Source organism: Asterias amurensis, chromosome 2, assembly GCF_032118995.1.
Source record: "Asterias amurensis chromosome 2, ASM3211899v1".
NCBI classification, from domain to species: Eukaryota; Metazoa; Echinodermata; class Asteroidea; order Forcipulatida; family Asteriidae; genus Asterias; species Asterias amurensis.
In genome coordinates, this window is record NC_092649.1 from 5,122,119 (window position 1) to 5,177,255 (window position 55,137).

The following is a 55,137-nucleotide window of genomic DNA, read 5'->3' on the forward strand; positions in this document are numbered from 1 at the left end:
AAACAAAGGTTCAGCTACAAATCATGGTTCGAGGTTGACCTCGGTGGGACTACAGTGGTGGTGTCGGGGGTCATCGCGCATGGGTATGGGAAGCACTCTCGTAGGTGTGACTCGATACAAGGTGACGTATAGGGATCAATCATCCACGGACTATGATGACGTCATTTATCGCAATGGAACCATTCAGGTACATCAGCTTAGTAGCTCGCTTTCACAAAGAGATAAATCTTTAGATTCACGTGATTTTAGTTGCAAAGTGTAATAGCTTTCTTGCTTTTATTTATTAATCCAAATTTTTGTTGTTGTTACAGGAGCGATCGTTTTGCATTGTTAAGTTACATCAAAAAAATGCACAACATTACTGTTTACAACATGGCTTTTACAATGTTGACCGCTTATCTGAAGTCATCTGAACTTTTTTCTTTTACTTACGACGTATTACTTGCAGGTGTTCGGTGTTAATATTGAATCTACGACACATGTTTGATCAGAGCATCGTGGCTACCGTATTGCGTATTGAGACTGTGATGCATGTTGGAAGAGCTTGTCTACGACTGGAATTGCTTGGATGTCGCATCAACTGAAATAAACTCAGTTATTTGAAGCAGAATTATTACAAAACTTTTATTTAATATTGACGTTATCTTGATGTTTATGTTTATATATTGTAAATCCTTGACCACAACAAAACCAATTATTGGTCTGCAATGCCGACAGTGTAAATGGGAACATATTTGCAATTATGAAATTATATTGAAATCACTCAAACTGATGGCGGTAACATAACAAATCAGATAATAGAATATGAGCCACTCGAAAATAGAACGACAAACAATTAGAATATGAACAAAATAAACCAGTACAAAATTTAAACAACGTAAACAATTCCTGAGACAAATGTTCCTCAGAGGGTGCGGGCAAAGGGCATTAATCCCCCCACCTCATGCACCTCATTCCCATCTCAGCGTTTACCTATAGCCAACATTAAATGTGTATCCCTAAATCATTGCAATCACAATGTTGCATTTATTTACGCATTAAAAAAAACCTAAATGTTATCCTTACTATTAAATAAAATAAGCTTCATAAAAACCTAAATACAGTCTGAAGTTTTAGTGTTTTTAAGTTAACTTCAATGTGGACTATGAAGAAAAGGTCCAATATATAACCATCGCTTACTGATTTGTCCAAAGACTGACACCAATGTCTCCCATAAAAACAACACCCAAACAGTCACATAGGAAGGTTTATTATCAAAGACCACACCAAAGTCACAAGAAACACCGGAAATAAGTTCAAATTTCCCGCACTCCCCAAAACACATTTCGGCAATTTTAAAGATTAATTGTGCAGAACAGTGCCAATTAATTGGCACAAAGTCGCCTTTTTCTCATACTCTTTTTGTAGTATCTCCTCCCAATCCCCCAACATGTTTTTTGTATTTTTTGTATTGACCATTGGTTTTGTTTTCCATCATGCAGCAAGGCTCGTCGTTTGTCAGTGCATCGACTTATCCCCTCCCCTTTCTAGCCACAAGCATTTTTCTTCAAAACATAAGGAACCTTCGACATTTCCCGTCCCTATTCCATTAGTTTCTGTCCTACTTTTTCCAAACCCACCCCTAGTAGAAAGAACTGTACATGACGCATCAGAAAATGCTCAAAGCTTGTCTTTATTGTTTCGCACTCGCCACAGTATAGCTTTGAAACTGACACTATAGTAAGCTTTTTGACCTCTTCAGCATTTCCGTTTCCACAATGTTTTCTTTGCTTGTCCTTCAATAATACATTTCTTTGGTGCATTAAACAAACCATCAAACTTTGTTCGTACAATGGTCTCATCTATGACTTGCTCGACACGGCCACATGATAAAACTTTATTCTTTCATTTACAAACAAAATGTGTTAAAAACTAAAGTTTCCCCCGGAAATGTCCCTCTTGCTCCTCCTATTTGTTAAAAGGTCTGGTGCCATCACTGGTGCCATCACTGGTGCCGTTGCTTTACCACTGGGGTTGATTTTATGTTACATCGACTTTGGCTATACATGCAATCATTTTGTTTGAAATAGAATCATAACAAATACTCGTTTTTTCGATATCTAGTTATTTAGTTGCTTTACTTTTTTGTTGAAAAAGCGGCACTTAAAATCTTTTGGTCCAAAAAATATCAGTTGGACATCTGGAAAATCGCCCTTTTATAGACCTTTATATGGATTATTGTAAAAACAAAAGAGGGGCCCAAACATATAGGCCTATATATATAATGAGTAGGGTAGATGGCCTTAGCTTTCGATCCAAACCGGACCTTCTTCAGACGCATAAAACAAGTACAAACAAATACATATATCCATTTATAGAAAAAGAGATGGGAAAGGGATTAAGGGAATGATCCAGAAAGAAGCGGGAAAATTATCGTCAATCAAAGTTATATAGTTATATCGTTAAGCTCTACCAAATAGTTGACTTATTCTAATAGAGATTTGAGTTATTGGTTGGAGTTGACAAGTGAAGCAAATATACTGTTTGGATTCTCGAGGAGGTTTTCTGGCGTATCATACTCAACTACCTTCCCGTCACTCAGCGTCAAGATGGTGTCAGAATCCAAAATGGTCGCCACTCGATGCTAGTACAAAAACAGAAATACAAATTTGTAAATAATTATATATTTACGAAGCATATCTAACAAGGGTGTTTTTGTATTTTATCATTTTCTTGCAGTTTTGGTGACCGAAGTTTTTCACAGTTTTTCGTTCTTATGTTCATGTTGGAATACACCTAAGTGAGGATACTGAAATTTGACAATCACAAAAACTATACCATGCCCAAGTGAATCGGAAAACTGTGTAATTTATTCACTTACCGCTATGGTCAGAACTGTGCAATCGGCGAAAACAGTTGCCACAACTTCTTGAAGAATCTTATCCTGTAAACAAACAAGATGCAAATGTAAGTATAATTTTCGTAGGGTGTAAGGATGCCATAACATTCTCCTCAACTTTGGCAACTTTGACAGCATTTCATAGACACTTTTCTCTGGAAAATTCAACATTAGCATGCACTTTATTATAATAAGTGAGCACTTTCAAACGAAACCACCCAAACTCCTTCGATGATTATTAAACCCGTATGTTTGTATTTAATTAAATAAAAATCGTTGCGGTACCCGCTGCTGAGGATTCGACCTGTTTCTAGCGCTCGGTGGTCTATAATGGTAAGACATTTGTATCTTGCAATGCAAAGGTCGTGGGTTCAAATCTCACCCAGTGCCTGCCACATTAACCGGGAATGTATTTAGTAATGAAGTACTTAATACACATCGGTGTAGGGTTTAAATCAAATTCTAAACTTCATCCCCGGGTTGGACCCCAAATCACTTCATTTATTCCATGGGCCATATAAATTATTGCAAACTTATTTTTAAGAGTAGACTAAAACCAAAACCAAATTTTGTACTTGATAAGCCTTTATAATCGGTTCGCCAAAGGCCTTAGTATTACACAAAATTAACATCGTTTACACCCCCTTCTCACCGTCTCAATATCTATGGATGCTGTAGCCTCATCCATGATGAGGATCCGAGAACGTCTCAAGAAAGCACGAGCCAAACAGAAGAGCTGCCGCTGACCGACGCTGAAATTCTCCCCACCCTCAGATACCTCCGAATCTGAAATGCGTCAACAAGAAGGTTGGTTCTGGTTTGCTTGTTCGACGGTGGTTCGACAGACTATGATTGAAATTCTAACATATCAAGTCTTAAAAAAAAATTCATTTAAAAAGCAACATTGTGTAACTGGTATGAATATGATATACCCACTCTAAAGTTGCCTTGGGGCCTACATGATTTCATTGTTTTAAAAAATCAAGTTTCAAAAATTAGTAGAGCTTTTTTTTTTTTTTTTTTGCAAACTTTTTTTGAAGGGAAGTTTTTCCAACATGACCAGTTTTTGTAACATGTAAGAATATGCGCATATCTGAGAACATTAATGTTTTTTTCCATCACACCAATGTTATGCACACACTTTGACACTGTGCCAGGGTCCGGGCAGACCCACAAGGTAAAGTATCGCATTTACTCCAAATGCAATTCTTGCTTTTGCTGGGCCTGAACAATAATTTTGCAATGGCTTTTTGTAAAAAAATAAAAATAAAAAGAAAACTGTAAAAAAAAAGTTGGATCGTCTTCCTCTACTGGCTCTTTGCTGATCTTGGTCTCAGCTGTACCTAGCTATAGCCACAACCATCAGTGGCAGGAACCAAAACAGATTCATAGACTTTCTCACCTAGTCCCTCTGGCATCCTCTTCACGGTTTCCTTGAGCTGGGAGATCTCCAAACTGTTCCAGAGATCACTTTCTGATCTCCTGTTTTCAGGATCAAGATTGTATCTTGAGTTAAGAAGAGGGAACAAATAATGTTAAATTATATTTATACTTTTCTTCATTCTGGACGTTCACAAGAATAAACGATTTGAACGATTTGTTAGAAGCAAAGAAAGTGTTTTAAAAATTCCAAGTTTACTAAACATGGTGAAAATAATATGTTGAACAAATACAGATCTATATAAATAATTAAACAACTTTCAGAAAAAGTGGTTAATATTTTTAAAATGCTGATTCTTTCTAGAACTATATTACCTGATTGTGCCGTTGAATAAGATGGGATCTTGCGGGATGATTGCTATGCGTTGTCTTAGAGTGCTTAAAGGAACTTGGTTGATGTCCACGTCATCAATGAGAATACGACCTGGGATGAGATGAGAAAGGCTCACCTAGTCAGCTTATTCTTTTTTTAGTCACTCAGTCTCACAGTCTCACAGTCGACCCTATATCATCCCAGAACAAACCCAAATAAACAAAACAACGCAACCTAAACCAACCCATCCCAGTCCTGCCCAAATCACACCCACCCATCCTAACTCCACACACACACATCAACCCAAACTGGGTTTTCCCACCGAACGTAATCAAAATGATGAACCTATCCCTACACACCTCAATCCAACTTTGACGAACCCATTCAACCCAAAACAACCCAACACAACCGGACCGATACCAAGTCAACCTCGAGCCCATTTTTGTAGACAGGGTCAAACAGAATGGGTGATGTTTCGTACACATCACATTTACCTTTGTAAGTGTCAATAATTCTGAAAAGTGCTAATGTAAGTGACGACTTTCCACTTCCCGTGCGACCACAGATCCCAACCTAAACACAAATTTAAAAAGAAAAAAAAAAACACAATCAACCAAATCAAATCAAATCAAGAATGGCAAAGTAGTTCAAACATAACTGCAAACATTGGGCAAGGAATAGAAGAAGTTTTGAAGATGCACCTTTTCTCCAGAGCGGAATTTGAGTGATATATTTTTGAGGACTGGTTCAAGCTCTGCTGCGTATCGAACTGAGATTCCTTGCATTGTGATTGCACCGTGCTTCGGCCAGTCGACAGAGGGCTCCGTACCTGTCAAAAAGATATTAAACAGAAGGTTAAACTTATATTCAACCCCATCTTGCAATTCCTATTATTATGTCTTCAATGTTTATTACTATACTTGTATTTCTGGTGATAAAACCAAGGACGCCTTTAAAATGTGAACTTAATCACTGTAGCTCGTACGCCTGAGGAAACCTGTACACAAACAGCAAGTTCGAGTGGTTGACTACTGACCAGCAACGTACATGCGCAGTGACGCACTCACTCGAACGACTCATTTGGAAGTCTAGTAAATCTTCCGCCTTTTCGCTACAGTGTCACTGGTTTCCCTCTGCGCTTTACACATGTTAGAATGGAACATGCCGTTGGGACCAGTGAAGAAACCATGGGCTCGAGGCTGATTCCAATGGTCGACCACAGTATGATCGACCAGCCTGGGTTCGAGTGCAAATGGTCAACATTTAGTGAACCATTGCGCACATTCGAACTTGCTCAAGGCTGCTTGCTATTTGAACCAGAAACACTGGGGTAAACCCCCTACTCTTCAACAATATGTATGGGTTCTGCTACAAGTCCCAATACATGAGACCTACGGCTTTATTTCCCATCCGTAGATCAAACCAATTATGGTAAAGGATACTGGGAACCAAACCCACACTCTGCTGACCAGAAACACCAGAGTATGAGTCTGGTGTTCTTACCCGCTCGGCCATGATACTCAATATATTAACTGATTATTTTCCTAGATTTCTGACTCGTTCATTACCACTGTACTCCAAATGTCGTCGCAGTTTGTGTGGTACTGCATTTCCGACAGCTGGGCTATGGGTTTCCATTATGCAAAGTGGTTAAAAACAGTGACGTCATCAGTACTAATGTCTTTAAATAAGGGAATAAAAGGGTCGCGACTAGTTCTTTCACGGCCGTTTAAAACAGGCATGGTCGAGTTGTCGTGTGATGAAAGCCGAAGGCGAGGGCCTTTATCACACGGCAATTCGACCATGTAGGGTTTAAAACGGCCGTGAAAGAAGCAGTAGCTACCCTTTTATTCCCATTCATAAATACCTTGTTGGTTAAAAGGCGTAATAAAGTAAGAAACTCTGTCAAACTTATCCGTTTTCAACGTGCTTGAGTTATGTATGTTTGTACCTCCATGGTATGTACAACGTTCGTGTGTTGCATGCCTATTTTCGACAGTTAATTCCGGTTCCGTTCGTGCGCATACGCGTATAGTCTTGGTGCAACACGTTCTGGTTTTCATTTCACACACAACGCGGCCAACTCACCGACAGCGCCTGCATCACCCGTAACAAGAAACGTCTTTCATCAAGACTAGCGCGGAGTATCCGCTCACGACCGGTTATACAGATTTGGGTCATTATCAAAGGTTTAAACTACCCCACGTGACGCGCTCTCCACCAATAGTGTCATGGCCGAGCGGTTAAGAGAACCGGATTCAAGCACTGGTGTTTGATCAGCAGGGTATGGGTTCGGATCCCGGTCGTGAGACTTGCTACATAAAATTGGGGAGGAAGTGCTTTCTGCTCTACCGGCCAGGCTTCGAATTGATGATACCCAAGCCTACATTCGTATGGACTGTGAAAGGGGTGACCCTGTTTCAGCCTAGGAGTAGGGGGCAACGGCCTCTGAAAAAAATTGTAGCCCTTCAGGCCTTGTGTGTCAGGCGACTTGCATAACATGAATGTTTTATTTTGACTAGAGTAATTATGTCATTTTTTACCTGCGTATGTTTCATTCGGTACTCCAATGTACTCCTTGATGCGCTCAATTGCATTCATAAGCATTTCAGTTTCGGCGGCATAACGGATGGCGAAATTCATAAAAGTGCCGATCTGTAATGAAATGATGATTACATAACAAGGCAAGGGAGGTACTGGTAGCACTTATACAGACTAAATAATAACATAAAAACTGCTTGAGCTTTCGTAGCAAAAACCACTTCATCATTCATTGCATCTAACGAAGAAGTTGTTGCTACGTAAGCTCATGCGGTTTTCTAAATGTAATTAGCTAGTCTGTAAGTTCAACCGACCTCAACATCTATTTATGAAGTCTCGAAATCAAAATCGTGAAAAATTGCTTCTGTCGCAAAAACTACGTCACTTTAGAGGGAGCCGTTTCTCACACTGTTTTATACTATCAACCTCTCCAAATTACTGGTTACCAAGTAAGGTTTTATGCTAGTAATTATTTTGAGTAATTACCAGTAGTGTCCACTGCCTTATAACAGTTACACAATGGTTTGAAACTTGTTATTTTGGAACCTATTAGCGCGTATTTTTTTATTTTTTTTTTTCAAGTTGGGTACCCCAAAAAACTAATCCAACTATAAGCCCATTCAACTGTTAAACCGTAAAATTTTCTAAAAAGATTTACCGATATTATGTACGTAATGGCTAGACCGACTTTGCTTGGTTCAATGGAACCGTTTATGGAACTAACGATTGTTCCTATTCCTGCGACCAGCATACCAATCGTTCCAATCATCTCCTAGAAAGACAACACAAATATGAAAATAATAGTCTCAGAAAAACAAACCATATAATAATTATTGTTCGTAAAATTTAAATAGACTTAGTATTGCCCAATAAGCGACCGGGGTGGTGTTTCATAAAGCTTTACAATTAATCTTATCTCAGAATAATCAATCTTAACTCTAAACAATCAATCTTAAATTCCACAAATTTACAATTAATCTTATCTCTGTTTCATAAAGAAAGTTACAATCAATATCAAACTTAATTTTACTCTGAATCAATCTTAGTTCTACACTTGATCCAAATCAATTGTTTGAGCAAAACAATCAATCTTAAGTCTGATTTTGGCGGGAAAACAAAAAGAGACAAATTCCAAGTTTATGTCACAGCTGAGTTAGTTAGGGTATAGTTACTCACTGGTTCAAACATGGCTCTCCAGTTACTTTTATTTGAGAATCGTCGTGCATTGCGTAGGGAGAGAATATTTAGAGACAGGAAGAACCCTCTGGATCACTATGATGATATAGAAATGTACAAAAAGTACAGATTTACACGCGCTGGATGCATCCATATTATCAATATGATTGGGGCAAACAATTATAAACATCTTCTAAATCATTTGTGTTTTTGTTTTGGAAGGGCACATGCCCACACTAGATACAATTAATATCAATCTCGTTTGAACTTACGCTTGATCGGTTTTACGCTAAGATTGATTTTATGAAACAGAATTTTGCAATTAATTGTAGACTAAGATTGATTCAGACTTAAGATTGATAGTTAAGATTAATTGTATTATGTTCTTTATGAAACACCACCCAGATAGACATAAAAACTGATGTAAATGTGAACCAACAAGAACTAAATTATTCATAAGCCTTTCTCTAAAAGACACTCGCCAAATTAAAGCGAAGGAGAGCATAACCTAATGAATATATATGACACCTGCTCACAACACGCATAAATAAAACCCGACGTATGAAGAAAATTATCTCACTTTAAAGGAACACGTTGCCTTGGATCGGACGAGTTGGTTACAAACGCTTTCATAGACCCTTTTTTTTCATAAAAATGCGTATGATCCACACAAGTTTGCCTCGAAATTGCGTGGTTGTCCTTTTACTGTGCAACCTAATACGGTCGGCCATTTATGGGAGTCAAATTTTTGACCGTGTTAGTCGACGAGGTAAAAGGAAAACCGTGCAATTTCGAGGCATGTTTGTGTGGATCATTGTATTCTACTTTTACAACATCTTTCTAATCATATGCATTTTATACAAAACGGTTACAAACGCTTTTCAAAGACCAACTCGACCGATCCAAGGCAACGTTTTCCTTTAAAAGCAGTACAATGAACACAGTGCCTCAATATACCATTCAAAATTACTTACTAGCCCATATAGCAATATACTTCTGCTTTAAGCAGCTCTTTAAAATTGGCACCCAAGCATTAGGGATAAATACACACTCAATATTCATAAGCTTCGGATCCGACCAATCATAAAACAGAGTCATTGCATCAAACTACTGGATATGCATCGATTGTCTCTTAAAGCCATTGGACACAACTTATATATAAAATAACAAACCTGTGAAAGTTTAGGCTCAATCGGTCAATCGGAGTCAAGAGAAAATAACGGGAAAACACACTCATTGTTTCCGCACGTTTCGCCGTGTCATGACATGTGTTTAAAATAAATCCGTAATTCTCGATGTCGAGAATTGATATTGTTTTACTGTTTTCTCAAAAAGTAGAACATTTCATGGAATAATATTTCAAGAGAGGTCTTTCATCACTACCTTGTGTAAACCCAATAATGCTTTAATATTCAAAGATTATCAGCAATTTATGAAGTTTTGCCTTACTAGTCGAAGACCATTCCATCGATGTGTTGATTGAAGGTACAGGAACGTCATGTTGTTTACGTTTAATTTCTTCATAAGGGCGTGGTAGAACCGACCCTGGTCTCTACAATTATGAATAAATATTATCATGCAATTATAAAGATATAGAAATACATAGAATGGGATTTGCAATATACAAAGACCATAGTTCATTTTACATACAGAACAAGTCCGCCCCAAAAAAATAAATACAAGAAAATTATATGATAGTTTATTGACACCTTTTTTAAAACAGTACAGTAAACATGATTTCAATTTTACTACCTTTATGGATTGCGAGTACAAAACAAACAAATTATGGTAATCGCAGTGTCCATGCACCTTTTTTTTTTATTAAGGCTTCGATTTCTTTTTTGCTCATTTTTACTCTGTACTTTTGCTTAAAATTTTTCTTTGCAAGTTTTTTTTTTCTTTTTCTTTTTTTAATACTGATGCGCCCATGAACAGGCTGGCTGGTACAGGAGATAGTAAATTATAAATTAAACAAGTTAAATTAATTATGAGTTATTACAGGGGAATTCTAAAGACCGGTGTGCTCAACATGGGATTTTGTGTACACATTGTTTGGTTGGTTTGTAGAGACACAGAAAATGTAAGTAATCTATGTCTCTACTTGGATGCAGAACATAAAATGTGTGGACTTATGGTGTGCGATTTTGTTATCTCGCATATTGTTTGGTTGTGCATTGATTAGTATTTCCTCCAAAATCCGTTGATGTTGAGATTCCCTTTCAGCAGAAATCGTAGCCTATGACATGAAACCTTAAATATGTGTTATAAGCCTTCAGATTTCTTCTGATCAGTTGATCGGGACCGACTGTCATATAGGCCTAACTTTGGAAGCCCTTAAAACTGCAGTAAAATTTGTATTTTTGAAAGAAAAGTAGTTACATGTAAGGAAACATTCACATTGAAAATTGGTGGGGAACAAAAAAGGAAAGTAAATATGTAGATATGCTGGAACATTTACCTGTAAGCCCGTATTGTTGGTAGACCACTCAGAGTTTCCGAGAAGTGGGCGAATATTGGAGACTTGGTTACGCTGTCTAGACGCTGCAGAGACCTGATGGGAAAATAAGAAAAAATACACAGATCTTAATAGCGCCTACTTGGGCGTATCAAAGCACACGTTACTTTAAGTTTTTTTTTTTTTTTTTTTTTTTGGGGGGGGGGGGGGTGGGGGATCTTCAACCTACCTAGACGATGTGACGTAGAACTTGGCCAGGACAACCCCACACACCAGCATTGGAACAGCGAAGAGAATGAAGATTGGCAAGACAATACAGTTCACCACAACGCCACTGAAATACCCAACGGTGAAGAAAATCGTGGTATCCATGCTTTGAAAAAGTTTCTAGAAATAAAGAGACGAAAAATACAAAATCTCTCTTGAATATTTCATGCACTCCTCAACAGTTCTCCGCGTGCATGATAATTTCCGAAGTGGTGGTAATCTACCTTCCACGCTGTACATCTGTCCCAAAATTGTCATGATAAATCATTCCTATTTTGTGAAAACTTTCTTCCTTTTCCTTTTCCACGTTAAGCATTAATTTTTCCTGAAACGTACTTTTTCTAATTACAGTTTTCTTTCTTCAACAGTGTACTGAGGTTGTTGTATGTTGTGCTCTTAATGAACATTAGTTGATAAAGTTGGTTTATAGTGGGACTTGCAATGGCCCTTTGGTCGGACCCTACACAATAATCAGAACATTCAATAATCTTTTAACTCTTGAAGAGATTTCAGCCCATTTTGTATAAAACTACTGACTTTGTGGCACATCAATCAAATACAAAATATTCTAAAACACAATTTTAGAACCTGTGTTCTTACCATGTCCATGATGTTTGTATCACTTGATAAGCGGCTGAGAATGCGTCCTAACGGTGTAGTGTCAAAAAATCTGCCAAAGAATTTTCAAAAGAACTAATAGGTGAGTAAAGGGTACAAAAGCATATCTTTATTGAATGCATTAAAAAGAATATTATTTTCTAAATCTTAAGAAAGGGTTTTTATTAGTTTATAGAAATTAAAGTTAAATCAGAAAAACGTTTAAATATTACACAGGTAAGTACAATGCGTTATAGAAAGAGCAGCGGAAGTTGAAAAGTTAACGAACAAGTTTAGATATTGAAAGCCAATAAATAAAAAAACAAGAAAGCTTGGTGATTGGGAACGGACAAAAGATTAAAATAAATATCGAAATGAGTTACCATAGGTCAGTGTCTACATTCGAAAGAAATACAGGTTCTTACTAATAGTGTAGCTTTACCGGTGTGTGTAAGAGAATGGTGTTTATATCCAAAATAAATACCGGTTAATAAGTATCGACGTGAACGGGAAACCTTTGATGACACTAGGTAGCAGCAGACTTAACACATGTGCTCGTGCTCAGAACTTCGTAAGCGAGAGTAAGAAATCTGGTAGCGCTGCCACCAAGCGGTTCAAAGTCTCCAATTGTGTAGCAACAAAATGGAGTTTGATAATTGTCCTCTAATATTACTTTTTTTTTACCTCATAGAGCAACGTGTTACGTTTTGAAGCATGGTTATGTGCAGTTTCTTGGACGCAATGTACGCACCGACTGCAATGGACACGCAACCCACTAATATAGACATCACACCCGCAAGAGAGAGACCAGCGTAGCCTGCTATGTAGTAGGATAGTGGTTCCTTCGTAGACTGGTATCCGGCAAAATAGACAACATAAATAGTTACGGGTTGAGTTTGAATCTTTGCTTTATGATGGGTTTACAATTCACCAAGTGTCATCAATAAGCATTATAAGCATCTCTACGGTAAACACCTCCGATACTCCACTTTGTGTCCGTAGTTAAAGACACCGGACGCTATTGGTATTTTTATTTTACTCAAAATAATTGTTAGCATAAAAACTTACTTGGTAACGAGCAATGAAAAGCTGTTGATAGTACACAAAGTTGTGTGCTTTCAGATGCTTGATTTCGAGATCTCAAAATCTGATTCTGAGGTCTCGAAATCAAATTCGTGGAAAATTGTTTCTGTTGTATACTATCAACAGCTCTCCATTACTCTTTACCAAGTAAGGTTTTATACTAATAACTATTCTGAGTAGTTACCAATAGTGTCCACTGCCTTTAAAGTGGTAAGAAGGCTCTTCGAAAGATCGCATTAAAAGATCCAAGAAGCCCATTGAGGCCTATGAACAATTTAAAAGAACTAAGATTAAAAACGTGTTCTTGTAAGATGTTCCAGTGACATCGTTGGCTTGTTCTATGACACACTGTACACTCTGTTACAACATCACCTCTCCGTTGCAAACTATTGGTGGCGCACTTTATCGGTCATTCTATACTGACTACTCTGCAAAATTACATTGTCTGCAGAGATGCCTGCCTCGGACCAAGACGACAGCCAGAAATTGGTGCCAGCCGTGAAGGCGCCATGTGCAATGTAGCCGAATATTGACGAAATTGACATGAACCAAGTCATGGCATGAAAGTAGAAGAGATACACGTTGACAGACACGGAACCTTTTTCCACCTCCTCTTGCTCAATCAGTGTTGCTCCTTTCGGAATAGACACTAAAATAAAGAAGCAAAAAGAAATCTTGGAATTCAATGAATTGATAGAAAAGTATGGTTCCACTGGGTCCAAATTTATTGTGGTGACACTTGACGCGGAAGTCTGGACTTACACAGAAAACCACAGTAATTTCCGCCTTGAATTTGAGCCAAAGTATAGCATATTTTTACTTAGAAACCTAAATAAAATAGAAGGGGCCTACCACATAATGTTTCACCGTGATTTGACTTTAAAAAAGAAGATTTACTGAAACATTAACCTTGATATCAATGTTATGTGATGTCATGCTAGAAGTTGACAGATAATGATTTAAGTGTGTGCGGGTTCTTATTCATATAATGAGCAAATATCACCCTTTTGATTTGTTGTCATGAAGTGCCTGGTTTGGGCATAAGCGTATCAAATACCGTTCTCACCTGATTCTCTCGACAGTTCTCTCGAGATCTGTTTCCGAAACACCGTTTCCCGCTCGTCTTCAGACAGTCCCCGGAGGGTTTCTTCCAACTCCGTTTCGGATTCAGTCGCCGTCTTGACAGCTTGTTGATACTCGTTATAAAGATCTGGAGTCTCATCCACAATGTCTTGAAGGGTTCCTTGGTGAGTTATACGTCCCTCCTTCATCACGATGATCTGGAATCAACGATACAGTCTTTACTGGATAAATACATTTTGTGTTTTCACATGCACAATCTCCGAGCTTGGCCACAACAAAACTTGGAAAGTAACATCCTTTTCAGTGGTGGAGTGTGTTTACATTGAATAACTTGGGTTATTAAACTTAATGGATGAGCATTTGTATGGGGCATTCAGCAGCACTGCTGGCTTGTGCATGATCCAATTAAGTCCACCGTTTGGAAAAGCAATTACATTAAAATAACAGGTGTTAGTTGTCAGACGAAAAGGATGTGTCTTTTTTTTAAGCCACTTTCTTTAACGGAGCGTTCCCTCATTATACAAATTTAGGTGGAGGTACCTACGATAGAATCTTACCTTCTGAGCATGGTGAAGGTATTGTAATTGATGCGTTACCAAGACGACAGTTTGCTTATTACGTAACAAACTGCCCACGATAGCTTTCTGGAAGACATGTGATCCAACATGGACGTCTAAGGCAGACAGTGGATCATCCTATTACATCAGACGAAAGATGGTATAACTAACAGCAGGCAATAATAATCGTCATTTTTATGAAGTTAGATTTTTTTTCAAATTAGTTGGTTTTGGTGACATTAACTTTGAATGACAGTTTTTAAACCTTTGAACTTTCCTGAACGACTCTTAGTCAAGATTTGTTGTTTGTTTTGTTGTGTCTCAAGATATTCATCAAGCTAACTCTGACCCACCAAGATGACGATATCTCTGCCGGAGTAGACGGTCCTAGCCACGCTAATCCTCTGCTTCTGTCCACCGCTCAGGTTAATCCCCTTCTCTCCAATCTCAGTCTGGTCTCCTCCTGGTAGGATATCAATGTCTGGTTTCATGGCACACACATCAATGGTCTTCTTGTATCTGAAATAGAGAGGGCATCGGGATACCATTCTTTACATTTCTTTTACACATTATTGCTTGGTTGTGACTTATTTTTTTTATCGATCATCAAAAGCCACTTGAGCATTGAGCAGGTCAGATTTAAAGGCACTGCATGGGGTCGATTTCACAAAGAGAGTTAGGACTAGTCCTTACTTAGGACTAGTCTTAGGAGATATGAAAAACGTATGGCTAGTCCCAAGTTAGGACGAGTAACTTGTCCTAACTCAAGATAAGACTATATCCTTAACTCTTTGTGAAATCCACCCTGGTCACCTTTGGTAATCGTCACTGACCAGTCTCCTAAACTTGGCGTATCTCAACATTACTCACAAAATAACAAACCTGTAAACAATTGTATTCGTCGGAGTTTTGAGATAACAATGGGGAAAAACACACCCATAACAGGAAGTTTTGTGTTTTCAGATGCTTGATTTCGGGACCTCAAATCAAATTCAAATATTTTAGTGGAAAATTACTTCTTTCTCGAAAACGACGTTACCTCCGATCGGAGGGTGCCGTTTCTCACAATGTTTTATCCTATCAGTCTGCAGCTCTCCATTGCTTGTAACCAAGTAAGAGTTTATGCTAACATTTATTTTGAGTAATTACCAATAGTGTTCAGTGCCTTTAAACAATATATCGAGACAATTTTATATTCAGTATACTGGCATACAACCAACACAAGTCTTGCTTGTGTACATCGTTGCAAGTATAAGAGTGCTTTCTGACCCTGAGGGGACAAAAACCTACACATGCTCTCCTAGGTGGGATTCGCACCCATGATCCTTACATTATATAGTGCAACAGCCTATACCGCGGGTGCCAGGTGACGAACACAATACAGGCTGTACTGGAGAGAGTGCGGAGTAGCCTCGGAGGACCAACTGACCAGAATTGGCGAGGTGGTGTTTTCGTAATTGTCACGCCCTCATCTCACATAAGAATAAGACAGTTTCTTACTGTTTTGTGTCCAAACTTTCACCGAACAGGACATTGTCTTGTAATGTTGCGTTGATCAGCCATGCTTTCTGCGCTGCGTATGCGATGGATCCCTTGGTCCTGCAAAAACAATACATTATTTACAACAAGTGAGCGTCTACCTCCATGGTACTAGTGAGCAATTCTAACTAGACATATAAAATAATACAACAATTTGTTGCCATTTAATAAACGAAAAATGCTTATTAAAGACAGTGGACACTATTGGTAATTGTCAAAGACCAGTCTTCTCACTTGGTGTATCACAAACCTGTGAAAATTTGAGCTCAATCGGTCGTCGATGTTGCGAGATAATAATGAAATAAAAAACACCCTAGTCACACGAAGTTGTGTGCTTTTAGATGGTTGATTTCGAGACCTCAAATTCTAAGCTTGAGGTCTCGAAATCAAATTCGTGGAAAAATACTTCTTTCTCGAAAACTATGTCACTTCAGAGGAGCCGTTTCTCACAATGTTTTATACCATCAACCTCTCCCTATTACTCATTACCAAGTAAAGTTTTATGCTAATAATTATTTTGAGTAAATACCAATAGTGTCCACTGCCTTTAAGTTGACATCTTTGTGAGCATAATTAGTCTACAAAAACCCAGACACGAAGCCTAAATCGTGCCAAGTCGAGAGATTCGGCAACTCGCCTGGTCGGTCGAAGCTATATTAAAATACCGTCAATTCGGACTCGGCCTTGTTGAAAGTTGCCACTTACCTACTAAACTGCACACTGCCGGACAATGTGGTCATCTCGCCCTGCATAGCGGACACCAGGGACGACTTGCCGCTTCCAACGGCTCCAACAATTATGGTCAGCTCACCTGGGGAAAAATCTTACTAAACTAGAGACACATGTTTTTTTGTTAGAATTGTTATAAACAAATATTTTTCCCGTGCGCCATTTTGGAATTTCAAAATGTACACAAATGAATTAACTCTCAAAATGGTGAACATGTTAGACGCGCAATGTGTGTGGAGGGCCAACAAGTCAATACACCCCTTGTAATCAACACCTCCATTGGACCAGTATACCGTATCCCGTAAACTGTACTCCATTGGACCATGATTGGACCAGTCAACCGTATCCCGTGTTCTATGAAAACCTGTCCCGGGAGATTCTGTCCTACGTGGGAATTTAACCTAGGCTGGAGGAGAATGATTCAAAAGAGGGCGCTATCAGAAGAAGCTTGTTACAGAGAGAGAGGGGGGGGAACACAGGATCTCCGGGGGACAAAATCTCCTGCCATACCGGCAGCCTCGTTTTCGTTAGTGTTAGTCTTCCTCCCCCGGAAGAAGAACAGCTGTAGTATTTACTACTTTTACCTGCCGGTATGTCAACGTTGATGTTTGAAAGGATTGGCCTCTTGCTATTCTTGTCCCAGGTGAAGTTGCCATCAGTAATCTGGAGGTACAAACCAGCAGGAGATGTTATTTAACTAAATCATTAATACATAGAGCAGTCGTTGGAGGATGTCCAAATGTTGGTATAGTTAAACGACAGTTGTTTATGATTTGTTAAAATTACAGCAATAAAGCAGCTTAAAGCCAACAATGTATAGTTTACAAACATTAAATTGAGAAAGAAACTATATAACAACGCTATTTTGTGACAGCACAATTCTCGAAAATTGTTTTTAAACAGAAACAACAAGCCAGTTTTGTCTTGAGACTGTATTTCAGTTTAAGAAATGCATCATTTTGCAATCATCAAATATGGCTAACATTCCAGCTATAAATAAAATATTGTTGAACTTTAAAAGTTTTTTAAAGTTCAAGATCGTTGTACCTTGGTTAGAAATCTGGAGCTTTTGAATCTAGAAAGGACAGTATGTAAATACTGCGATCGTGGTTGCTGAAAAAAAAACAGGAAAGGCAAACTGATAGAATTTACAATGATTACCTTAATGGCAACTGATCGAGGCACATGACTGAGTTTGGTTGTGTGAGTAACCCCATACTTAATGGAACGCTTTGATACCACCACCTTTGGTAATATACTCGACGTTTCATTCACTTCATCTATGTGGTTGTCATCGTAGCCGTTCTTGTTGTGACGACCAACCTTTGAAATGACAATAGAGAAGCTTTAGCTGTGATCAAACAATCAACCTTGCGAGTTAGACAGTTCATTCCTGGTTAGTTGACAATCGATTGTGTGTTTATTTTCACCTAATGCACATTGAGTCGATTTTATAGTATTGTATGGTTGTCTTACGTTTCAAACACCTAAATTCCTTCACAACAGAAACAAAACTGGCTGATTTAATAGATGTTAAATTTGCATCGGGGATACAGAATACTATTTTTGGTATTTACCCATATACATCGATGTGTGTTAGCACTGTATAGTCAGTATACTTACCCGAGTTCTGTGACAAAAAATCACTCGGGTGGGATTCGAACCCACGACCCTTGCTACTCCAGAGCAGTGTCATACCAACTTAGACCATCAAGATTGCCCGGTGGCAAAACTGGGTGAATACGAAACACGGGCGTACTTTGACATGGGGTGGGTTAGCAAGAAGATATGCATGGAATGAATCCAACTAAAAAGGACAAAGACTCATCATTCTGGTCGTCAGACCAAACAAAGGAGGGAGAGGTTTAGAAATAGAGGGGGGAGTTTATACATTTTTTTCTCGATATGGGGCAGCAGGTGTTCCGCCAATTGTGCCTTTATTGTGTGCTTGGAATCTCAAGAATTCTTTGGAGGATTTGTTGTAAGGTTGGGGAAACTTCTGTACAGGAATAAAGTACTGCACCAAAATGTTGTAAGGGACTGAGTGTTTGACCATAGCAGAGTCTTTTTTTGAACGCTAAAGGCCGAGTCTAGGCCCGGTCATACATGCCCCGATAACGGGATCGAAAACGAGTACAATAAAAATGCACGCCCTCGATTGGTTGAATAGCTCTATGCAGAATATACGCCAACTAAGCGAGGGCGTGCATTTTTATCGTTCTCGTTTTCGTTCTCGTTATCGGGGCCTGTGTGACCGGGATTTAAATGTCCAGACAAATAGTGTTGAAGTATGAGATACCCTCAGCCTAGCCTTGCTCAAGGCAGTCGCATTATTCGCTCCGAAAAGACGCAGCTGTAAACCCACCCGCCGTATACCCTGTGCATGGTGTGTGCGATCACACCGAATGACCCACCCGTATACACACTTTCACATCGTACGAATACTGTTCACACAAGTCATCGCACTCGTACACCACTAACCGCATGCGGAGGCCGTCAGGCCGACAGCCTTGTCGGGTCTGTATCTTCCCGTTTTAATGTGTTGTATTGAAAAAATTCCAATAGTGGACGAAATTGGGGGGGGGGGGCTCTAGGATATGCTAGTATGCAGCTCATGAATATGTATATCGTTCGTCAGACCTACCAGACAACACAGGATGTGAGGCAAATGAATTATTCATTTTGACGTCCAATCACACACGCCTATCATGCTCGCTGAGCGTCCGTGGTGGTGGTGTGTGATGATGTAGACATGTCTCATCTTTCGCGGGCATTATGGTAATGAGCTGACCGTGGGAACTCTTCGCTTATTATAGTAATGAGGTCAGTGGCTTCAACACAGATCCTACAAGGCTGTCGGCCTGACGGCCTCCGCATGCGGATAGTGTACGGGGGCATCGTGTCGTGCGATGTTACGCACAGTGAATACGGGTGGGTTTTACGCACAGTGAATACGGGTGGGTTTTTATACAGCGGCTTATTTTTTTCGGAGTGAATAATTCGACTGCCTTGAGCAAGGCTACCCTCAGCCCCGTCGGGCCTGGATGAATTTTGCCTGACACACGATTGTTTTGCCGATGCAACCATGGAGGAAGGAAGAGAAGGAGCTCGAACGACCCGCAAAACTGCAGAGTAACAAAAGAATACTCTGACAATGCCCCTGTCTGGCCAGTGTAAAAAGATAGGAGACCTCCAGCTGGACGGCCGATTAACGAGCAGGATAAGATCTCTTTGTACAGAACGTGCGGTGCCGCCGCTCTGTACCGTTGCCTTCGTGTAAAGTTGAATCATTGGAGACAAGAATTGTAAATATACACGTTTTCATTTACCGTTTGTGGTGTTTCACGGAAACATCATGGCATATGTTTACATTTTTTGTGACTTTCCGGTCACTAGCGGTGGTTTAACATTTCGGTATTAGCACACGAGGGTGGTTGGTATCCAATTGTGTTTTTCGATTTGGTGAGCACAAGTGTACACAATTTTTATCAGGTCTAAAAAAAGTTGAGTTTTTTGGCGAGCTGCTTTAGCAGTATGCGAGCCTATGTAATACCGATTTTGTCCGTCCGTCCGTCTGTCGTATAGATACATAGGAAAAGATGAAATTCAAAGAGTGCATCAATGGTTCCAGTTGAATTAGCTGAAACACTGAAAATCTTAAATGGTCATAAATTCTTATTGCAACGATGTACTGAATTGAAACTATTCTTCTGGAAAAGGCAACGTGTCCCTTTAAATGGTCATCACTCTTTATTGCAATGATGTACAGATTTAAAACTGCTGCTTACATGTAGATAATATGAAAAGATGAAAACCTTAAATGATCTTAACTTCATACTTGTCAATGTCTCCACCTCTGTGACCATCAGTTGATCAAATAATTGGTTTTTCTGTCAGTCATTGGTTCTATCTGGCGATCGGCAGCTCGCCATGGCAGCTTCGCTGTCTAGTTTCTGTATTATATCCATACGACATACGACACCATAGTTGAGTGAAGAACCAAGTGCGCACGCGCAAACTTACTTATGCCAGGTCGCCCATTGTCTGTATAAGGTATGCGGGTGATTACGAGGTGTCGTTTCCTTCTCTTCCTTCCTCCATGATGCAACCAACGGGCTCACGCATGTCTAGGGACGTGTGTGTGGTATCAAGAGTTTTGAATTAGAAACATTTTGTGATGCTGAAATGAATCTACTCACGTAATCATTATCCATGCCGTGGTCGGTGTTCTTATAATCTCTTTCCCGCCAATCGTTTCCCGCGCTTTGCATTTCAACCTCCTGCGCCATAAAGAATCGCTGCAGTCGTGCAGTGCTGATTATACCATTAACGAGGTGCGTGGTTATCATTGGTAACATGAAGAGGGGACCAGTCATTAGGTTGAACAACGCCATGGCCGAGAAAGACTTATCGGGTGTGAGATCTTCACCGCTGAGGGCGGGGTAAGTCCCAAATGTCTGCAGCAGAAAACAAAAGGACACAAACAAGTGTTAATGAGGCTTTTGGGTTATGGTTATTATAAATTCTACTATTTTTTGTTAAGATTGCAATTGTAGGCCTATACGTGCTTTGAAACAACCAAAACACCAAATCAACATTGTTTCGTTCGTCGCGATGTAGTTCAAAGTTCTTTTAAGCCTTAATGCCTGAATGGTTTGCACACTTTCTTTATGTTTTCCTATTTTTGATGACAATAATTTTTACACCATGAAAATATACTGAATTGTATAAACATTTATAAATTTGTATGATTTGTACTAACCAAGAGTGTCACAGTTAGTGGGGCGGCCGACACGATAAACCCTGTAAAGTGTGAGAACAATATTAAATGAAAATGTTAATCTTGAAAGTTAAACAACACAACAACAACGTCAACAACAACGACAACAAAAAGAATAATGACAGCGACAACGACAACAAAGCGCCAGCGACAGCGACCGGCGACAGCGACCGGCGACAGCGACCGGCGACAGCGACCAGCGACAGCGACCGGCGACAGCGACCGGCGACAGCGACCGGCGACATGCAGCGACCGGCGACATGCAGCGACCGGCGACATGCAGCGACCGGCGACATGCAGCAACCGGCGACAGCGAACGGCGACAGCGACAGCAACAGCGACAAAAACAACAACTACAACAGCAGCAACAACAAAAACAACAACAGCAACAACAAAAACAAACAACAACAGCAACAACATCGACAACGACAACGACGTCCACGACAATGACATAAGCAGCATAATCACCACCACCACCATAAACTGCAGTAGCAATAACAACAACAGCAATGACGACAACAATAACAACAACAACAACAACAACGACAACAACAACAGAGCAACAACATCAGCATAATCATTACCACCACAATGAGCAACAACATCAGCAGGAAAATAATACCTATAAATCCATAACCGACGTTCATCCTCAGTATATGATTCAACTCTTGGAGTCTTATCTTCTCCACGACTTGCACGTAGAGTTGCTCCCATCCGTAAGATTTCAGCAGCTTGATACCTTGCAAGATCTCGTTGGAATGTTTGAGTCTTTCGTCTGCTAAATGCTGAATGGAGAGAAACGATGGACATTGTGAAATGTATATGTCATCTTGCACGAAGTGGCTGCCTTATAGTCAAACAGCTTTCGTCCTCAGTTGAAACTGATTAGTGTAGGTGTGTAGTCCCAACTTCAATTATCATAGGCTCTACACTTTTTGGACCCATAACCCAATTGTAGCAGTTGAGTTGATAGAATAGTTCAAGTCGCTAGATGTGGTAAAAATACTAACATTTTCATAGAAGTGTTGTTAATATTTACCAAGGCACTCTTCTGGTGTTTGGCCATGAAGTTAGCAACCCATAACTGAACTGGAATGACAAGAATGTAAACCACTGAACCAAGCAGAGCTGCAGTACCAAGTTGCAAGTATAGAAGATACAGATCAAGGGCAATCTAGAAACAAAATAACATGTTAATAGATGCAAATATGAAAATGCCACATCGAACATTGATATACTAAACATAACAGTATTAAAACATGGAGAGCGTCCTCAGGTGAGATTGCACGGTCGTTTTGCGTATCACTATCGTAGCCTACAATGGCATGGCCCTTAACTTGCTAAGAGCCAAGCTTGAAACATTTTTGGTATTTTTTTGTACACAATTTCAATTTTCCAAATACATCGCTCTATATGGATGTGAATATAATATTTTGTGTCTAAGCCTCTTGTTGGTATGTTTAATGGCAAAAAAAAACTCGTTTTTTTTTTCCAAAATGTAAATTTTCGAATTAAGGCCGAGACACACTGCAGCAAAAAAGCAAACGATCACGATCACGACGCAAGGAGGAGGCTTTCTATTGGTTGAATTGCTCCACGCAGAATACGCACACGCTCATTCAACCAATAGAAGGCGCCCTCTTTGCGTCGTGATCGTAATCGTTTTCGTTATCGCTGCAGTGTGACTCGGCCTTTTGGCTGTTTTGCCATTGGAGAGTCATGACAGGGTCTTTTTGTTTTATTTTGTCGCTCACCAAGAAAGGAACAGTCCATAGAAAATGAAAATACTGGAACATGTAGAGCAGGTTCATTGGGTCCGTCGACATGTGATTGGTGATCTGACCCACGGTCATGTCGCCTCCAGTCGTAGCAAACGTGGACAAGCTCAGAGATTTCTCGTATACCATCGACTATTGGACATGAACAAGAATTAAAAATCTGTGAGTGAGTTCTGTTGTGTTTAACTCCATAACTTTATTTATTTGGGTCCTTCATTTGGGCAGTTTTTATTTTCATAACATGATTGTAAAGGGACCGGATTATACTTGTGACCTCTGACATTATAATTATGACATTATAATTATGTGAAATTTACGTTTTAATACAAAAAACGGAGCTCCTACCAAAAGATAATGAGTTATGACGTCAGAGGTGCTTTATGAAAATCTTTTTGAAAAGCACCGGAAAAGGGTGTTTACAATTGTTGATTGGGGATCGGTTTACAAAGACTGGTAACAATTGTATGTAAAGTCAATTTTCTTTTTAATTCATCACACTGTAAATGCACTTCAGCGAAGATCACTTGTTGTCGAGTTCGTTCAAGCTTGTCTTGAAGTTTTTTGTCCAGATAGCATGCAGATGCCCATCCTCGTGATCCTTCGTCCTTGCAGCGGCGTTGACGAAATGGTGTCAGGTTGCTTTACCCCTTATGAGTTGTTCGGTCTCGTTTAGATTGGATTCGTGTCTTTGGTGATGCATGTCTGGGTAGCACATTTTCCTCCAGCCGCGATTTTGATGACCGCCAGAAGGATTCCAGAAGATCAGGTCCAATAGGGGTTGGTCAGCTGTACGCAAAGACAGGTTCCAATAAATGTTCTTTTCTTTAAAATAACTTTAAAAAAGCATACCTGTATGGTTGACCGTAGACACATCCCATAATATGATGAGTAATAAAGCGAAGTATGGGCAGCAATGAAATTGAACATTCCTGCAAAGAAGGACACGACTACAAGCACGAACCCGTTGGTCATGACCTCGGTTACGCTGACGAAGTGTGGGCTAACCTTCAAAAAGAAATTTTGAAAAACAAAAACGAGAGGGTTACAAGGTGAATTGACGAGATTAGAGTAATAATTGCGATTTTTTATTGGTGGATCACACGGTTTTTCAGTGAGTGGTGGAATTCATCCTAGGTCATAAACCAACCACAGTGAAGTTATCACAGAACTAGGGAGTCACGTTTTTGGAGAAAGTCCATGCGCAATTTCAAAGGTTAATACCAGAGTTGTTTCTGTTAATATTATACATGGCTATTTCCAGATACACTCGTCAAAGAGAGGACAGATCGATTAATGGGAACTTGTTTTTTTTCTTCTTCTTACATGGTAAAATTTGGGAGCGGGAGAAATCTCAGGAAATACTGGCACTGGTATTAATTCTAAGTAAAAAATCTAATTAAGTAAAAAATCTTCAAGTATTATATAGTTGAGTTATTATGGAGGTTATATTTCACTCTTTTTGAGGGGTTTTACTCCAGGACAGCGTGAAAAAAACACTCACAATGATTCAAACTTCAATCTCCGACCGTGTTATTAGTTCCCAAAGTAAAGGGAAAACCACGCAATTTCTCGGCACATTGTGTGGATCATTGTATTCAACTTTAACAACATCTTTCTAACCATATGCATTTTGTAACAAATGGTAACAAACGCTTTTCAAAGACCAACTCGACCGATCCAAGGTAACGTGTTCCTTTAAAGCATGTGAGAAGTGGTTGTTAGGTCTGCAGTATTTTTGTGAAACAACACTCTTTGGAGAGCCATATGAAGGACAACTCTTTTTCGAGTGGTCTTCCACTCTTTTAGATTGAAGTTTGCATCTTTGTGAGTGTTTTTTTCACGCTGTCCTGGAGTGAAACCCCTCTAAAAAAGTGAAACAACCACCACTCTTTTTAAAGAGCCATATGAGGGACAACTCGAAATGTAAAGAGTGGTGTTTTTCACTCTTTTACATGTAGAGAGTTGAGTCTTGAGTAGGGTGATCCCTTTGCTGCACAAATTTGGCTAAACTGGGATCGGTGCAGCGGGGCGTCACAGGGGGAAAAAGGTGCAAGTGAAGAAAGAAAATAAACAAAGTGGGTACAAAAGCACGAGAAGTTGAAAAAATCTAACAAAACTTGGTTGCATGTTAAAAAGCTTGACTATAGAAGATTTAGAGGAGCCGTATGCAGCTCACGTAGGATTCTAAACTGGGATGGTGTACAATTGGTGACGTCATGGTCGACGGTGCGGTGCGAAGATGAACAAAAGAAAAAAGAAAAGAAAAGGTTGTGCACTGTTGTGTGAAAGCCAGACTGGGTTTACAGCATCCTAGAGACATCAAGATGTCGTAGGACTCTACGCTATACTTCTAAATTTTATATCACGATAACAAAGGTGTGGTCGCATGGGATTCGGAAGTGTGATGGGCGATGGTAACAATTGGGAGATACCCTATATATGCCTCAAAATAGTTATTGTATAATCCACAGGAATTTGGTTTGGTAATACTCCAAGTATACTATTAGCATAAAAACTTACTTGGTAACGAGCAAAGGAGAGTTGATGATAGCATACAAAATTATGAGGAACGACTCTAATTGTAGTTTTAGCAAAATGAGATAGTTTATCACTATATTTGATGCTGAAAAAGGTTTCAGGTCTCTGAAGCCTTTCTCGTTGCATCTTAAAACACAAAACATTGTGCAACAAGGGTTTCATTGATTTCTTTCATTGTTTTCTTGCAACTTCGATGACCAATAACCAAATAACAAAACTGTGAACATTTTTGGCTCGGTCAGTTATTGAGCCAAAATGTTCACAGTTTTGTTATTTTACAAAACTTTACAAAACGTGTCAAGTGCTTTTAAGTCTGTTGGCACTATAGTGGCCCTAAAAAACTGTTCTCCTTTGACGAAATACTCGCCTCTTCATTCCGTTCAGTCTGGTAGTAAAAGTCTGCTACGTACAGCACAATCCCTGAGACGCAGACTGGGCCGACCAGACCAGCAAAATCACCCAGTAGTTTAAGAATTCCCGCCAACGCCATCCGTACAAAGTAGATGCGGACGATGACTTTACCCAGTGACGGCTGGTGACCTTTAGATGCGGCCTGTACCTATTTTTGAAAGCAATTGGAAAGGCTGCCCTGATAAAGCCTGTAAGCACGAACAGTTGCTTAACGTTAATTTTTTTTAATTTGTTTTTTTTTAACAGGATTACCAACCAAATTTCCACGTGATTTTTAGGATAAGCAAACAACAGTTGAATACCAGTAACAAGCAATGTATATGCAACAATTTGAAATTTGGTTGGTAAGCCTGTTTTTATCAAGGAAGAAATTTCATGCTAAGCAAGTTTTCGTGCTCACAGGCTTCATGAAATTGGGCCCTGGTGGTTTTGAAACATTACAACTGTCAACACTACTTTGTGTGAGCAGTCCCTGACATGTTGAACTAACTTGAGGGTGCTAACACACAAAGGCAACCAACCCTTCCATGGGTTTCTGCTGATGTTATTACGGTGATTGCGGGAAGCGTTTCTGAATATCTATCTTTGGGGGGGGGGGGGGGGGGGTGAACAAAGACAAGTCGACAAACAGCGCGGTGGCCAGTCAAAAGCAATATTATTATTATTTTTAGACGATAAGCACTTCATGAAACCTAGTCATTGATTCTGAAACTGGTAAAGAATATCCAGCCCCAAATTCACTAGAATACTCTGATAGTACAATGAGTCTTGACTCCATTATATCGTAAAAGTGACTTATTCTAAGATCGAGTTAATAGGCCTACCTTTTCCTTTTCATATTCCTCTTTAAACTGGTGGTGTAATGTCTCTGCATTTAGACTCTCCGGTAATTTCCCCAAGTCCGGAACATCCAATGGTCTCTTGTAGCCAAGGAAGAAGATCCAATTCAACCACCAGAAAGACACCTGCGAGGCGAGGTTGACGTAGTAGGCTCGGAACAGTGGCTCCGAGGAGGTCAAGTCGTCGACAATCTCACTGGAAGGGTTTGGATTGCTACGGAAGACCTACAATGTGAAGGGATAACAAAGTTTTGAGAACATCCTTGTGTTTCCGATAGTGAAAAACGGGTATACTTACAAAAAAAGGCACTGGAGATTATTGGTAATTACTCAAAATAATTTTAATCAGCATAAAAACGAGCAACGGAGAGCTGGTAAGTATAAAAACAATGTGAGAAACTGCTCCCTCTAAAGTAACATAGTTTTTGAGAAGAAAATCAAATGTTCCCACTTAAATTTTAAAAGACTTCAGGCCTGAAGCCTTTTAGGCATGAAAGCACTGTGCAAAACGGTGTTTTTTTTTAACTTCTGTTCAATTGAGTTCAAATTTTCACAGACATGTTATTTTATGCATACTTTGGGATACACCAAGTGAGAATACTGTCCTTTGACAATTACCTAGTGTCTAGTAACCTTTACTGTAAATAACACTGAATGTGATCGCTAAAGGCAACGCTGGTGGAAACACCGAAACTAACAGGCCGAGAACGGAATAGTGGTTCTACGAAAAGCCAACGGGATCACAAACAATAAGCCATCTTGAAATTCACCTTCAGCAATTCAACTGTCCTGTTATAGCGGAATGCATTAGTTTGGCAACTCTAAGTATTCTGAAAGATTTTAAAATTATTTTTTTTCAAAATGGAACTGCTTTAACATATCGAAATTAAAGTTTCAGATCACGTGATTTGTACTAATAATTGCTTCAATATTAAATAAGATCAATTGTGGAAAATCAATTTAGTTGGTCTGTGCACTAGTGACAAAACTAGGTTTTGTTCATATTATATTAACTCTTAGTAATATAGTTTTCTCACTAAATGATTAAAATGGATAGATCGAGTTGTCCTCTTTCCGACAAACTTAAAACGTATCTGAGATGGTGGCTATGGCTTGGGTGATGGCTAAGGCATCCGTAGCCGCTAATTTGGATAATGTTTCACCACCGTTACACATTGTTCAGGTCAATTAAATTCAAATAATTCCATACAAAATATCGACAATTGCTTGTACTACGGGTAAAGCAAAACTAACTAAAGTAACAGTAAACATAAATGTTATAAATAGGGTATGTGTCGTTTTGATAATGCATACAATAACAGACCTGTGAAAATTTGAACTCAATTGGTCGTCGAAGTCTTGCGAGAGAATAATGGAATACAAAACACCCTTGTCGCACAAGTGTGTTTTTAGGTGCTTGAATTCGAGACCTCTGCTGAGGTATCGAGTACAATTCAAATATTTTTGTGAGAAATTACTTCTCAAAAACTACGTTACTTCAGAGGTGGCCGTTTCTCACAATGTTTTATACTATCAATAGCTCTACATTGCTCGTTAGGTAGGTTTTTGTGTTAAAAACTATTTTGAGTAATTACCAATAGTGTCCAGTGCTTTTAAGCAAAAGCGTAAAAAAATATGTAACAAGGATTGAGGAAGGGACGTGGTTGAATTACATATTGTAATGCTGAAGAAGGTCCGGTTTGGATCGAAAGCTAAGGCCATCTACCCTACTCATTATATAGGTAGAATGTTTCATATAAGTTTAAACCTCTTTGCAGTTAAACCTTGATCCATGAAGCTCTACCTACCTTACATCTGATAACATTGATGTCCAATAAAAAGAGAAGCGAGTAACAAACCAGCTGCAGGATTGAGAGATCAAACCTTGCTATTTTAACGGAGCTCTGTTTTGCATCATGTAAGTGAATGAGCTTCCCAATCTCTCCCAGCGCTGCCGTTGCATAGTAGAGCAAAGACACGAAGGCCATACCACCAGCTTGCCAGACTTCCATGTGGTGGTAATATACAAGAGAAATGATGCAAGCCACCAGAGCAGTGATGGGTGGAATGTAAAGATGAGGCTGTCTGCCTCCAAGACTCTGAATAAAAGTCTCATCCGTGAGGATGCCTTCTGCTAAAGAGGCGAAGAGACAAATCAGCAGGAAGATGGAAATCAGCCATCTTAGAATATGACCGGGAAAACGGAGGATGTAATCAGATCTCCAGCTGTGTTTGAATCTGACAAAACATGTTAGTGCCAAGAGAACACTTGCAGCCGTTAGAATAAACCATAGATGTGGTAGTACATCGAGTAGATCAATGAAACAAGTATTGTCAGACACTCTGTCGAGTACGAAGCTTCCACTGTCATCCAAATCGGTCGAGTTGACTCCACAGAGCCAATGCCAACCAATGTTCTCCTGTGCCATAGTTGAGCTACGGGTTATCAGCATCCAACGCTCAGTCAACTGAAGCTCTAAAAAAGTTGTTCATTCTTCATCAAAGTAGGCACCAAGACGGATTTACAACGAGCTGATAGCAAATTACATACAGTTAATTTGAAAACAATGTCAAAAGTTGACGGTCCTTCGAACAGAGCTAACGGCTGTTTCTGAGTAAAGTCAGTGCACCCGTATTCAATGTACTGAACATTTTGACCGTAAATCAAAACAAATAGGAACATAAACTTTGCTCACGTGTTGTATTTACACATAGAGTCGAAGGGTCTTGTACGAGATAACACTTAACTAACCTTTAAAACAAATTCTAATCAGCCTTGATTGTGGTAGAGACCGTAAATAGAAATGTTCTTCACGTGACGCACACCACTCAGCGTTACACAACACCAATATTTAAAGGCAGTGGACACTATTGGTAAATACTCAAAATAATTATCAGCATAACACCTCAATTAGTAATGAGTAATGGGGACAGGTTGAAACATTGTGAGAAATGGCTCTCTCTGAAGTGACGTTGTTTTCGAGAAAGAAGTTATTTTCCATGAATTTGATTTCGAGACCTCAAGTTTAGAATTTGAGGTCACGAAATCAAGCATCAGAAAGCACACAACTTCGTGTGACAAGGGTGTTTTTTTATTTCATTATTATCTCGCAACTTCGATGACCGATTGAGCTCAAATTTTCACAGGTTTGTTATTTCATGCATATGTTGGGATACACCAAGTGAAAAGACTGGTCTTTGACAATTACCAATAGTGTCCACTGTCTTTAAACACTTTATCTTGAACACTTGCTTCAAGTGTGTCACAAGTTTAGCTGCTAAATGTTAAAGGCACTGGATACTACTGGTAAGTAAGCGTAAACACTAAAACATTGTGAGAAACGGTTCCCACTGGTAAAGTAACGTCGTTTTTGAGAAAGAAGTTATTTCGAGACCTCAGAATTTAATTTTTAGGTCTCTAATTCAAGCATCTGAAAGCACACAACTTTGTGTGCCAGTGGTGTTTTTTCTTCCATTCTCGCAACTTCGACGACCAGTTGAGTTCTTGTTATTTTGTGGATATGGTGAGAAGACTAGTTCATGACAACTACCGAAAGTTTCCAGTGTCTTTATTAAACATACTTCCAAAATACTTGAAAACTAATTAAACATAATTTCGGACGAAACTTGGGTTTGTATTTAAAATGTATGGCAGGCCAGCCGTTTCCCCCGGAAAAAACACCTCTGATGAAAACATTCTTTCTTTCTGCCAGTTTTCATGAAGAACTTCTCCAGCGAATTGGAACAATCAAATGGAACAATTTTCAAAGCCTAAATGTATCATTTCTGAAAACTTGAAGCACAGAACTCCCAGGTTGTTGTATCGTGTTCCCATTCCTTGAAATATGTAGGTTAAACTGCATTTTACCCGAGCAGTAACGTAAACGTGAACGTCAGAAAATGTTGTTGTAAAAAATGTCACGTTTTAAGCATACGTGAAGTTACCATTCCTCACGTTAGGTTTGTACGTGCAGACGTCGTTATACGTGAGCCCATAATAAGCCAAAAATTGTGACGTCACCTAGAAACGACACCATTTGTTGACGTTCACGTTTAAGTTTTGCTCGCGTAACGTGCAGCTAAACCTCCATAAGTTTAGTTGCATGAGATTGTGCCGGATTACAAAAAAATGTTGATTGATCAGTTTGATGCATGAACGTTGGTTCGTTGGGAAACTACAACACATAGTCACAGCGCCCTCTCGCACTACCATAATGGTACAATTTTTTTCATTGAGCTGCTTATTAAAGCAAACAAATTATTGCTTAACGCTTACTTGATGACGAGAAATGGCGAGGTGTTGATAGTATAAAACATTGTGAGAAACGGCTCCCTCTGAAGTAACGTGGTTTTCGAGAAAGAAGTAATTTTTCACGAAAGATATTTGAATTGAATTCGTGACCTCAGCTGAGGTCTCGAATTCAAGCACCTGAAAGCCCATAACTTGTGAGACAATGGTGTTTTTTCTTTCATTATTTTCTCGCAACTTCGAAGACCAATTGAGTTCAAATTTTCACAGATTTGTTACTTTATGCATGTTGAGTTACACCAAGTGAAAAGACTGGTCTTTGACAACTACCAAAAAGGTCAGTGCGTTTAAACACAAATTAAGTTTCACAAACACAGACAGCTTTTACAAGAAAGGACGATTCGATTCAGGAACAAAGGAAATTACCAAGGATTAAACAATCCACCCCTCTCTTTTTGGCTGGGTTTGAGGAATAAGGGACAAACAAGTCTATGTGACACCATGGGACTGTAATCCCCTGGCTGACTATACAGTGGACCGCTAAACCGAGACGATGACACACAAAAATGATTCCTAGTGAAACATTGTCTGCATTAAACAAAAATTAACTTAGTTTATTAACAACGGAAATATTAATCCCCTACAAAGTCAATGAAACCCTAGTCATACACAATACAAATCAATGAGCTAGTTCTGTTCTTTGTTCCACAAACATTCTTCCTCCACTGAGGTGCACTTTTGTCCTCGCTACACCACAAATCCGTCACTAAAGCAAAGTCACTCTAAGACAATGCAATCTTAATTACCCGCCACCAATTGTCTCTCAATGCATGATTGTTCAATGCAGGCAAATGTTCAATCTCGTAGTTTTCTCCGATTATATCGGGGGGGGGGGGGGGTGTTTACTTGCCCGTCTCCTTTGAGTGACGATACTGCAGTCTTCCGTATAGACGGCTGGAGCTCTTTATAGCTTCTCCTCAGCAGTACTAGGTCCGCCTCATGAGTTGTGAGTTCTCATACATAGGTACATACAACTCAAACCGGTTGATATTTTGCTGGTTGAATTTGTTGGTCTCGTCTTCTCAGCCAAACCCAATCAGGATTCTTTGGCAAGATCCACTCAGGACAGTTCTGATAAATCCACACAGGATTTGATGATAAAGTTCACACAGGACAAGCTCTGAGAAGTTTGTTTCCATCCACTCAAGATAGTAAACTTCTGATGAATCCACACAGGATAAAGTCCACCCCGGACAGAGATGTTGCGAGCCTTGTGTCCGAACATTGTTCATACGGACTGCTCTCATCCAACTTCAACTCAAGACTGGCTAGAAACTACTGCACAACCCACCAGAACAATACATAACAAAGGGAACCCATTCCCAAGGACAATACATACCAACATTCCTTAAAAGCCCCACCCCAAATACTGCCCTCTCTGACATCCTGAAGCCCTAATTTAAATATAATTTGCGCCCTTTTGGGACCCTCTTGGCCTGCCTCCAAACTTTTGACAGCCTTAAAGGAGCTAAATTAAAGAGGCAACCTTGCACATATAAAACACAGCAAAATGTTAAACATACTCTAAACTAATTAACTGGGCATTGCATAAAATAAACATGGCACTTGTGACAGTCTACCTCTTTACATAAATTATTACCGCTCAATCCACAAGTATCGACTCCTTTTTGGTCGGCTCTTCCCAATAATGATGCATAAAATATTACTGTAAAAAGAAATTGCCACATTTTGTACTCCAAAGTAAACGGGGTCTTCGAAGAGAAACACGCACCATTTATTGACAATGTATACACTGTGTTGCTAAACATTAACAGCTGCGATATTTTATTTTACTACCCAATATTTCGAGGGCTCAAAATATTATGACGATATAATACTTTGAGGGGACATGGTAACGAAATAATGTTCATACATTTCCAATTTGTTTTATGTTTACCTTTAGGGGCTCCGTGTGACTACTTAAATTAGTTTTCGTTTATATTGTTGACATTATTTAGCACTGCATGGTTGCAACAACATTGTTATTAATGCGATGCTGCTGGCTCTTAGGCGGTAGACGGAAAAGGAGACCCAGTAGAGGACCCTACGTCATCACCGTGATACGAATAAAACATTTAGGTCAGGTCATTCCCTAACCCTAACCCTAACCCTAACCCTAACCCTCTTTGCCTCGATTTCGATTTGACATCTGACCCAACATCAAACACGAACTATGCATACCATGTTTTATTCACACGACCAAAGTCCATGACGTACGTCCTCTACTGGGTCTCCTTTTCCGTCTACCCTCTTAGGTGGAGCGAAGGTTGAATGCGACCAGAAAATAGGTACTCCTGCACAGGCTGGCAGTTAAGTGGCTGAGCATTTCGTACAAACAGTTACAAAATGGCAGCATTTACAATTAACGATAATGATGATGAAGTACCGTACCACACTCACGTGTAAGAACCTGTCGAAAATAAATTACTTTGCGATAATGCCAGATAAGGCACTCAAAAACCGTTGTGTTCATGTCAACCTTATAAAAAGCAATCGCCATAAATATGACGGGTAGCCGTTTCGAGAGCTTATTGTTCCTAAGTGATTCATCACAACTCAGTATGAATTTAGTTTTCCAAAAAGTTAATTCAATTCAATTTAATGTTTTTTGTCTATAAAATGAAAAATTGCTTCGTCGATCATGCTCATAACAGTAAACAACAAATTCAAATTACAGAAATTCTTCTGAAGTAAAATCATTTTTACACTATGAAACTTAAAACCCACAAGGACCCACAAATTTACACCATAAAATACAATAACAAGGAAGATTAAGATTAAAGATTACTGCCATATGGTCAATGAGTATGGAACCAATGGTAGCTAATATGGTTGTCTAATGGGTGCCTACAACAGACAGCCATGTTATGTCATTATATGAAGGTCCGGTTTGGAACGAAAGCTACGACCCATGGGCGTCAATCAGGGGGGAGACAGGGGGACATGTCCCCCCCCCCCACCTTTTGGAGGGTGGGGGACACAATGTCAAATGTCCCCCCCCCCCCACCTTTTTGACCACCTTTATCATGAAGCCCAAGTTTTGTACTGTGTAAGACGAAACCCTGTGTCCCTATATGGGCATTAATTCTGTGGGCAAAGGATTACACAATATCCCCTCTCTAAATTGGCCCTAAATTGCATCACAGAGCATCTAAAATGCAAAATTTTGTCCGGGCCCTTGAATGGGCCCGGACCCATGCCGTAAAGGTTCTACACTCACGTGCTCACTATTTGACAGTATTTACCCCAAAAACTTGGTTCATAGAGCCGCACTTGAAGATGCTGTCAACCCAAAAGGTTCTACTGCTGCTCACATTTTTACAGATGTTCTGTTCCGTTCTGTATGCCTCTTATTGGCCTAAGGTTGCACCACAGAGCATCTAGAATGCAAAAGTTTCCCGGGCCCTTCAGCGGGCCCGGACCCATGCCGTAAAGGTTCTACACTCGCGTGTTTACTCTTTGACAGTATTTTCCCCTAAAACTTGGTTCATAGAGACGCACTTGAAGATGCTGTCAACCCAAAAAGTTCTACTGCTGCTCACATTTTTACAGATGTTCTGTTCCGTTCTGTATGCCTCTTATTGGCCTATTAGATTGCACCACAGAGCATCTAGAATGCAAAAAAATTCCGGGCCCTTAAGCGGGCCCGGACCCATGCCATAAAGGTTTCGCACTCGTGAGCTCACTCTTCGACAGATTTTCCCCATAAACTTGGTTCATATGCCGCACTTGAAGATGCTGTCAACCCAAAAGGTTCTATACTGCTGCTCACATTTTACAGATGTTCTGTTCCATTCTGACAGATTTGCCCCCATAAAGCTTGTGTCTTAGGTCTGGTGATGATAGGGATGAAACGCCGTCTGAGCATTAGAATGCAGAAACAATACTGATATAACGAAGCTATAATTTAGTTGCTTTTTGGGTACAATAACCATGATAGCAAGAATAGGTGCACCATAGCTTGAAATAGGCATCAAATTCCAACATCTGAGAGGGGGGGGGGAACATCACCCCTCAGATTCACTAGATTGCACCAGAGAGCATCTACGGGCAAAAAAAAATCCCGGGCCCTAAAGCGGGCCCCGAACCCCACGCCGTAAATGTTGTGTCCCCCCCCCACACTTCAAGACGGATTGACGCCCCTGCTTAGACCATCTAACTCACTCATATATATATATCTAGTCAATTTTTGATTGTTCAATCCTAAATCATTTAATAAAAAATGTACCCAGTCAGTTTCCCTTGTGGTTTATTATTTGATATCTGATATAAAAAGTCGCATCCCCTTAAGGTGATCCCCTGTCTGCCGCTTCCCAGGTTGTATCGTTACCCGCGTGTGATCCCTTGCTACACGGCAGTTTGCGGTTTAATGGCTTCTGACAGGCACCCCCGAACAAAGATATTGACAAAATTGGGAGACCACCAACATAGGGCTAGATAGCTCAGTTGGTAAAGCGCCGGCACGTTAAACCGGAGGTCGTTGGTTCAAATCCCGCTCTAGTCAATTTGTCTTTGTTCAATCCTAAATCATTACAAAAAAAAAATCATTTAAACATGGGGAGTTTGTGCAACAACGAGCTCCACTACCTATGTAACATGGTATCCAAGATGAACCCAATTACCCTGAAGTGGCAATAATTGTTTATTATAATTTGGTATACCAAACCGTTCCTTATTAAAAGTTTATATTAAAAGCAGCCGGCAGTGTATTTACTGTATATGTTGCTTAGACTACGTCAGCACGGTTGTCATGGTGTCGCCATCAATTTGGAATAGGATCGATGGGTAAATTCACGATTGGAAGCGAAACGATCAATAAAGGGGAATTTGTTTTTAAAGGCAGTGGACACTATTGGTAATTACTCAAAATAATCATCATCATAAAACCTTTCTTGATTACGAGTAATGGGGAGAGGTTGATAATATAAAACTTTGTGAGAAACAGTTCCCTCTGAAGTGACATAGTTTTCGAGAAAGAAGTAATTTTCCACGAATTTGATTTCGAGACCTCGAGTTTAGAACTTGAGGTCTCGAAATCAAGCATCAGAAAGCACATAACTTTGTGTGACAAGGGTGTTTTTTTTTCATTATTATCTTGTAACTTCTACGACCGATTGAGCTCAAATTTTCACATGTTTGTTATTTTATGCATATGTTGAGATACACCAAGTGAGAAGACTGGTCTTGGGCATTTACCAATAGTGTCCACTGTCTTTAAAAGAAGCGTTAAAGTGACATTGAGACGGAAGAAATGTCATAATTATTACTTATAACACTTGGTTTCCGGTAACACCATGGGTGTGTCTTCCTGGCTAGATATCACCTGATTTTGAAAATTAGCACAAGTCATATTGCCTATGGGAAGCGATCGACAGTTTTTAGTTGTAATAATGTCATGATTGTGATTTTCCACTCGTTCGTTCTTTCAAACGTTTATCCGTATGTCTACTTCTATTGTTTGAAGTCATACAAAAGTTGCCGCTAAAGAGGCGCCATGTTAAAAAGGGAGTACACAAAATCGAATTCAAACACAAAATCTTATAGAAGCGTGAAGAATGATGATGTTTTGTTCACAGATTAACTATCGGGGATAACGCTTGGTGGATTTTACTTAAAAGCCTAAAAATGTTGTTGTGAACAATTTGGTTCAGAAGTGACGTTACAACCCCCCCCCCCGCCCCCCCCCCCCCCAAAAAAAAAAGGTAAGCTGACAAGTAAAAACTTCAAACAACCATTTTGTCCTGTTGTTCATGAAGTGGCGATGTTCCATAATCTTTCTTTACTAAACTAAAACTTGCTTTCACTATGTCACTGGTATAGAACGTTCCGTTTTTTTCTTCTTCATTTATTCTCACACCTAAATTGTAAAATGTTCCCCTAAAGTAGACTTGGTCGAAGGCAAGGCGCCGGATACCAGACATGTATGACAAAAATAATGAAATAATGAATCTATAAAACATGTTGTATTTAGCGACACATTAGATCCTCAACCAAATTTGTTAATTTTCGAGGAAAAAACCGCACAAACCGTTTATCACCATTAACAGTTAGAAGTAACACTATTACAAAATTACCGTTATACTTGTACAAATCTTTATTATTCTATATATCGCAAATGTTTATTTATTACTGTTTTGAAAACCGTGGAACCCGCCCATTTTGCTAGCTCTATTTGATATCTTTCAATTATATTTCATTTATTACAATCTCAAATGACGGGAAAATCATGTTTTTTCCATTTGTTGTAATATAGAATAATATAGCAACTTTTCTTAAAACTTTAGAACAGCAAAGTATTGGTGGCTGCTGAACAAAAATACTCTAAAACAAAATGGGTGGCTTGGTGGTGGAATGCACTATTGCACGAATGATCATAACGATGAAGTGTCCAGAACCCAATTTCATAGAGCTGCTAAGCACAATAATTTGCTTAGCATGAAATTTCTTCCTCGATAAAAAAAGGCCTACCAACCACATTTCCACGTGATTTTCAGGGTAAGCAAAACAGCAGCAAAATACCAGTCACAACCAATATGGTTCAAACCAACATAAACATTCGCCTTGTATTTGCACCCGCCGGAATAATACAAGATCTAAGATTGATAGTAACTGCAAATCAATCGTAGTTGCTATGAAAATGGTGATGTCACAATACAAATACCATATACTATGGTGATACTGAAAAATTGTCTTGCGATGAATGTTATTGCTTTGTGAAATCGGCCCCTGGTCAGCTTTAGCCAATCACAGTACGGTATGTGTTATATTCAGCGCGCAGCCAGCCCTAGTCTTGGGCCAAGACTATGGTGCTTGATTCTGGATAGTGTACTACAGGGGGGCGGAAGGGGTCGCGCCTAGAACCCGCCACCTACGTTGAAAATTATCCCATTCTTCGCTCCCGACGAGCGCCGGTCGAAGCTCTCCATACAAACCTACGCAAACGGCGCGCTGTGTAGTGCACGTACATTCCCTATATAAAATTAAAAGATTTCAAATACGTTCTACCCTTTGAACGCAGGCGCGCGCGCGGCCGTTGAGACTGCCTGGACGCGTCCATTTAATCAAAGGGTGCGTTTATCTCTAAAAAGTGTTAATTCACCCAAAGTTTACACTAGAAAACATCGTAAATGTTTTTTTTTTTGGCATTGCCAACTGCTTCATTAATTTAATAATTTAATAAGCAACATATATTTAGCGTAAACGACATGTCTTACATATTATGTTTAAGATGTGCGCTTGCCTCAGAATTAACATTACCTGTGGCGAATGTTCCCGTCCATCAACAGACGATCGTTTGCGTGGAAACCAAGTATAGGCAGAAACCATTTTCTCAAATATACCTCTCAAAAAACGTCAAATATCCAGAGGATGTACGGAGGGATTTTGTTTAAACTTTCAGGAATGAGAGATCCATCCCTCATCATAACGTTCAGTGAAAAAAATCAGAGGATGAATGATATTTTTTTCACATTATGTCGATGTTTATAGCCATTTATTAGGGGTAACGAAACTCCCGCTTGGACCCATTCATACACGTTGGCCGCTGCAATAAGCAAACGAAAATTTTTGGTAAAATGTTTAAGCATTTTATGTAAACCTAACCAGTTTAACAATGGAAAATGCTCTTACAATAAGTACTGTTATGTTTTCAGTGCTGTTAAAGAGAACATTTCAGCGGTAATCATGTTATCGTTTCTTGTTTAATATTGACATAACCTATTTTTAAAATGGAGTGTACTCGCAACGCGCTAGCAAATGGTAGCTACCATGGTAACCCTTGTTACGTCACCCATTTTCCTACCACGACTACCCATGTTGCTTGCATGAGTGAGAGCCCGCACATTATTGCGATCATAGTTGATATAAAGACAAGTTTGAACATGTTATTGGTGATTGCATTTTCCTCAGAATGGCAAATAACCAACGGATGTTGTAATATAACACAAGATATAATGGTTTTGGACTTTTGCAACGGAGCGAATATTTTCATGAGCTGAAAGATGGAACGTATTTTACTTCAAACACTAATTCATGAAACTCAGAAAAAATAATGGAAGGTGAAAGGATGTTGTTGTTTCTTAATATAGTATCATTTCGATTCGACAAAACAAGGTAAGCTGACAAGTAAAACATTTTAATTACCGTTTTGTCTTGTTTTCTGTTGTATGTGACGATCTTATAGTCTCTTTTTGTTGAAAATAAGCTTTCACAAAAAATTTAAAATTTAACATTTATTATAGCTTTCACAATGTCACAGTAGATCGTTCCTACGGAGCCCCTTAAGGGACAATTAAAAAAAGATTAAGTTATCTCGTGCGCACGACCAAATATCTCGTGCAAGACCACATATCTCGTGCGCACGACATATTATCTCGTGCGCACGACATAAATATGGACTCATGAAGCAGCCCGTCTTATCGCAACGCCGCCAATCACACGTGTCAAACACCGATGTTAGGCCGTGTCCGAATTGGCGACTTCGGCTACAGCTACGGCTAGATCAGCGCGTCTGTCAGTGTTGAAGAATAGCAGACGCGCGCGCCCTAGCCGTAGCTGTAGCCGAAGTCGCCAATTCTGACACGGCCTTACTCACCGCGACCGACCAATGAGTTTTGATGTCAAACCAGTAACTATTGGCATTCATAAGAATATATGAAAACAAATTGACGCGTTCGTTTCCGCGCGCGAACGCAAACTTTTTGCGTATTTATTTTTTATCATAGAAATAGAACCCGGAGGACGCTGAGCTCGACCACCCTCGTCTGTTTCGTCTGTGGACACGGCGTATCAATACCGCGCAATACGCGCGTATGGCAAAATTATCATCGTGTGACGCGCGTATGTCAAAATGGCAAGATGTCAGCGCACATAGACTATTTCTAGTGTTTTCATTGGTCAATGATGATGTCATTGTATGGCAAAATTGTATGACCAAATATTTTGCCATACACGCGTTACAGAAATGGCGTGTGCGCGTCCATAAAAATTGTCTCACAATGTATCCGCACGCACAATGAGACACTCACCGTTCTCCGGGTTCTATTTCTATGTTTTTTTTATAGACCTTATGCATTGACGTCATCCAGCAGCCATCTTAGTGGAAAAACGGTGACGAAACAATCGAAACGCACAGATTTGTACGCGCGGCGCACAGGATTGGCCAATGAACAACCTCCTTTTGACCTCTAGGTGAGGGCGCCCTACTGAAATGACGTCATGTGCATAAGGTCTATTTTGATGAAGTATACACCTCTCTTAATACTTATGCATGACGTCATAATTCTTACCCCAAATGAGGCTATGGGCGCACTTCCCCCATCACTTGCAGTGGCTGCGCCCATCGCCTCGTTTTGAGTTAGCATTGTGACGTACCTCATGCATAAATATTAAGAGAGGCGTAAGAACGCTAAATCCAATTTCGAATTGTCGGGTGCGTGCACGCAGTCGCAGCGAGTCGCAGACCATAGATATAGTATAGAATAACTAGGTCGGCCGCGCGTACAAACGCGGGTTCTGGCATGGGGGCCGCCATTGCCTATCTCCCGTGTACATTTTCTGTGCGTTGCCGTCAGCACGCGACTTTTTACCGTCAGCACGTGACATTTAGCGCGTCAAAGGTCTATCTCCCGTGTTCATTTTCGCGCGTCGTCTTTCGAACGTAAATTTTTTACCGCGTCCATGGCGAACAAAAACTGTTTCTATCATAGATATAGATTAAAATAACTAGATCGGCCGCGCGTACACAAGCGCCACTGCCTGTGTAGAAAAAATGGCGGCCCCCATGCAAGAACCCGCGTATGTACGCGCGGCCGATCTAGTTGTTCTATTCTATATCTATGGTATGAACCGGCCTTTATACACCAAGACTAGCGCGTAGTATCTGACGACAACCGGAGCTACAACACCTCCATATGCCCAGTGTCAAGTGCTCGCAACCTCGGAGTTCTGTTTGATACCCATCTTTCACTTAACAATCATGTCAGCAATGTTTGTCGTGCTGCTTCGTTTGCTCTTCATAGAATTGGCTCCATCAGACAATATCTGGATGTGAAATCTACTGAAAATTTGGTTCATTCATTTGTTATGTGCCGCATAGATACCTGCAATAGCCTTCTTTACGGACTACCGGACACTCAGATTGCCAGATTACAACGCATACAAAATTCAGCGGCCAGACTTGTCACCAGAACTCGCACTCGGGAATCCATCACACCCATTCTTAAGGATCTACATTGGCTACCAATACGGGCTAGAATTGATTTTAAAGTTTTGGTTCTGACTTATCAATGTATCCATGGTAATGCCCCTGTTTATCTTCAAAGCTTAGTTCAGGAGTACAAAACAACCAGGAATCTACGATCTTCAAATAAATCCCTTCTGACCCCCCCAGTTATCAAAACCAAGTCGTACGGTTCCCGCTCTTTCCAATATGCAGCAGTTCAGTTATGGAACAGTCTTCCAGAGGTTGTTAAACAGGCTGAGACATCAGAACAATTCCAAACCCGGTTGAAAACATATCTGTTTACTTTGTACAATAATTGTTGATTTCCTTTTACAGCGCATAGGGACCTCACGGTGATATGCGCTATATAAAAACGGTTTTATTATTATTATTATTATTATTATTATTAATATTATTATTATTATTTCATTTTATCACAGCATGCAAAAGAAAGATGTCATTTTCCTTTGTGCCGGTAACTCCTCGAGTCGGGCTACGTCCCGTAGCCTTAGATCTCAAGAGTCTTTCTCAGGATCCTCGCTGTTCCCAAAAGCGCTGCCTTCTGTAACAGATCTACCCTCACATTTGTCCCTATTTCATCTAGATGTTTCCCCAGTGCTTTGGGAATGGTGCCAAGTGCTCCAACCACCACGGGGACTACTTTTACCTTTACCTGCCAAATCTTACGAAGTTCCCTAGCCAGGTCCTGGTACTTCTCGATCTTTTCCATCTCCTTCGAAGCTACCCTTATATCACCTGGCACAGCTATGTCAATGAGATGACACATCTTCTTCGTCTTATCTAATAGCACAACATCCGGACGCCTATGTGGTATAACATGATCGGTCTGAATGTTAAAGTCCCAAAGGATCTTGACCTGGTCGGTCTCTACAACTTTTTCCAGAACATGTTCGTACCATTTCGCAAGCATTATTATTATTATTATTATTGTTATTATTATTATTATTATTATTATTATTATTATTATTATTATTATTATTATTATTATTATTATTATTATTATTATTATTATTATTATTATTATTATTATTATTATTATTATTATTATTATTATTATTATTATTATTATTATTATTATTATTATTATTATTATTATTATTATTATTATTATTATTATTATTATTATTATTATTATTATTATTATTATTATTATTATTATTATTATTATTATTATTATTATTATTATTATTATTATTATTATTATTATTATTATTATTATTATTATTATTATTATTATTATTATTATTATTATTATTATTATTATTATTATTATTATTATTATTATTATTATTATTATTAAGTTATAGGTTTCTACCTTTTATATTAAAAATACACTTCATTACACACTTATTTTGACATAATGTGCGGTTACACATGTTGGACAGGAATCAAGATCAAAAGTTTGACCCGGCGAAAGCGCATTTTTGGGTCAAAAAACAAATTGGGCGCCGTTTTTCCCCTGAAACCATATAATCAAATATATACTCCCATTATTGACATAACCCAAATTTGGCTGGAAGTTATAGGTTTGTACATTTTACGTTCTAAATATTTCAAAATTCAGTATGGCCGCCATTTTGCATAAATAAATAGGGACAAAGACAATTCTTTTGGACAATTTTAAGGCAAATTTGGTCTGGCTTAAAAATAATTAAAATTTGTCTTTTCCCTATTTTTATGCAAAATGGCGGCCATATTGAATTTTTATATGTTTTAAATGTAAAAGGTAGAATCTAACTATTCAGAGACTATGCGTTTTGGGGTAGGTTTCGTTTGTATCATTGGAGTTTCAAAGTAAACCAACACATTCTCATTTGTGATTATTTAAGAATCAAGAAACAAATACTTGTAAAGTCGGGTTACATAAAAACTTGTTACAAATAAACTTTGTCAACTATCAGTACATCAATGTAAACCACAATCATTATAGCTAGAAAAGAAGCAACGAGTATTACAGACCAAACTTTCTCTGTATATTCAGAGAAATTAGGGAGAAAAAAAAAGAAAAAAAAAACAATTGACATGTTTTTAATTTATATGCATTATCCTGTCTTAAAATGTTCAAGCTTATTAAGCTAAAGCACATCTATCTCAAAACGTCTTGAGTTTTTAAAATTCTCATTCAAGTTTTACGATCGCGTTGGTCTAAACAGAGCCTTCCACATAATTGTTATTATAACATATATAGAAGCCAGGCATGCATAGGCGATAACACACGAATCAAGTGATCTCCCTCCAGTCGCTTTTTGCGGCTTTACGAAGCTCTCTAACGACGAAGGCCTTGACAAAAGGCTATGTTGCCATAGACGCTTCGCCATCTAGCAACCACCATTAGTTGCCATGGTGAAACATCTTTAGCAACTATTGTCGTGGCGTGTTTAAAGCTGCAATGTAATATGTTCACTGCATTTAAAATAAAACTTGTTTTCATGTATCAATTTAATTACATGTTTACCTGCACGTTCATTCCCCGGAACATCAACACATAGTAATTGCATTAATACAGCATTATTAATTTATAGCTCCTTTCTCGAGTGAATGTTGTTGGGGTTTGTTTAAATTTCATACATCGGTGCATAATATTATGTTCTAAATACACATTTTTAAATTAGAATTTAAAAAATGGCAGCTAAACATTGAAATAAATTATAACTATGTTTCTTCATTTTTACAATTGGGTAGTTATTTTGCACTAGTGATCATGGTATTAATAATGTATGTCGGTGAGTCCCAAGCCAACAAAACATTTTGTTAATGTTTCGTTCATTAGCCGATAGAGTATTCCAGTGGGCAAACAGGGGCAAGCAGTAGTCCTATGTTGGATCAGTCAAAATGCCTTAGCAAAGTACCATACCTCATTAATACCGTCCTCGTGACATTGGTTTATAAACACGTCCAGACAAAATGCGCATGGTATAAATACGTGTCTTGGAACCAGACGCGTCTACGTAGTTATACCATACGTATTTTGTTTTAACGCAAAATAAGCAACTCATCCATTGCTTTATAAAGTTGTTCAAACTTACCGAATTTACCTAGTTCTGAGTTGTTATATGCTGAACCTAGCCGTAGTCAGCAATTTTATCCTTTACTAGAATTTGTTTTGACGATTTAGTCACGATTTATAGTTGGGACTTATTTTGCCTAGAGACGTTTTACTGAGACGTTTTACTTACTAGAGACGTTTTAATTAGTCATGAAGAGCTGCAAAACAAAATGGATTGGTCTTTTTCCTGATCAAAAATACTCGTTTTTTCAAATCCAAATTTGTTAGATGTTATTTATGATTTTAGTAGCACGTTTCACTTCTAAGCTATAGACTGTTCTGTCCAAAGCTGAACTGCCTACCACGATTATCAACAATCAAGATGAACTTATTTTAATCATCATGATAGTCCTTTTCCTGTCAATGTTCTTCTGCGTATACATCGGAAAATCGGCACTTCTCTCAAAAAAATAATATACCATCGAAATTCAGCAAAATTAATACTGATAGACCGGTTATTACAGAATTACTCATCACTTGTGTGCGAAGTGCTGAATGATTGAACACTCGAAACGCGGAATGTTCCAAGTTTCGTCAATTTGTAAAGACAAAATTCAGTGAGTCCCTGGTAAAATAAGTATGGAAAGTACAATTATAAAAGAACAGATGAACGATTACTGTTATGCAACTCACGTGAATGTGTCATAATATCCAATAACGAATTATAAACGAATCCAAGATCGATGTTTGATTTTACTATTCTAAACGATTCTATTCTTGGCTCTCAGTTGTTTCCATATATTTTTCCTCTTAAAGAAATCATTCACAGCGACACAACTTTCAAAATCACACGTTTGCTGACGACTCATAAAATGTTTCCTTTAATTCCTCAAAACAACATGTTGAATCTGGTATCGCTAGCATTGATGCATGTCATAAGCCCGTGAAATCCTTCAGTGGATGAACAACAACGTCTTGAAAAAAATGACAGCGAAACTGAACTCCTTGGTGTCATTGTTGACAATTCGATGTTAATCAAGAATCACATTTCCCACAAAAACTCGATCTGTTATCCATCGTAAGTATCTTCAGCAAACACATTGCCCTATTAAACAATAGACTGGTCCCCAGTCCTTATCCGCAAGGACAGTTTTTTATTTACAGTACAGAACAGCGATACAGTACATATCCATACAATTATTTTTATAATGTAAACGTGTATGTTTAAATTGACTGAACATAATAATGAGGATCAATGGTACATCCGTACACACTGACCGTCGACATTTTGACGCAGAATCGATGTACTCCCTGCCGCATTAATTATTCACGAGCCTCATGTAACGTCAGATGTTGTAAAAAAAAAATTCCTTTTTCGAAACGTACAAACTCACGACTAGGACTTGAATGTACTTGCACGTACGTGTGTTCGATGTTCGATCCAGGCAAAGTCTGCCTCGATTGACGTCACAAAATGGGTAGGCGGAGTCACCCCCACACCACTTTATACACGTGCTATGAGTAAATTTTAGCAGCGACCAGTTATAGAAGATAAAAAGCAATGGGAACTACAGGCCAAACTCTTCCTGTAAATTAAATATATATATATAAACACATCAACAAAAGTAAGGGTCCTCCCCTCCCTAAACAATTCGCCATAACATCGTAAGGTAAAACATTTTACCATTACAACTAATTAACTCATGGACATCTTTCATTTTCAAACTTAGGGAACATGTCATAGAATTATTTCTTAGTTAGTTGTATTGGTAAAATGTTTTATCTTACGATGTTATGGCGAATTGTTAAGGGGGGGACTTACTTTTGTTGATGTGTTTATATAAAAAACCAGAACCCTCCTAAATTACCATATTTTGAATTTATAAAGCCAACACGTGTTATTCCAAAAAGATTATAGCTTTATAGGCTAAAGCAAATCTATCTCAAAATGTCAATTTGTTAGGGCTTGAGTTTTGGACCTTCTCATTTTAGTTGTAGGGTCTCGTTGGTCCAAAAAGTCTAATAAAGCCTTCCATATAATTATAATTATATCAAAGAATTCAGTCAGGCATAGACAAAGCTAATCGACTTGTGTGAGTGGTCTCCCCTACATGTCGCTTTGCGACTCTTTGCGAAGCTGTCCAAACCACAAAGGCCTTGACTAAAGGCTATGTTGACATAGTCGCTTCACCAGCTAGCAACCACCATACATAGTTGCCATGGTGAAACAACTTTTGCCGTGGCGACTTTAAAGCTGACTTGTATTCTGTTCACTGCATTTTAGATCAAACTTGTTTTCATGTATCAATTTCAATTCCATGTTTACCTGCACGTTCATTTCCCGGAGCATCAACACATAGTAATTGCATTAATACAGCATTATTAATTTATAGCTCCTTTCTCGAGTGAATGTTTTTGGTGTTTGTTTCAATTTCATACATCGGTGCATAATATTATGTTCTTAATACACATTTTTTTTAATTAGAAATTAAAAAATGGCAGCTAAACATTGATATAAATTATAACTAAGATTTGTCTTCATTTTTACAACTGGGTAGTTATTCTGCACTAGTGATCATGGTATTATAATGTATGTCGGTGAGTCCCAAGCCAACAAAACATTTTGTTAATGTTTCGTTCATTAATAGCCGATAGAGTATTCAAGTGGGCAAACAGGGGCAAGAAGTAGTCCTATGTTGGATCAGTCAAAATGCCTTGGCAAAGTACCCTACCTCATTAATACCGTCCTCGTAATATTGGTTTATAAACACGTCTAGACAAAATGCGTATGGTATAAATACGTGTCTGGGAACCAGACGCGTCTACGTACTTATACCACTTATACCATACGTATTTTGTTTTAACGCAAAATAGGCAACTCATCCATTGCTTTATAAAGTTGTTCAAACTTACCGAATTTACCTAGTTCTGAGTTGTTATATGCTGAACCTTCGTAGTGACTAGCCGTAGTCAGCAATTTTATCCTTTACTAGAATTTGTTTTGACGATTTAGTCACGATTTATAGTTGGGACTTATTTTGCCTAGAGACGTTTTACTGAGACGATTTACTTACTAGGGACGTTTTAATTAGTCATGAAGAGCTGCAAAACATAATGGATTGGTCTTTTTCCTGATCAAAAATACTCGTCTTTTCAAATCCAGATTTTGTAGATGTTATTTATGATTTTTAGTAGCTACGTTTCACTTCTAAGCTATAGACTGTTCTGTCCAGTGCTGAACTGCCTACCACAATTATCAACAATCATGATGAACTTATTTTAATCATTATGATGGTCCTTTTCCTGTCAATGTTCTTCTGCGTATACATCGGAAAATCGGAACTTCTTTCAACAAAATAATATACCATCGAAATTCACCAGAATTAATACTGAAAGACCGGTTATTACAGAGTTACATAATTACTCATCACTTGTGTGCGAAGTGCTGAATAATTGAACACTCGAAACGCGGAATGTTCCAAGTTTCGTCAATTTGTAAAGTTCAGACAAAATTCAGTGATTCCCTGTTAAAATAAGTATGGAAAGTACAATTCTATTCTTGGCTCTCAGTTGTTTCCATATATTTTTCCTCTTAAAGAAATTATTCACAGCAACACAACTTTCAAGATCACACGTTTGCTGACGACTCGTAAAATGTTTCCTTTAATTCCTCGAAACATGTTGAATCTGGTGTCGCTAGCATTGATGCATGTCATAAGCCCGTGAAATCCTTCAGTGGATGAACAACAACTTCTTGAAAAAAATTACAGCGAAACTGAATTTCTTGGTGTCATTGTTGACAATTCGATGTCATTCAAGAATCACATTTCCCATAAAAACTCGATGTATCCATCGTAAGTATCTTCAGCAAACACATTGCCCTAAACATAGACTGGTCCCCTGTCTTTATCCGCAAGGACAGATTTGTTGGCCCATTCGCTCGTCCCCAGCGCCTTGCTTTAACCAAAGGCGCTGGGATGGGTAAACGTATTATGCACTGTCATTGGTTTACAATGCGCAACCTATCATGCATCACACTCACACAGCACCATATTCATATGCACTGTACGCATGACGTACTTCCTGAACAAGAATCTGTGCTAGCGATTAGCCCATCCCAGCGGTCCTGGATAGACTGGCCGCTGGGGCCGAGCGAAGTTGGCCTACACAATATGTTACTATGAATCTAAAGGATGAATCAAAAGAGGGTGCCGTCAGAGAAGATGTTTTCACACATGATGGGGACAGAATCTTCTACCACACCTGGGGGTTAGGGATTTCACAAGGAGTTGAGACTAGTCTTATCTCGAGTTAGGACGGGTTACTCGTCCTAAACTAAACCTAGGACTAGACTTTTGTTTTAAATAACTCCTAAAGAGGATAGGACTAGTCCTTAATTTAGGATTTGTTTGTAAAAGAAAATCGAACCCGGGTCTGAGGAGTTACAAGTGGGCACAGTTTCCTAGAAGGGCTCAACAATCTCTATTAACTCTATATGTTTTTTTTTTTTGTTTTTTTTTTTTTTTAGATTTCCTCCGTGATGGCTCCTGTGCTCTTTGGTAAAAATGAGCACCGCTTCAATTATTGGTACTGGCAGCATACCTACGTGGTGAATATGATCGTTTACGTCCATCTAGGCATGTTGATGAAGTGTTTTGGTGAACGTATGAGGGCTTCCTCTTGGGCAATCGTTGAACCAAAGAAGGAGCTTCTTCTTACTGACATAAAGAGGTTGACTCATATCAGGTTGATAAGGTAAGCTTAAAAATATACCTTTCGTTTTGAGAATTAATACAAAAAGCAAAACACACATTTTTACAAAGAAAGGGGATGAAATGGGGTTTAGGTTTAGAGGAGAAACTGTTTAGAATGAATGGCAAGTTGCAGTGGAAGAAAGTAAGAGTGGCAAGTACAGAACGGGTGAGAGTGTTTCTATAAAATCGTTTCCAGTAATGCCTCCAGTAATGAACGATTTTCAAATAAACCAATATAATGTCCTAATAATGTTAGGTCTCTCTTAAGGGTATAAGCCAAGTTGGTTTAATACAAAATATAATCAAAGTTGAAGAGCTTTTATAATTGTTATAGTACCAACTCGAACTTTTGCTTTACTCTTCACGGTCTCATAACAGAAAATTCAATTGAACATAATAATATGACACTAAACCGTATACACAAGTCTACTATTAAATAATGTTAGTTGTAATATCTGGGCTTTTTTTTGTAACTAATGAACTTCATAATTATGATATGACCTTTATATATAAGTCACCTCATCTACATCGGAGTCGTATTGCAATTTTCTTTTCTTTTCAAGATTTTAATCATCAGAAAGAACTTTTACCACATTGAGACTGCTTTTGACATATATGTTTTTGCCTTGGTGGTTTTCCATCACCCGTTTTGCTTTATTACAAGATCTTATGGAACTCCTTTATTTGCTAAATGCGTTGCTCCCCTTGAACCTCATCCTATGAAGTCCATAGTTTAGTTGGTTCTTCTTCTCCTACTTCCTTGAGTGTATCTTGGCCGATTCAACGGTGAAAAAACACCTCGAGTAATAAAGTTTTCAAAACAAAACAAAGTGGGGAGGGAGGACTACAAAATACAACCCGCAATGATGCGGAATGGAAATAGTTGACTTTTAATAGGAGAGAAAGAATCTGGTGGAGCGTTCCGCACAGATATTATTTTTTTTTTAAGTTTGATTATTTATGTGCGTTTTTGATACAATTTGTACAACTTTCGAATAAAATCACAGAGAAAATTTAATACTATTTTTAATTTACTTCCATAAATCTATTGTTTGTTTTGATTTTATATAAAACCATGGAGGTATTTCTACCACCATGATAAAACTAAACGCCAAGCTACACCCATGGCTATACACTTTCCATCGATCGTTTAATGATTTGATAGTTTTCTGCATCGCCGTCGCCGTGGCTGGTTTCATTGGTTTGTGATGGCTGGACCAGCCCATGAATGCCTTATTTGGATTAAGTGACTCATGCCGGTCAAAGTCATGTCAAAAACATAGCGATCAACACGACAGTTGTAATATTGGCGGCGCGAAAAAAAAACCCAGAATTTTCAGCGTTTTCTTTGTTTTAGCGTAACAAAATTAAACCATTGCGACTGCAGCTATGCTTAAAAATTGTCAATATTTTGATGAATTTTAACCATTTCTTTTTAAAAACAAATCTTGAATGTATCTAGACGTCGAATTTGCAATATTTCTAAGTTGGTCCCGAAATCCATTTTTTAACGTTGTGGGTCATCTCGTATCTCGTGAGGGGAAATGCCGAGAAGCGTCGGGTTTTGCCAGAGCGGGGGGGGGGGGCGGATGGATTTCACAAAGAGTTAAGACTAGTCTTATCTCGATTTAGGACGAGTTACTCGGGTTGGACTAGCCATACGTTTTCAATATATCCTAGGACTAGTCCTAAGTTAGGACCTTAACTCTTTGTGAAATCGACCCCTAGTCACTTTGATTATGCTTCAATGAGTTTTGAAATGTAATGGTTAAGTCAATCTCAGTGTGGTGAAACGATGGCCAACGCCCTACACACGTATATTAAAAAATACACGACAAATTTGAAGTCTCACAGCTTTTAACAGTTAATGAGGAAATTCATCTTTGACTCTTGAACTTCAATCCTGCTCAAGTTAGTTATGTGGAATCCCTGTGCCCGTCCATTTATTCTCACTCCAAGTCAAAACCAACTTTCTAAACGCCTGAGCATCAATCTTGAGAACTGTCCATACAACCCTCGGCAACTGATGGGCCACTCTTTAGGGCCCAATGTCATCCCAAATTCCAAATGCCATTATATTTTGATTACTATTAGTAAAATAGATTTACAAAGAGCTTGGGCTTAATGCCCTTCTGCTGTTGACCACATTGGTTCACAAGATGTGAAAGTATAACTACAAAGAGATGTGAGAGAATACAACTGGGAAATGGGTGGGTTTGGGGGATTTGAGTACTTTATTGAACATACATCAGCACAACGCATATTATATCAGTTACACACCAAAATTCGTGAGGGAAAAAAGAAGATTTTCTCGAAAAAACATGGATCTTCATAAGACATTCAAATAAATAGAGTCTTGTCACATAACAGGCTTGGTAGACTACATATGGCGTGTTTTCTACCGGCTCATAAAGTGTTCTAGTCAGCCAATCTAAACACTTCCACAATTTAGTGTGTCCAGTGGTATGTTCTTTCAGATTATGGAATAAAATTCCATCTTTTATGCAACATAAAATATACATACAATACGCCGTGTTCTGTCATTATGTTACGTGTTTACAGTGCTTACATGGCGTGTATACTATAGCGACTTATTCATGTACTTATTAATTAACTGAATTAACCAACTCAAAAATTATGTGTGCTCAGTGGTATTATCTTTTTACAGGTTCATATTTTATCGACTGTAAAAGGTACATTTTCTCTAGAGTGAGCAAGTTTTTCCACAGCTGTGTATTATGGTCAGGATGCTGAGGTATTTTATTAATTGAGGCGGATAATAACGCACTTATTAGGCTGAAAAATAAAATTATTTTATACTCAAGTATACATAGCGATACACCTTTTAAGAATTCTGAAACAATTATGGCAATAAAGAAAGATAATTGAAAAAATCGTTAAAATTAGAACAAGTTGGAGACGGAAATTTCACTGCATTGTACTGCATAAGGTTTTAATTTCCTTGGGGTGTATCCTGACAGGTAAGGAGAAAACAGATCATATAGCTCATTGATTTTGTGTAGGGCCTCAACTTATTTTATGTTAGAGAGATTTAAGAGCCTCTCCAGATGAGTGATTTGGCGTCAAAATGTTGACCAATATTGTGATCTGTGGGTTGTTGACTTCCAACTCGAGCAGTGGATGTGTAGTGATTATTGCTTACCCCCAAAACCCACCCATTTCCCAGTTTTATCATCTCACATCTCTTTGTAGTTATACTTTCACAACTTGTGAACCAAATGTGGTCAACAGCAGCAAGGTAAAAGTAGGCTAAGCTCTTCATAAATGGATTTTAAAAAATCAAAAAAATAAAAATTAAAAATGACCTGGGTCGACAAACGACTGATTTCGCATCACCCATCTCTTTCCTCAAGTTGTGAAAGACTAAATTAAACACCTTATCACTAAAGAAACAAATCGTTAACATAACATTGATTGAGGCAGAATTACCTATGACAAACAAATCTGAAATTGATTAAACTCCATAAAATGAGTAAATCATTGATTTTATTTTATATAAATTTCTCTTCTTTAGAGAGAGAAAAGAATTGCTGAGATTTTGTAAACTCAGATAACTGACGTCACTGACGACCAAGTCGCCCAAGTGATTTACACCCAAGCTCAAACATTGGCAAAAGCTACATCGTAATATAAACCTGAGAAAATTGATATTCAAATAAACTAAATAATTATTTTCATATTATTATTTTTTCTTCCAAATTCGTTGACTGGGATCGTGTACACAATGTTTTTTTATTAATTGCAAGAGATTATGCTTGAAACGACATGTACTATGGGGGCTCTCAAATCTCTCTTAACATAGTATATTTTAAGGGACATCACAAAATACTCCCTCTGAAGTAACGTAGTTTTCGAGAAAGAAGTAATTTTCCACGAATTTTATTTTGAGACCTCAGAGTTAGATTTTTAGGTCTCGAATCAAGCATCTGAAAGACAAGGGTATTTTTTCTCATTATTATCTCGCAACTTCGACGACCAATAAAGACCAATTAACAAATCTTCAATGTATCTAGATGTCGCGACAAAATTAAACCATTGCGAATGCAGCTATGCTTAAAAAATTAATTGTCAATATTTTGATGAATTTTAACCATTTCTTTTTAAAACAAATCTTGAATGTATCTAGATGTCGAATTTGCAAAATTTCTAAGTTGGTTGACAGCATTGAAGTAATAAGCCTAAGCTCGTTTCAAATATAATAAAACATAATGACCTGGGTCGACAAACGACCCATTTTGCGTCACTATACTGCCATCAAAGATGTGATGGTAATCATATAAGAGATAAAAATCATACCCATTAAATAGGGAATCAATGTGTGGTGAAGAAGTTTTCAACTAATGGTTTAATCCCAACGAGGCCTGGTTCTTGATAATTTTACCGAGACGAAGTCGACGTAAATTATTAAGAACCAGACCTCGGCGGGTTTAAACCACTAGTTGAAAACCGATTCAACACACTTTGATTCCCATTCATAAATACCTTTTCGGTCAAAAACATCATCACTTTTTGGTCAAAAAGTAAAATAAATGCAAAAATTATAACTGTTAAATGATTTCTTTCAACACAACACCCCTCCAGCTATGAAATGGTAAAGCCCTCCGCTGGCCTCGGGTAATCAACTCCTTATAATGGACTGCTGTGCGCGTCGCGCGTATCGCGTGATGTGGCACAACAGTTTCAGCCGTTGCTCTCGACCAATAGGAATGAAGAAACTGTCTTAAAAGAACAGGTGCAAGGTCGCGTGTCACGCCCATGAATTAACACTCTTTACCTGTCATAAACAAAGGTTTATACACACCCACGTGACGCGCTCTCCACCAATAGGAATAGCGAAACTGTCTCAGGTATTTATGAATAAAAACAAAAAATAAATTACCTTTAACAAACAATCTGACTTTGTTAAACCCCACAAATGATATAACCGGACTTTTTAGTCTAAAATGTTTTATGCCCTTGGAGAGAACATTAATTACAGAGAATATTTTAACTCGGGTAACAGACGTCACTGACGACCAAGCAGCTCAAGTGATTTACACCCAAGCTAAATACATTGTTTGGCCAAAAAAGATACCGAAATATAAACCTGAGAATGTTGACACTTAAATCAATTAAATAATTGTTTTAATATCCTTAATTTTTTTTCAAATTCGTTGACTGGGATTGTGTGCAAAATGCTTCATCATTAATTGCGAGAGGTTATGCTTGAAATGACATGTACCAACAAAACCAAATTCATGCATTCATGCATTCAGGGAAAATCTTCCAACGAAGTTTAATGTAAATCTGTGTTATGCGTTACAAAAAGAAACAAAATCCTTTAGTAGGGTAAAACCCCAAATTTTATATGCACAGAGGAAAGCCCACTGCAGCGCGCGAGAATTTTATATTGACGAGATTTCGACGACCCCTATAGACCTTATGCATTGACGTCATCCAGCGGCCGCCTTAGTGGAAAAACGGTGACGAAACAATCGAAACGCACAGATTTGTACGGGCGGTGCACAGGATTGGCCAATGAACAACCTTTGACCTCTAGGTGAGGGCGCCCTACTGATAACGTCATAGACCTTATCGCAAATACCAATGCACAAGCGCAGACTGTTGAATGAGATGCATTGTGGGATATATATGGATCAAATTTGGATACCAGCTAGACCACAATGCACCTAATTCCAAGCTTTACGCGCGCGCCCCAGTATTTGCGAAAAGGTCTATAGACCTTTTCGCAAATACCGGGGCGCGCGCGTAAAGCTTGGAATTAGGTGCATTGTGGTCTAGCTGGGGCTTTTCTCAAACCTCGGCTTAGGCTCCGGCTCA

General features: G+C 38.7%; 2 protein-coding genes across 2 annotated transcripts; both read right to left on the bottom strand.

Moving 5' to 3' along the window:
• Window positions 1-275: 275 nt before the first annotated feature.
• LOC139951320 (ATP-binding cassette sub-family C member 9-like) lies at window positions 276-24,687 on the bottom strand. The gene is made up of 28 exons (XM_071950156.1): window positions 24,066-24,687; window positions 23,193-23,348; window positions 22,478-22,612; window positions 22,061-22,223; window positions 21,421-21,461; window positions 20,858-21,115; window positions 17,820-17,981; window positions 17,243-17,321; window positions 16,635-16,740; window positions 15,891-15,989; window positions 14,744-14,909; window positions 14,391-14,528; window positions 13,817-14,030; window positions 13,191-13,399; window positions 12,352-12,518; window positions 11,671-11,740; window positions 11,033-11,190; window positions 10,807-10,899; window positions 9,798-9,900; window positions 7,831-7,944; window positions 7,175-7,286; window positions 5,333-5,460; window positions 5,126-5,204; window positions 4,634-4,742; window positions 4,281-4,384; window positions 3,531-3,664; window positions 2,861-2,923; window positions 276-2,623 (listed from the first exon to the last, which is right to left on the bottom strand). Exons 1-28 carry the CDS (start codon window positions 24,186-24,188, stop codon window positions 2,486-2,488), a joined length of 3,621 nt encoding a protein of 1,206 aa, XP_071806257.1. The 5' UTR covers window positions 24,189-24,687; the 3' UTR covers window positions 276-2,485.
• A 393-nt stretch (window positions 24,688-25,080) lies between these two features.
• Window positions 25,081-29,605, bottom strand: LOC139934145 (ATP-binding cassette sub-family C member 9-like). Its single transcript, XM_071928439.1, has 3 exons — window positions 28,813-29,605; window positions 26,990-27,229; window positions 25,081-26,313 (listed from the first exon to the last, which is right to left on the bottom strand). Exons 1-3 carry the CDS (start codon window positions 29,455-29,457, stop codon window positions 26,077-26,079), a joined length of 1,122 nt encoding a protein of 373 aa, XP_071784540.1. The 5' UTR covers window positions 29,458-29,605; the 3' UTR covers window positions 25,081-26,076.
• Between the last annotated feature and the right edge of the window lie 25,532 nt (window positions 29,606-55,137).

Coding starts and splice junctions, on each gene's coding strand:
- LOC139951320 (XM_071950156.1), bottom strand. CDS start 24,188: ATGACCAACGGGTTCGTGCTTGTAGTCGTGTCCTTCTTTGCAGGAATG. Junction 10,900..11,032: donor TTCTACGTCACATCGTCTAG/GTAGGTTGAAGA, acceptor TTTTCCCATCAG/GTCTCTGCAGCGTCTAGACA. Junction 7,945..9,797: donor GATGGAATGGTCTTCGACTA/GTAAGGCAAAAC, acceptor TTGTCTTTCTAG/GAGATGATTGGAACGATTGG.
- LOC139934145 (XM_071928439.1), bottom strand. CDS start 29,457: ATGCTGATAACCCGTAGCTCAACTATGGCACAGGAGAACATTGGTTGG. Junction 27,230..28,812: donor TCAATGTTATCAGATGTAAG/GTAGGTAGAGCT, acceptor TTCACATTGTAG/GTCTTCCGTAGCAATCCAAA. Junction 26,314..26,989: donor AGGAATATGAAAAGGAAAAG/GTAGGCCTATTA, acceptor TTTCAAAAATAG/GTACAGGCCGCATCTAAAGG.